The sequence below is a fragment of the Motacilla alba genome, chromosome 2, assembly GCF_015832195.1.
Source record: "Motacilla alba alba isolate MOTALB_02 chromosome 2, Motacilla_alba_V1.0_pri, whole genome shotgun sequence".
Lineage (NCBI taxonomy): Eukaryota > Metazoa > Chordata > Aves > Passeriformes > Motacillidae > Motacilla > Motacilla alba.
In genome coordinates, this window is record NC_052017.1 from 92,538,243 (window position 1) to 92,610,331 (window position 72,089).

Consider the following 72,089-nt stretch of genomic DNA (forward strand, 5'->3'; position numbering starts at 1 on the left):
GTTTTGTCTTAAATTTCAACAAGCAACTACTGCAGCGTTTAAGTGCCAGGTTTCTTTGCTTGCACACACTAATGATCAGGTCCATTTCAAGACACCTGGTTCTACTTTCTGCTGTGTGCTTTTGGCTGGGCAGGCACTGCATTTCTCATTATGACTCTCATCCAGCCAGGAAAGAAGTCTGTAACCAAGTCAAATCAAATGCAGGTTAATATGAGAGGGAGACAGCTGTCCTTGTGAGCTGCACTGAGAAGAATTTAGGCTGTGAAATCAGTACTGTGACTAACATAGAAATTTTGATCTAAAAGCAAGTTTTCTAATCTAACCTTAAATCTAACATATACTCTATTTCCTCCAAGAATGAGTTTCAGACAAGTGAGATTAAAGAAGATCTTCAGAGTACTGGTCTTAGGAACAAAAAACAAAAGAAAATAAAAGGAAATCAAAACCACAAAAGGAGACAACACAGTTGAAATATTTTTGATAATTCTAAACACCAAGGAAAAACAGCCTCAAGCAAGAGAAAATAAGCCTCAGTTTTATCTCATTTTGGAAAGAGTGAGGTTGCACAGTTCAAGGCTTACAGACACCAGACTGGGCACAAGAAATTCTGACAGGTCTCCATGGTCTGGAGTTGCCTTGCATTCTCCTCTGGAAGTCATAGGGTGTCCTGGAAAGTCTGAAGCAGGATTCATATCAGGCTCTGATTCTGGGCACAGCTTCACTTAGTCAAGGCTGATTTCTTTCTATTTTCTTAGATTGACAATGTAAATGAGGCAGAGCACTTGTCTTGGCAGCGTATCATTAACCTTGAATGCTTTTATTGTCTCACAGTCTTCTTGGTGCCTTCTACCACAGTTATATATTAGTAAACCATTCATTGTTTTCTTCTTGACAAGCTCATCAGATACATCTTCTCTGCTAGATTTGTAATTTTAGATTTGCAATCTTTCATGCTTAACTTAATTATTCACAACAAAGTAACCATTATGAGTTTAGACTCTCAACTTAATGTAAATTCAGTACCTTAGCATTACACCTAGTAAATATAAATTTATTTCTGAGTATGTTTTGCAAAAGAAATTAGAGGAGTTTCTCTTCCTCTCAGATGCATTACTCTCAGTGTTCTCTGATAAGGTTTCAACAAGAGCAAGAACACAGTCTTACTGACATAAAATGAAAAACATTTTCTCTGGTGTTACCATCATTTTTAGCAATGAGGTGGCTTCCCAAAAGATTTTATCAGGGTTATAAACTACATGCCAATGGCACAGATGGTAGAAAAGGGTATGATCATCATAAGAAGCTCAAAGAATTGCTAAAGTTTACTTCCAATTTTTGCTTGTGTATAAGTATCTAGTAATTTGTCCCTTTTGAGTAGCACAATGTTTTCTTTAGTGCAAAGCCATTTTAGCTTCTTCCCTTAAAGGAACTGAAATCTTTCATCTTTTACCTGTCAAAAGACAAAATGAGTTGTCCATTAGTTCCATAAGTTACTTGAAGACAGCAAACCCAGCCTAGCTTTAACATCTAAGACATTTTACATGCACTGACAACAATATGTGTGCCTGACCATATGCTAAGAAATGTCCAAGGACCAAAGAATGGCCATCCCTCTGTCAGGAAATGACTGTCTTCAAACACCAGTGGGATAGGAGGTGTGTAGTGTTAATGACTTGGTAAAATGTTGCATCAAAACCACATCCACATCTGTCTTCTTCCTTTTGTGAGGCTCTTAAAACCACGTTGCACACATTATTTTTCAGCATTGTGTGAAAACTCCAACAGAAGAATGTATGTAACTATCAGCATCTGTCAGAGAAATTTGCTCATTTTTGTTTGTCCAGAATTAATTTCGTCTGGGAAAGTTTGCTGGAAGTAGAGACAAAGAAGTTGTGACAAGTTCTTTGTGGAAATAAAAACTTGGTTTTTTTGAACACATCTTTCTTTGGGGAGCTGGCAGGCTTCTGGCAAAGCTTAGTAACGTCAATCCACCAACAATAGGGCATTATTCAGCCAGAAGCTCTGGGTTCTCTGGATGAAATTAATCTTAGGAAATCCCAAGCCTATCTGACTTTGCTACTGCAAATGCTTTGGGGTACAATCCTTCCTTTTGTAATATGTTCAGGCTTTAAAAAGTGCTAGGAAAAAAATATGCAGTGCAATAGCCAGAAATGAAGCTGGTGTGACAAGCATTTTCATCATGTTTCTAATTTGAAAGCCTATTGTTCCTTCCTGTTGAGGTCCACTGGCATTTTCATTGATTTTTGTTTGCCCCCCAATCCTCATCCCTTAGAAAGCAGTGTGTCTTCTCTGCATCACACAAAACAGCAGCAGAAAAGCTTTTGCCTTTCATTATCCTTTAGCAGTATTTCTGTCTGTCAGGTTCCTAAATGTAATGACCAAATTTTTGGGAAAGAAGACACAAAATAAATTTCCTGTTATCTTTATCTGTCTAATGCAGGGCTTATTCCTAAAAGTAGTGTTTTTGAAGTGCAGGAACTTGATGCGTATGCTAATTTTCATACCCTTTTATCTTCTGAATTTTAAGAGAAATTCACACAATTTAACTCTGAAAATCTAGACTGCTTTTTGCTGTGTGTCATAAAAGATATCTATTATAAAAGCTTGATTTTTTGGCATGCTTACAAGATTTTAAAAGATACAACACCATAAAATGGAGACATTATGAAAATCTGTATTATAAAATCTGCCAAGATCATAATTAATAGAAGTTTTATTGTTGAATCTGTTAAGGAATGTAGTTCTGAAAATTTCATTCACATAACATGTTTAAAAAAAGGTAGTTATATAGTTTACTTTCCATTAAAAAAAAAAAAAAAAGAAAAAGAGAGAGAGAGATGTGAAGAGAGTCTCCTTTGCATTCTTAGGCCAGATCTGAAACACTTGCAATGTAAAGCTTTGGACTGGATGACAGAAATCTTACTGCAGTGACTGTGTAAAAATTTGGTCTTTTTCATGTGGGTTGATTGTCTGTGTAGTCACACACTGCTGACTGTAATAAAGGAGCAAAATTCCTTATTTTTCTTTCAGGCTGAGTGATCCTGCACATGTATGAGCATATTCATATTTAACTGAGAGAGTAATGGAGTTTCCAAAGCTCTAAAATTGATAAATCAAAATAGGACAGTTTAGAATTTATTGATGTAAAACATAGATACAGAATTTCAGTGAATTCAGATGTCATGGAATTAATGGAAAATGACAGAGAGACAGATCTAATGTCTTTCCCTCATATTAAATCTAAGAAATGAACTTCATATAAAACTGTACTTCACTTTAATGAAAAGTGGCTATGCTTTTTAGCATTTCATTTTCTAAGCCAGAGAATTAGTGGAAAATTTATAGTGTACCACTAGAAAAATAAAGTCTAGTATTATGCAAATAGATACTTCTAATCCTCCACTGTCTGAAAACCCTACAGAAGAATAAAGGTGAGGAGGCCCCTGTGTTAAATATGCTCTTGCAAAGCTAAGTGACACTAAAGATTCTGCTACTTTATAGCAAAGAAAAGGAAGTTTGGATATGTCAGAGATTTAAAGAGACTCTTTTATTGCAAGTGTAGTGCTTATCTGAGACACTCTGGTATCCAGCCTCTAAAGGAAATGAGATTTAGTAGGGTTTGTGTATCTACAGATGAACGTAGGTCCAGCCTGAGCTACCCAAGTCCACATTTCACTATGCTCTTCAAACAAGTTATTTGTTTTCCTGAATAAAATAACAGATCTTAATAAAAACAAACAAACAAAAAACAATCAAACAAAAAAACAAAACCCCCAAACCACACAAACAAACAAAACTAAAACAACAACAACGAAAAGCCCAAAAGCATTTAAAGGTTGGGTGTTGGTTTTGGGTTTTTTTTCTTTCTCAATTTTACTACATTCTTTTTTCTTTAGTAGTTTCTCTGGCACAACTGGATGATAACAGACCTGTTATAAAGCTACAGATGTCACAAAACAGTGACTGATTAGTATTTTTGAGGATACCATTATATTTGGAACCACTTGAATAGCATTTGAACACAACAGGAGCTGGCATGATTTCCTGAAATAAGAGAAATAACCAGCAGCACAGACATAAATTGGGGAATTATCAGGCAGACAGTATTTCTACAGAAATGAACCTGAAGGACATATTCACCACTGTCTGATGTAGAAAGCTTCAATGATAAAAAAGGATAAGGGCTGTACCTGCAGATTAGAATGCATTGAGAAATGATGGGAGTATTAGATGAGGTTGGGTAAAGTAGCTGATCTCTCAGACTTCCACTTCACTTTATCATTATGCTTTCTGCAGAAGAATGCACTGTCTAGGTAATTTATGAATTGTAATGCCCATTTTTGCAGAGACCTTTCCAGTGAGTTGTTTCTGCACTGTGCATCCTGGTACTCTGCAGCTGTGGCACCATGAGCTGGAAGAGCACCATCCTCCTGCTGCACTCCTCCAGAAAGGCAGAGCCCTGGAGTAACAGGAGATTCACTCAAACACTGAAATCGTTGTGGAGAACATCGAGGTTTATATTCTTGACCTATTTAAAATATTGGTTTTTAATAAAGGTGAGAAAACATTTGAAATATAAAATAAGACATTAAAAAAATGGAAGATCTTCTTGGCTCTAGGAAAACATTTTAAGAACTAAAAAATATCTGGGACATTTGCATGTCTGAACAACTTCTTTTAGCTAAGGAATGTATTTGCAAATGGAGTTTCATTTCCTCTCCACATATCTTGGATGTACTTTCAAGATTATTTTTAAATGTTTATTGTTTAGCTCTTGTCTTTGCTATCCCTACTCCTTTTCATGTAGTTCTGAGTTCTACCTCTTCTGTTTATATTTCTACAATTTCTCAGGTTGTTTGCAGCTTTGTATCATTGATTTTTCTGAATTTTTTCAACTTTAGGCCATTTTTCCTATACTCTTTAGTAATTTTTTTCTCAAATGAAAACTTTGATTAGATTTTAATAGTTCATAGGAAAAGTTATCTCAGGTAGAATACACATTTTTTTTCAAACAATCTGTGCCTGCATTAAAAAGGGGATGTTCATATTATGTAGCAGAAAAAGTAGGTACCCCTGGGATTAAAATAAGTAATTAAGATATAAAAAAGAGCTGGCAAAACCATTTTTAAAGAATGAAAACTATGCATTATATAAAAAAAAGTCATGAGGAGTGCTGCAATTTCAATTATTCCAGGGCATAATTTTCTCCCTCTCTCTTTGTTTTGTTTTTATTTGCCTTTATGATAAATATATCTCATGATGCAAACCAACTTTGCATAGGCACTATTACTTTGTAATAGGAAGTTTTGAATTTTATGATGCTGAGAAAGAGATTCCTAAAATCATGTAACTTGCTTCTACTCACATTTCAAAATTTATATCATGATTGCTTATGAAGGCAATAAATTACTCTAAGATACCCCACAGAGTGAATTAGTTTTTGAATTGGTGTGGAACATTTTGAAAGTCTCTATTAGGATGTGACCCACGATAGTCTCATGTAAAAAGACTGTACAGCATTAAAAAAGTTAATATATTCTTCCTTCATGGCTTCTGATGTATTTCTTCACAATGTGCAAGTTGTTGGAATTTTAGTAGAATTCCAACAAACCAGACTTAAAGGAGACTTGCATATGTTCACTAAGTAATCTGGATATGCATATGTTCACTGACAAACCATTTCAATTTTGTTATTTTATGTGAAAATTTATCCATCAGAAATCATAGAACCCAACATAAAGAATAGCTGTTATGAAAATAATATTTTTATTTTCAATTTCTCCTTGTGAAATGTTATTAATAATATTCTGATAGATCTGAGTTTTATAGCATATGGATTGTTCTGAAAAATGAAAAATTCAGAAAAGCATTCAGTTCTCGCTTCAGCTCTACTTATGGAATCAATCTTAGGATACACAAAAAATTTCTGAGTGGAAAATAAGGTTGAAGAAAGGAGATAAGATGAACAGTAATATCATCCAAAAAGCAGGAAAGATGAGAACTGGAGGAAGTAGATTATGGTTTATGAATTTATGATGGGTCTGGGTAGTGAAGCATTATGTCATATCTCTTTGAAGGGATATTTTTGTTTCATCCTTCATAGGCCTAATAAGAACAACAAAACCATGCAGAAGTTCCAAGAAAAAAAAAAAAAGCTTATCTTTGAGGCAATAATTTTGTCAGAAAAGAAATTTGCCTTTGTCAGAGAGAAGTTTGCCTTCCAGAAAACAGCTGAGTAAACAAGAGGAAGGGAAGCATTAGAAGTACTTTGCTCCTACATACTCTTACATCATCTAAAAAGCTGCCATTTTCTCACTCTGTGCCATTTTGTGGCCATTGCCATGCAAATGTGTTTCCCCCAACAATAACTCATTGGTTCTCATGGCTTAGAGGTCAGTGAATGTTCACTTGTCTGTGGAGCAAGAGGCTTCTTGCCACCTGTGCTCCATCCTGCTGCTTTCACATTCTATGCCATATTTTTGTAATTCAGGGTGGTTTTGCTGCGTAAGTTTCAGTGTGAATTTCATTCATACTCTACTGCAGTGGTCTGGGTTTGGATGTTTTTTGCTTAGTAATATGTTGAGTTTCTTTTCTTAAATATGTGCTATTGGTTAGAACAATTAGCCATCTGTTTTTCTTTCACTCTTTTACATGGTTTTGTCAGTTCCACCATTTAGAAGAGCAATTAATCACTTTAGTAGTGATTGTAGTCTTTCTCATTTTGAGAAGATCTTTTTTTCAGCTTCCACATGATGGAATTTCAAAAATGCCTAATATCAAAAAAGGAAAGTTTATTTCTTTGCAACACTGTTGGTTAGCATTGTTAGGTAGCAATGTTTCTTGATGAGACAGCAATAAAATGTCTATAATGTAGATAATAAAATTTTTATCATGGGAAGTTTGCCAATTGTCCAGCTACTGCTGATTCATGGCCTGTTTTTCTCAACAAACTTGAGGAGGGACAATTTTCTCTCTTTGCTTATTAGGATAGGGAAAATACCAAGGAAGGTCTTACTCTGATGATTTTGCAAGAAGAAAATCTGCTAGCAATGGCCTGAGAAGTGATGGGTCATGAGGAATGACTGCGAAAATGTCAGCACTTCTTCTATCTTGTTCTTCAATAAAAGTAATAAACAGAGAGCTAGCAGAATTAAAACCACTGAGATTTGTTAAAGAAAGGGAAAAAGTGGTGAGAAATAAAACAATAAAGTAGATAAAACTAATGCTAGCAAGCTTAAAGAACTGAATAAAGTGATATCAGAGAACTGAGAAGCATAACGTTGCAGGGGATAAATAACGGCTGTTTAAAAAAGGGAATAAAGAAGAACTAGAAGATGATATATATTGTACTACACTGTCTGCAAAAATAATCCAGTGAACTATTTGTAAAGATATGGAAGGAAAAAATGAAGCATACTATCAAAGTGTATGCACTTAACAGAACTCTCCTGATTACATCGAATCAATGAAATCCCCTCCTGTGACAGGAGAGCAAAAGGCCTGAGTAAGCTGAAGATATGCATATCCAGACTCTGAATCCAGCCTTTAAAACACAATCAGATCAGATCTTCTCTGACAGTGTCTTATAAGCAAGTTTTCAGATATCAAAAAGGTAGAAATACAGGTGAGTGCAAAACTCAGAACTGGGAAGTGCTGCAGTCTCACTGATGGGCAGGGTCAGGTGGGTACCTAGGAACCAAAGGAATTCTTATCTACAGGCTTCTGCCTTCAAGCAGGAGCAGTCAACTGCACTAAGACAAAGCTGGTGAACAATTGTTTTGTGAAAGAGGAGTGGGACATGCTAGAATCTTGCAAGCTGAAGATGCATCATCCTCTCCTTCCATCTCCTCTCTTCCTTCAGGAAGAAGAAGACTTCTCCTCCAAAGCAAGTTACACCAAGAGGATGATCTGTTATATACAGCTGTGAGTGTCACGCTGCACGTAACAGGTAGCAAAGAGATTTCAAAGTGCCAGCAAAAAGAATAATTACAACTCTGTAAGAGGGTTCCTCAAAAGAAGGCTTAAAGACAACTGAGATTCTAGTTCAGAGCTGTAAAACTGGACAATGCATGTATGTTAAAAAGTCTCCCCATGTCCAAATGGAAAAGGGAAGATGCAAAGGACTAAAATTTAGAGAAGGGATATGTAGCTTAGATACTGAGAAAAGGTTCATAACTTAAAATGTCCTACTTTCCCATATGTATGTATGTATATATATATATATATATATATATATATGAGGTGGACATATTTAATAGTTTAGGGAAAAAGTAGTTCAACACTACAGATTATTTTCATAATCCTGTTTTCCTTTTCCAATGCAAAACCAATTTGGGCTATACAGCCTACACTTGCAGATAATATGAGTACAATGAGTTAAGCACTTGTGAGGTGACTTTGAAACAAAAGACAAAGCCCTCTTTCCTTCCACTGGCTATAAAGAGTTTTGGAGCAGCGGGCACAAGGCTCAGCTGCTTGACAGTGCAGACTGCTCAGGCTAACGAGTTTAAGTTAAGACATTTTTCAGTCTGATTGCCTCCTTTGGAGAATTTGTACAGAAGGACCTCATTAATTCCAGTTTGTTTGAACCAAGCTCTTTATAACTTTCTAGAAGCATTACCTCAGTCTGGCAATCTCTGGGAACATTCTGACCAGCTTTTGGTCTAATGAGCAATCCTGAAAATCATTATCTGAGCAAGAGTGGGGAGAAGAGGTGTGCTGTGCAGAGCATCAGGTACAGATATGAGAAAACGCACAGTTGAAGGAAACCTCTGCACGGAGCTGTTGATGCAGGTGCACTCCTAGAGCTGACTGTTCCCAGAGGATATCCACCTCCTCCCACACCCATGTGTCATCTAATCAGTGCTGGCTAATTGGAGCCTCTCCATAATCTCCTGAGCACTTTTTGCTGCCTGGTGGCAAACTTCTTAACCAGCTTTTGAGCCTCGCTGTTAGGACTTAAAGTGTCTTATATTTAACTGAATTCTATACTAAAATAGAAATGCTTGGATTTGCTAGGCTAGTAAATAAAAAGCACAAACTTTATTTCCTGCTTCCAAACCTGCACAATGCTGATGTCAGGTACAGCACAGTATTTGGTCAGAAGTGCTCTGCCTACAACTCAATAGGTTTACAGCAACCGAGAAGCTTATTCCTAAGGAAGATTAACCAGATACAGAAAATCCCTATCCCAGCAAAATGAGATATTAAAGTGTCTTAGTGCTCAGTCACTTCAATATTCATTTCCTTTTAGAACTGCATTTTCATAATGGGGATTTTAGGAGGTTTCTCCCCTCTCAAGTTAGAGGTCAACGATGTTGATTTTCATTATGTCCTCCCAAAACCAGGGGAAAGTTTTGCTTTTTTATCTTGCTGGAGATTTTGATCATTACATTTTCCAAAAAGGTAGAAAAGGGATGTTTAAATTAAAAGGTGATGCCAGCAGCAGAACAATGGGCAGAAACTGGCTGTGACTGAATTTAGGCTCGAGATTGGAAAGTACTTTCCAATCACCACACAGTGAGATCCTGAAACACTTTCCCAGTAGGAGGAAACACATTTCTCCTTATTCTTAAAAAAGTGTCAATAAGTTGGTGAATCTTATTATACAACAAAATTACACTGTCAGTAGGATTTTTTTGTATTTTTTTTTCTTATTCTGATTTTTCCAAAATGTGTACTCAGGAGGGATCAGAAACAGGGTTAAGCAAGGTGTGAGATACACAGGAGTCTGCAAATAAAAATGTCACTATACACTCTCTGTCATCATTTTCACTCCAAGTCCTGTGGCTCAGTGATTTTTAGGATAACACTCACAGACAAATCTTTTTCAAAGAATTTCTGTGTGTTCCCCAGAGGAAGTGATGGTCTCTGCTCCATAAGGAGTATGTAACTTTCAGGTTTTTAAAATATATTTATTTCAACATCCTACATGGCCTTCACTCTTAGTTTATTAACTATATCATATCATATCATTCTAAGCCATGAACATGAATTTTATAATTATTGGTCTGAACTAGCTGGGTTCCAGATTGTTTTTAAACTATATTTATACTTCATGATGAAGTGAACACAGATATACTAAACCTGAATCAGCAGATAAGTATGAGTAAGCTCCAACAAGCCAATGGCTCTCCTCCAGATGTATTTAGAAATGCATTCTCTCGAGCTCAATTATGAGCTTATCATAATGAGCTTATCAATTATGCTCTCAAATCAATTATGTGATTTAAGAGTAATAATGAGACAGAGGAAAATGATCATTATTTAAATTTTTTCACCAGCTTAATGCATTTTCATACTTTCAAACTATATGAATGCTTATTTTTACAGCAAAAACCTCAGGCAATTCTTAGATTATTTTTAAGAGCAATGACATTGTACATATGAGTACTTTAAATCGGCCATTTACTTAATTTGTACTGTAGTTTCAATTTATTTTATGCCTTACTGTGTTGTATTGCTAAGTTGTAAGTTAGCATGCTGAGCAAAATTTATGCATTTGAAGAAAAATACCTATCTTAGGAAAAGAGAAACAAACTCTGGTTTTGATCCTTAGGGTCCTTCAAATAGTGAATGCTAGGCAGAGCTGGGTAATGTTACAGAGATACTTAAAAACATTTCATTTTCGGAACCAAAATGAAGAATTTCAGCGGACTGTCAAAATTTTCCTTTAAATGAAAAAGCAAGAAAGATGGCCTTGGTAGAATAAGATAAATAAAGATCATATACTTCTAACTTCAAAAAAAATCACTAAATACAGAGCTTTATATGAAATATCACAAAGCAAACCATGATGTTAATTGTGAAGCAAACTAAGTCAGTAAACTACAAGTCTGCTGTAGTTCTGACCCTTTAAATCTCGGGGTTATTTTATGCTGGCATAGCATGGTGATGAGAAAGAGGAAAGAAATTGCAACTTATTTTAATTCAGAGCAAGTGATCCAGAGAGGGACTGTGTACTGATTGTACAGGTTGTTTAATTTGAAACTCTTATTTTCTTGGTGAAGAGGCAAGACATATGGACACTGCTTGAAATTTATGTTACTGAATAAATACATCTTCAGAATAAAAACCTGGTTTTCTACGAACCTGTTATTATGCTCAGGTGGTTGGATGAGTTGACAAGAGAATTACAGGTTGTTCAGCCATCTGATCAAGAGAGAACAGAAGAAATGAAATTAAGCACATTGCCTTAAACACTCTGAAATTTTGATAGAGTTGGATAATGGAATGAACAAAAATTTCCACTTCTCAGAAGCATCAGAGGTACCCTAACACAACAAGGTTTTAAGTTCCAGATTTGTCTTCAAAAAATAAAAACAAGAATATAACTTACCAGCATCTCTGTCCTGTAACTGTGAACATAGCTTAGGTCACAATGACATAGGAATATTTACATATCCATCTAGAACATATTTTTGACTGGTTTTCTCACAATAAATACTAGCAAGATCTTCCAAAGATAAATCAGGTGGGAACTGTGCCAACAGAACACATTGCAGATATGTTTTATAAAATTTATTCTGTCCATTTTATATTCAGACTGGTTTTATCTATTTCCAATCAGAGCATGAATCCCCTGAGAGAGAGTATAAATGGTGTAAAACATAAGTCAATGATATATTAAAAAGCAATAAAATAGGCTGGGCCAAAATTTGAAAAGCTACCAAAGGACCAGGCAGCTAGAGGGGAAGTCACACTCTGCAATACAAAAGAAGCAAATATCAAAATGTCAGTAATTTACAACCTAAACATATTTTGTTGCAGGCAGTTTTATCTGCCTGTTTAATGTTTTGAGGCTTTGAGGAAGTAGGACATGTTGAAGTGCTTTCTAGAAGTTTTGCAGAGTTGGTTTATTTGAGGGATTTAGGCTTTTTTTTTCCTTAAGGAAAATCAAAAGCCAGTGGCTTTCAGATATTGTTACCTCATGCATCCATCTTGCTTCACACTCTGATGTTGCCTCTAGCATTTCCTTTCACCGACTGCAAGGCCATTTTTCTCTTGGAGCTGAATTGTCACCTCATTTTTTCAAGTCAGCATTAGCTCATTGAAACTATCTGTAGTCTTGTTTCTTTTCAAAAATAAAGAGTTCTTCAGTTCTTTCTAATTTTATGGCAGGAAAAAAGTGCACTTTGAGAAGAAATTAATATTTGTACATTTGTAGAAGGCATCAGTTGCTATTATTCACAATTTCAAAATCTCAAGATCTTTGCTCAAGAGTCATTCCCTGAAAATCCTTTTTGTTATTTAACATTTTTGAAATAATGTTATAGTATTTACCAGAAATTATATTCATCAGATATTTCAGAACACTGAGGACATGAAATCACCAGATGGATTCATAAGCAGTTCTACATCACCACAATGGTATTTAGAGGACACTAATTTGTTATAAACCACCCTATGGCAGTATTTGCAAATAAAACCCAAAAGAGCTGAATGAATCCAGCTTTTAAAAATTTTTTTGAGTCTCCTTTGCTTCCCAAATGTTATAATAAGTATGTATCAATTCCCCAAGCTGTATGTTCCTACTCTTTGCATAACATACAAGAGGTAAAGAAGGGCTTCAAGAAGTAATTAAACTCTCCCCTGGTAATCTTGCTGGATTCTTATCTGGTGATCTTCATCTGGGAAAAATTCTGATTTTAGATGGTCCTGTTTGGTTTTACAGAATTGAGCCAAAGCAAGAATGTTTCTTTTCAGTAATTTAAAATTAGGAATGGAGCATTTAAATTGGTTTTGAATGAAAAGATATCAAACAAATCATGTTTCCCTATTAGTGATTTTAGAACTAATGTTGCTTGAAATAGTTTTTTGGCAGCTACAGTGCTGAGAAACAAGGTATTGCAGATCACCACTGATACTGATCGTTCTTAGGAATTAGTTATCTTGTTTTCTAATAGATCTTTTGCCATGCAAATACGGAATAAAAAAAAAAAAGCTATGGATATAGTGGCACTTTCCATAAAAAAATTAATATAGTATTTATGACTTGCTTCTGATTACTTTTAATTCTTTTAGATCTTTTAATTTTAATGCTAAAGTAAACACAGAAATAGATTTTAAATGTGAGGAATTTAAAACATTGCTTTTGGAAAGGATCAAAATAGAGGTGAAAGAATCTGTATAAATCAGAGACAAATTTTCATTTTTTATTAAAGATAGATAGATAGCTAGATAGCTAGATATCTCTGAAAGAGGAGTACTGTCTTCTCAGTTCAGTTTTTTTTTTTTTTAAGAGCATATTGGACTTTAAAAAGTTATTGAGAGACATGTGTCTTTCCTAGTCCTGATGAAATGAACATTGAAATCTACTTTTATGGTATTTTTATTTCCAATCAATGTGACAGGATCACTAATCCTTGTCAAGCACTGCCATTTCTGCATATAATCTTGAAAGATCTGCCTGGATATGACAGCAGCACAAATCTAAACTACACCATTTGTTCAGATTTGAACCAGTTCAGACTTGAAGAGAAATACCATATTGCAGCAAAACCTAAACCAAAACGGCACTTCTTTTTATTTGTTTGCCATCTGCACTTCTCCAAAATAAATTTTTTTTTCCTCCCAGGAGCAATCAAGCTGAGATGTGTGTCACAGGTGCATAGATATCACACTGCCATCTTATCCACCCTGCTGGATTGTCTTTCCCCCCATGCATCTCTAACCAACATACCTGCACGTTGGGACAATTGGATAATAAGCTCCAAGTTGGTGATTGTAGAAGTGTTTTATAGATGTTCTTTAAATTTTAACCTGACCTCTGTTGCTGCCAAGCAAAGCCTAAAAAAGAGTTGAAATAAAACTCAGTACTTTAGCGTTATTTTTAATTGCCTTTTCCCCCTCTTTATGCATTTTCTCTTTTCTGGTTGAATTCAATATCTTTCCCCACTGAAATTAGCGATAAAATTAAATTGATTTAATCTGTGCCAGCTTAAACTCACAGTGAACGTAAATAAAATTTGGATTTCACATCTTCTCATCACACTTTTCAAACACATTGTCCAGAGATGTTGTGCAGTCTCCCTCACTGGAGATACTCAAGAACCATCTGGACACAATCCTGTGCCCTGTACTGTAGAATGACTCTCTTGGAGCAGGGAGGTTGGACCAGATGACCCCACTGTGGTCCCTTCAAGACTACCCAGTCCGTGATTTTGTGTTTCTGTGAAATGTACAGAGCACTCCCCTTAGAAATCAAACATACAAACATCAGATCAAAGAGGTGCAAATCTCACGTGCATTAAAGCATCAGTGTGTACTTTTCTGTGGAAGTAGAATGGCCATATTTCAGTAAAGAGAAGGCACAAGGTTTTGTTTCTGTGGCCCTGTTCCACGACAATCCAACATTTACACTGTGCATACAACACACAGTTCATCAGGCCTCTTGCAAGGAAGAATTCTGATTTAATAACTCAACTAGTCAAAATCTGTGAAATAAAAAGGTTTTAAATGGACAGAAACTTTACTATTAGTCCTAAAATATATAAAGAACACTGAACATACAAAACACAGACTAACTCTATAAAATTCTAATGTATAGACATAAAGTTACTGCATACTCCACCTAAGTCTCTTCATCAATGACATTTACAGATAATTAATAATGGCAGATTAAAGTATTGCAAGGCTCTAAAAAAATGCATAAAGTAAGAAAAAAAGGAAGAAGGAAAAAAAGCATGGTAGCTTAAATGGAAAGAGCCAAATGATCTTATCAAATCCCCCTAACTACTGACACAAGCTGTTAAACATCAAGCTACCTGCTTCTCATTGTGATGTTTGATGACTCCATTAAATTCCAGCTCCCTGCTGTTGGAAAACAGCAATCCAGACAACAAATCAGTCAAGTCTTGAAAGCCAAGATATGAGCCTTGGAGAAGACTAAGCACGTACCAATGAACAGAACAGAGAAACTGCCAGAACGAAGTTGCTATGCCCTCCTGTAAAGAAACTAATGTCTACTTTCCAGCATGATGTGAAAATACATTTTGGGCACCAATGTTTTTAGCTTAGAATAATATCTGCTGTCATTCCTTCTCTGATCCTTTGGACACCCTAAGTGTATTAACCAATAGGACACCCAGAATTTCCATTAAAATATAAGAGGTACATAACTTCGTTTTTTTCAACCTTTATTTAATTAGTTCTGTTCTGTATAGATTTTAAATTTGTGTGTAATTAACTTGCTGTTTAACCATTACAAACTCTGTAGTTTTGAACAGTTTCTTCTCCTAGGCTTCCCTTGCAGACACTTTCCAAGCAGTTTTCTTATATGTTACCACAATGCCAGATTACAAAATTGGATTCCTTTTCTGAGAATGTATTTCTGCCATTTTAGTTTCTCCTGCCTTTGGCTGCCCTGTGTTCTGATTTTACTATTTTACTGACATAGATATTATTTTAGTCCCTACTGCAGCTCGGAAAGGATGTGGCATAACCACTCTACTGTTACACAAGTCAAGAGAATTTCTTAACTGAATAGATTCTATGTTGGTAATTTTTTTTTTCCAGTGGAAATGTTTACTATATATTGAGAAGGGAAAATGTAATATCAAGATACAAAATTAAGGGATTTAACCCTAGTAAGAGAAACAAGAAGCTTTTTTCTTGCCCTAAAATGAAAATATTCATTCCAGCAACAATAAAATAATTTTTATTTAAGCTACACTGTTTTCCTATGAGTCATCAAGAAAGTGGAAATCTTTTCTTCTGAATTTTCTGAGTAAGTCCTTCTCCTTATCTAAGGAATATTTTCCATTATGAAAATACCAAAATGTTGGCAAGTGTTGCAAACTGTTGCACAGCCATGGCTATTAATCAGCAAGTACCTCCTTTGACAGCTTAATACCTTAAATTTTTAATTACCACAGAAATTGCTTGTCAAATTGCTGTCTCGTGGTTAAAAAGACTTTGTGACTGCTCAGTAGTCTCATTTATCATAGGTGGACTTTGTAAACTTGGCAAATTTCAAGTAATTTAAGTTGCTATCACTTGCATTTAAGTTGTCAGTGGGTGCTGTTACTGCACATTATTTCTGCTTAGGGCGAACTATATTCTGTTACAGCCCTTTATTTCCAGTCAATTTTAATGAATATTAAAAAAGCATTATAATATAAATATAAAGCATGATCAAAAATCAATCTTGCAAATGATGACTTATGTGGCTTCGGTCCGCCAGAGCAATAGCTTTGTACAGAGATCAGCTTCTGTGAGTCTAAGTTTTAGGGAAAACTAAGGGAAAATTAATGAGTCTTCTTGTAGGAAATGGGCACACCATTTATCCTAACAGTGCTGACACAGGTATCTATGGCCTTTGATCACTGAGTGCCAAGGAAGATGATAGGATACTTTAACTAGGGAGAGTATACTCTAACTATGATGAGAAGCTGATGAAGGGAAAAAATTTTGGAAGCAGTTCTCATGTTAATGTTAAAGTAAATATTTCTAATATTTTGTTTGTATCTGAGGAATACACACATAGTCTATTGCTGATTCTGAAAGTTTTCCTCATGGCAATACAAGTGCCATACATACATACAGCTGGGGATGCATCAGGTCAGCTTTGTGATTCATTGAAAAGCTATCTATTTCACTTTGCAGACACAAAATTACATTTAATTGTTGAAAAATAGTTTAAATGAACATTAAAAAGCAAGTGAACATGAATATGCAAAAAGTTTCAGAACATGAAGTCTGTTGGTAAGCAAAGCCTCTGCCATCCAAAAGATGCATTGTCTACTGTTGAGCAGTGTAACCAAACCACACAGGGCGTTACAGCCAGTATTTCCTGTTTGCTTTCAATGCCATCTCAGAGAAGAAAAGGCAAAAGGTTGTTTTGTGATAACCATGAAGAAATCTTCACTTTAAATTGCTATTTTCTTATGAGTTATATTCAAGAAACATAGAGTGATATACGTCTAAAGACATAATTTGCTCTTGCAGCAAATACAAACAGTATAAAGGGATCTTTTGCTATTACTATTACTTTTTAATTTCACTTCAGTGAGTAAATGCTATGGCATAAAAATTAATCTTTTTTTTTTTTTTGTGAATCACAATCCAGAAAAGCAATAAGCTCCTGAAACAATATACTTCTTGAACAAAAGAAAAAAAAAATCAATGCCATTATTTAAGTAGCTGTTCTAAGTCAATGATAGAAAATTTGCTCAATAGAAAATAAGTCAAAGATAGAAAATAATTCTAAATGTTACTGTTCTCATGTCTCCTAAGTGCTACAAACTATACATGGAGAAGAGTTGTTGTACACACATACATTGTGATGTCACACTTTCTTTATTGACTTCTGACTTTAGTTGTGAAACAAAATTTCAGCACCTTCAGAATGAAGGATTACTGCGTCATCCGAGTCTGACACATAAAACTATTATTACATTTCATGTTAAACTTCAAGTTACTTAGAGCTTTTCTCTAGGAAATAGAAAAGGATAAACGCTCAGTTCACTATGATATAGATACTCCTGTATTATCCATCCCTAACTTTCTAGGGTTACCTTTCTCTGTGTTAAAAGCATTGCTATTTCTTTAATAACACAAACTTTATAGTCTCTCTTTCATATACACTGAGCTACAATTTTAGAAAAGCAAAGAGTACTGGACTAGGGTGGTTGCCCAGTGTTTTGTCGAGGGAAGCCACATTAGACCACATTCTCTAGGAAGGATTCAAGGTCAAGCTACTGAAAGTTAAAATGGCTGTATAAAAATAATATAACTTTGGTTTTTTTTTTTTTTTTTTTTGGTACAGGATGAATTCTTATAAGGAAAATAAATATTGCCTATAAGAAAAATATTACCAAGGTGTTTGTACACTAAATGCAAGACAAATTTGTTTGGGATGTTCAGATACACAGAGATTCATAGAAATAGCCTGAAGAAAGTATGGGGAAAATTCAAATCCTTGATAACAATCACTACTGAAAGGAAAAATTTATTGCTTCTGCTGTAAAAAATATTAAAATTCCAAATAATAATTGCCATGGTGCCTAAAAAAATCCTTGCCCACAAGTTTGAAGCACTCCTTTGGATGTGATTTTCTAGGTAAGTTTTGTAATTAATAAGAAAGTAAATCCAGCATATCTAATCTAAAGAAACAAAATCAATATTCCCTTCATAAATAATATGAAAGCTTATTATGTTTTAGACCTCATAAAAGCATTTTAAAACTTCTAAAATGATTGGTCAGGGTGGCTTGGAAGATGCACAACAGGTAAAATTTGCATACTGCTACATGTCATCTACTGTTCCAACATCTTTAAAATTTATGCTAATTAATTTTTTTTCATAATTAAAGCCAAAGTAATCAAATGTAATTTTGTGAAAAGAAAGATAGATCAAAACCAAACCAGTGCTGAGGGCCTTGAAAAGACACAACTACTTTGAAACCAGAAGCAACTTCCTTGAAAAATGACATCCACTGAAAGGAGCAGAAGAGAGATGCCTTTCATTTGAAAGCATTATGAAAGTTCTGACATTAGCCATATGGTCTCATCCATAGAAGTGAGGATCCTATTAGTCTGGGATAAGAAGGACTGAATAGTCATATGTGCAAATGATTTACTGGCATACTTACAAACCCAGAAGCTTCAATGGCCTCCTTGATGAAAGTCACCGAGAGATTCAGCAGAGTATCTTCATAGTGGATTCACTTGAATAAATTAGAGATAATACATTGTGGGTTTGTAATATCTCTGGAGTGTCTTTATGTTACATTATTAAGTTAATTTCAAAATGAGTAATAGAATAATGATATGAAATCTCCTGGGGCACTGGGGAAGATCATGGGATACACCTGGATTCAATCTAGACTCTTCTCAAAAAAGTCTAAGTCAACTTTTCTCCATAACCAGCTGCCTGATTTTTTATAAAATGTCCCTCAAAAAAAGGTTATAAAAAAAGTCTTAAAATTGATACACAGTGGTAATTCCAAAGGAAGACAAATGTCAGAATAAAATACCTTAATTTGCTTCTGGGAAGATTAATTCAGATTATTAGACAATGTTAAAATAGTATTCTTTCTAAGTTAAGTTATTTTTAAAAGGGAGTGCTTTGATTGAAAATATTATATGTTGTTTTGATAACTATCAAAATTATTCTGTCCTTATATTAAGTATATTAAGTAGGTTTTTTTCTACCTTCTCTGTCTTCAGTTACATATTTTAGTAAACAGGTTTGGAGGGCATTAAGATTTCTCTTCAAGATCTTGTTTAGAAGTCCTGCTTTCCTTGCCGTCATGGTTTAAGCCCAGATGGCAACTCAGCTCCATGCAGCTTCACACTCACTACCCTCCTGCTGGGGTGGGGGAGAGGACTGGAAGACTGAAAATGTGAAAACTCATGCAGAGCAAAACAAGGAATTTATTCATCAGTTCCCATGTCCAGGTAGGTGTTCAGCCATGCCCAGGAAATCAGGGCTCTGTCATGTGTCAGAGTGACTTGGGAAGTTAAATGCCACCACTCCAAATGTCCCCCTCTTCCTTCTGTTTTCCCCAGCTCTATCTGCTGAGCATGGCACCATATGGTATGGAATGTCCCTAGGGTCAGTTGTCCCAGCTGTGTCCCCTCCCAACTCCTTGTGTACCCCCAGTTTCCTCAGTTGGGTGGGATGAGGAGCAGGAGACGCCTCGACTTTCTCCTAGCACTGCTGAGCAGTAACGAAAACATCCCTGTCTTACCAACACTGCACCCAGCACAAATCCAAAACACAGCCCCATACAAGCTGCTGCGAATAAAATTAACTCCATCCTGGCCAAAAGCAGCACAGTGGCTCACAGAGCATGCAACCCAAAATCTGCCTGCATGTTTGGGACCTTAATGAGGCTGTTGCTCCATGCTGAGCTCAGCCAGTACCAAGGTCTGCTGAGACTCCTTTTCTTTCTCAGTTGTCCTGTGAAGTCTTTTAGTAGTAGTAGTAGTGGTAGTAGTAGTAGTAGTAGTAGTAGTAGTAGTTGTTCAGGATATTTCTGTTTTGGGTGGGGTGTGCAGACAGTCTGCTCTGTTGGTTTTCAGCAACAACCTTCTCAAGGACTGGAAGAAATGGAAAGAAAAGGTTAGGGTTTTGTGACATAAGGATGGGTTTTGACCATTTTGGTAACAGCTCATCTTAAACTACACCCTCTTTCATGTGAATTTACTTATTTCCACACAGACTTTATAGCAAGTTGAAGGAGAAACAAAATAGGGCAAACTTCACTAGCAAATTAAAGCAGAAACCAAATAGAGCGAAAGTACTTATGAAGTGGAAGTAAGAGTGATGTTAGAAAGCAGAAGGGGAAAAGAACGTAAGTGACAAAACCCCCCTCACCTACATGAAACATACAACACAATAAAAAGGTTATTTATAAATATATAACTTGAAATAATTTTACTTAGGGAATGTAAAACATTTCCTATGTAACACAGTGAATGGATATCAGGGTAATGAGTTGCTTTTGCACACCCACACATCATTTACTTTCAAATAATTGCAAAAAATTTAATTTCCTTCCACTTATAGTATATGGCATAATTTCTTCAGTGTTGTAGCATGCTTAGAGTTCATGAGTCACACAGACTAAAACATGATAAGAAGCGGGTCTAAAAGATTAAATTTGAGTAATTAAATTATTGCTGTGTAATTACAACTCTGACCTTTAAAGTCTAGCAAATTGTTCTTACTCTTCAACTTTTATGTTAAGACAGCATACTTGGATCAAATCTTACAAGTTTTAAATAGATTATTTTATATATACCTATAAACCCATATGTTAACTTGAATTTTAAGCATAGTGAATTGCAACCATGCTGCTAAAGATTAAGCTGACAGGAAAATGATACAAAATTGCCTGCATCGACTGAGCAACAATTGCCTCTGAAGATATTGTTGAGAGATATTAGTGCTTTACTCTAATAAGAAATCTTTAAAGAAGAAAAAGTCATTTGCAGTTATAACATTGTGTGCTTTAGTACCCTGTTTGCTTAGCTGTGCTTAGCATGGGTAGCCAGGTTTGCTGAAGCCTTAGGCTGCAAGTTGTGAACTTTCACCTAGATATGATTTTCTCTGGAATGGAGTTCATTTTCTTAGTAGTTTTCCTACTAGCTGGTGTAGTGCTGTGTTTCGAATTTAGTACAAGAATAATGTTGACAACACACTGATGTTTTAGTTGTTGCTATGTAGTCCTTACTCTAAATCAAGGAATTCTTAGTTTCCCATGCTCTGCTGACTGAGCTAGTGCACAGGAAGCACAGACCAGAAGTCAAGGAGGCTACAGCCATCAGAATTGGCAACTTGGCAAGGTAAGAACAGTAAACTCACCTGAGTCAATTCCTGGAGAAAGAATCCAATAAAGATTTATAATACACCAGACCAGAAATCATCATTGGACCAAAAAGTGAACATAAGGCACATGAGGAGCACATGAACAACGGGTGCATAGACTGCGAGGGTACAAAAATCTGGGGAATTCTTTGTTCTGGGTCCCTCTCCAGAGGCATCCAGCTCAAGCTGCCCTGCAGCTGGACCTCTCTACTAAATTATTTCCTTACTTATTTTTATATATCCACTGCCTAAGACTACTGTGGGAAACCTAATATTCCGGGGCACCTCTGTAGTTATACCCCCAGTGTATGGAGACATTCTCTGGGTGCCCCAGCCAGACTCACACCCCTGTCTCCAGGCAGCAGCACCTAGTGCCTGGGATGGTTTGGGTTGACCACCACCCAAACTGTCCCGCACATCCAGCCTGGGATCCTTGCTCCACGACCTCCTAGTGTACTCTTTTGGCTACAGTCTTCTCTAAGCAGCCAGGCTGCTCAACACCTGTTTGTCGCAGTTTCTCAGCTTTAGCTGTGAACCACATTCAGAGGTGGTGACTGCAAAAACTGAGATGCCAAAGCTCTAGATACTTCTTCCATGAGGTGCTTAGGCCAACTAGACCATGCATTTCCTTGATCCCTGCTGGAGCCCTGTAACACTGAAAAAAAAAAAAAAAAAAAAAGAAAGAAAGAAAGAAAGAAAGAAAAATCTTATTCCTAGTCATACTTTAGCAGCCAGATTCTGATATCAGACCTAAGTCAGTCCCTATTCCATTTGTTCTCAAATTAAGCTCTTATTTTGTCACAGCCCCCCAAGAGCTGATCTTCATGACTCTGGCTGGAAAAGGTGTCTTGTGTCAGATAATGTGCCAAGTGTAATCTCAAGAGGCAGGGAGGCTGCACAGAGAGCAGCTCCCATGTGCTGTGCTTGGGCTGCATCCCAGTCCAGACTGGGATGTGCTTTGCTGTCCTGCTGAGTTTCTAGCTTGACATACCTGGCTGTTGCTGTGCCTGCAGAGCATATCTGACCACGTTTGTGACAGGATGAGGTTCCCACATCTCTCTGAGAGAGGGACAGAGCAGATGGAGGGAAATAGGGTGCACCTAGGACTTACCATACACCTCTACCCTTCCCCACGTGCCTCTTAAGCAGAGCTTGTGTGGTTCTGACCATTAAACCAGGACTCCCAGGTCCCCAGTAGACTTCTGTTCCTGCAATTGCTGTTTGTTGAAGAGGTACAGAAAGTCCCTCGGGTGAATTCTGATATGCTGCCAGCTGTGCAACAGCATTGGGTGGGTCTTTCACTGCACCAGTAGGTGGTGTGACCCGAGAAAAATCCTTGCCTTATTTCCCCAGCTTCCTCTGACTAAGGCTGTGGATGATGAGGCTTGACAGAACAATATCAAAGATTGAAGACACACTGCTAATTCTGACAAGAAACTATAATGGATCACCAGAAAATATCACTGTAATCTTCACATTACAATCTTCGCAAACTTCGCGTTAGCCAGGCATTTAACAATTCTAGTGAGCCTCCATTAAATTTTTCACTATAAGTTGGAGATTTTTTCCAGTGAAACCAGCCATCCAGCCATTCCTGGTGAGAAAACCACACCTTACCACAAAATTACCCCATAACTATCCTTTAAATACCCTTTAAGACTTCCTTTGCAAAGGCCCTCCTGGACCACTGGCATACAGAGCTGCAGAGTATTTATACAAATAATGGGAGGAATGTCTTGTAGATGGCAAAGCAGGGTTTGCTTGATTTTGATTTCAAAGGAACCTGCAAAATGATTAGTTTGATGGGATACTTTAAGGGGACTGTGAGAGTGGCTGGTGTAGATAAGCAGCTGTCAAACAGCAGAATACAGCTTAGCAGCCATTCCTCTGCGTTTGAGGTTTCTTCACAAAGAGAGGCAGAGCACACCTCTGAGCTGCCACTGAGCAGCTGGGGAAGTGCACAGGATTAGCTGCAGACACAGTTTTAAAGTGGCTTTCATACAGCTTTCATTTGTGTAGGCACAAGTTGTAGAATATAATTATCGTTGTAGTTTTATCACAGTATAGAAGTGAGGTCCATGTAACCATTATTTGTGCATAACCATTATTTGTGCTAATTACTGACCTTATTTTTAGAGATACATTCTCAGTTTGAATCTAATAAGTCATAAGTTGCACTTAGTGAAGAGTTTTCTGCAGCAGAGTTGCTGTACCCTTTGTTCATATTTCACTTCTCTAAATGCATGATATACATGCTGTTGAGTTTCCCTTGCAGTAGAATTGTTTGATTTCTACTGATAAGATGAACTGAATTACTTTTCGCTTTTACCTAAGGTTGCCTAATAATTTCTCTGACAATAATAATTACCATGTTATTAATTGCTATTTGCTGGTATATACAACATAATTATGCCATTATTATCTAATTACGCTATTATTAACTATGACTTCGTGTGAAACCATTTTGTTTGAACAGAAGGAATAATAGACCACAGAACAATTTTCATTTGTTAAGGAGTTAAGTACATCTCAATCATAAAGTATATTTTTAAAATTTCTTAAAATTTAAAAATATTTTTTAATTTAGTGGCATAGAGTTCTGAAAGAAGATTAGAAAAAGTGACACTACTCTAATCTTCTTTTCTGAGAAGATTAGAGTATTGTCAGAGAAGTTTGTGAGAATTTGTGAATCTCCTTTCTGAGTGATATCTTATCATTTCAACCCCACTCTTTAACACTGTGCATTTAATAGAAAACACTCCAGGGAAAAATGGATACAGAAGAAAATCTCTTTAATCCTGAAAATAAGCCTATTTAAATATAATTCTTGCATTTAGTGTCACTTGTTCAATAAATATCTGAGGTGTTTATAATCTAATATGAATTTAAACTTTTAAAAAATTGGGAGTTTCAAAGTATTCTAATGAGACAATAATAATTCCTCAGCTTTCCACTTCATGTATTAGCATATCTTAAGATTTATCAGACCTACATATTCCTCAGGAAAGATCAAAGAAAAGGATCTCAGCTTTGTCGTATAAGAAAGATCTTTTGGCCAAGTTTCAAACTCCACTTTACTTACATTTCTGTTTAAATTTTAAAATCACTGTCATAGATGAAAGCATTAATAAATATAATATTTGAGATGACAAAATATCCATCTGTCTATCCAGTTTAAAATTTTTAATTTTTTTAGAAGGAATGTGAATTCATAGATAGGAGCAGAATTTTTTTAGTCACAGCCACTGACATACTCATTCCTCTGACTAGTTTGAGCACAGCACCTATTTCAGCATTCCTTATGTGTTTCTCATGTTAAAGAAATATTTTTCTTTTCAGACTTTGAGGATCAAAATGCTTATGAAACACGTCATATAAGTGTTTGATATTGGAAGACATCCACCTGATTCTGAATACCAGGGTGGTCATTAGCCACTCCTTATGAGGGATGACTACTACTAGAAGTGAATTCCGGTTCTCAGCTTGACTCCAGCTCATGCTTATGTCTTTATTTAACACAATGCTTTTATTTATATGCACACCTTATTTATATATAAGTGTATATATATATATATATATATATATGTAAATACATGTTTAAAGTATTTGCACATACATATATGTATATATATGCACATACATACATTTTACAAAGAAATTGAATGCAAGATTTTCAAGAAAAATATGTGTCAGAATTATTTAGTCAGCCTACAGGATATATGAAATCACTTGTAGCCATCACAGTGATCACTGATCAAACACACAAAGACTAAATGATGTGTATATTTCTGGATTTGTAAATTCTTCTCAGGAGCCTAAATCCCACTGAGGAAAAATTGTGCTGCCTAAATCCTACAGAATGAAACATATTTAGTGACTTTAAGACACAGCTGTTGTGTCTTAAATATCAGGGACACTTATGGAAATGTGAACCTCAGAACATTGCAGGAGTTAATGTGTGTGCATGGCTGACAAGAGCAGGAAAGACAAGTTTGACATGATGAAGGTTACAAAAGCAAATTAGCACACTGTAAGGAGTCACTATTCCAACATCTTTTAGCACCTGAAGGAATACATTCAGGAGTGAGGCAGTAGGACTACTCTTCATTGCAGCTGATGATTTTCATCAAACAATCCAGCTTGTTCCCACTGCCTAAGAAATAAAAACAGCCTGTGTAGCATCAAAAGGGAAATTGAGGATTTTTTAAAAGGCAGGAAAATCTGATAGTCAAGATGTTATTGAAAATCTGTCAGCAGTAAAAAGATAATCTCATGTGAGAGGTACTGAACTTCATTAATCTCTGTCATAACTTCATTTCAATCATTAAATTACCCTTGGATGAGTTTAGGCTGCCTGTAAAGAAAGATACAAACCACCAGAGTCAGGCTTAATCGAGTTAATCTTACTTAAAACTAAAAAAAACCAAGTAATAATGACAAATATAGACTGTTTCCATTAATGAGCTGAAATTTCGTAATAGTTCTATTTCCAGTTAGATTAAAAAGTAAAATCTGAACAGGAATTCAGGGTTTTTTTTTTTTTGTTTTGAAAAATTAAAATTTCTTAGCATGAGTACTCATCTCACAGCAACAAGTGAAAATAAGGAAATCCTGAAAACCAGAATTAATTATTGAATTGCTTACTTGCCATTTATATTAATTAGAAGAGAACACTTTAAAGGAATTATACTTCAGCCAATAAAATAGTTCAAATTGCAATTTGAAACAGGACAAATGAATTCAGAGAAATCTGAACTGCTTGCAGCCACCCAAAAGTTAGTGCTGTGACAGCAGGAGAACGGGAGTTTGGGTGCAACAAAAACAGAGAGTATGACTGCCCTTAAATTAAGAATAATTAAACAGTGAAAAACACATGGTAGTAAATACTCCATTGTTGAAAATGTTTAAAATTTTGAAGCCATTCAAGGAATGAGATATTTTTAAGTTGTAGCCTGGAAGCTTCCTGAAAGAGTAAGACAAGAGAATCAAGGATTTTTGGTGTGTGTATATATAATCACATCCAAAGGCTTATTTGGCAGACAAAGCCAAATGCCCTTCAATGTTTGGATGGATGGCCAAGAGTAAACACATCTGGAGACAGGGTCACGAAGACCTGATGTGGAGTTCTCACTCAAAAAAGGCAGAACAAATATGGGTCATACATTTCACTGCTGGGCTTAAGGTGGAGAGGCAGGAGGATGAAGTAGTGAAGAATTGCTTTCTTAAGCCAGAGTCTGAAAGCTGTTACTGCTTCCCTCTGCACCATCAGTGCTACTTGAGTAGATCCTGCCTTAGAAACCAAAACCAGGTCCTAGGAAAGGCCAGGGACACAAAAGACATTCATTCCTGGGAATTTATGACTCTTTTTTATCCCTTTCAGCTCTGACAGCAGTTACCATATAATTTTCTTTTTTTCTGCTTCATAACTTTACTCCTACAGTGCAAATGGGAAAAGATTATTTTCCTCAGTTGAAAGTAGCAGAAGCCCTTTCCTATTACTCTGGGGGGAGGGGGGGGTTTAGTGGCTGTTCATATAATGCCACATTATTGAGATAATTTTAAGAGTCCTGGGAGTTACCAGATCTAGTTTCCTAAAGAATAAAGCAAATTTTTAATTTTTCCAAAGAAAATGGAAGTAGAACCAGCTGGCTAATTCATCAGGATGACTCAGTGCAGAGAGCAGCCTGTATACTCCCTTAATTCCATCATTCCAGGAATCCATTACACCTGACTGTGCAGAGGTGGGAGCTTGTCCCTGAAAAATGTTCCTTGCCACGGTGTATACTTGTTATTACCAGCAGCACGGATGCCTTCTGTAAAGTACTTGATATCCCTCTGCAGGAAAATAATTACAGGATTTTATTTGCACTGAATCTGGTCCTCAAGAGAGACTGATGGCTTTGCATGTGCACTTCTAGGCAGAGTTTCCTTGCTCTGTTCTCCTGCTCTAGTAGTTTAGGGAGTACTGTATTGAAAGTCACTTTCCAGTTTTATTGTTCTCATTTGTATATCCACAATGCATTTAATAAGGACATGGGAAAATATTGATGTGCGTATTATTGTTTTTTTCTAATCTGCACATTTTTAACTACAGAAAATAATGCAAAATGAAGATAGAATTTATAAATTTTAAGGGGTTTGCTTGCAACTGTTATAACTCAAGGCATGCATTTATTATTCAAGAGAAATAAAAATTTGACATCTTGGGATCTGAACATAATCACAAAATAGACTCAAAATAGAACATAATCACAAAATAGAAAGAGTCTGGATACATACACACTTTTTTGTGTGTAGATATTGTAGATATTTACACTTTTTGTGACACGAAGCTTAAATCCTTGGGGGGTATGAATTGTCACTCCTCATTAATTTAAGGATTTTTTTTTACTTTGCCAGAAAGTCTGTTATTGTTCCACAGAGATATAGAGTGGTATTTAGTAAATAAGAATATACCATCAAAAAGGTGGTTACTGTTCACCTAGCAGCATGAAGGAAATAAGTTCTTCATTTCTCTCTGAATAATCAGTTGAATGTTTAATAGAATACATGTATCCCATTACATGTGTCTCTTTTCCAATCAAATGTCCTTTACAATGAAAGCATCATGGCCAGTGTTTAGCAAAAAGGTTCTGGTTAATTGACTGTGCTCATACAATTCTTTGAAAAACCTATTTTTAAAGAATACATGTAAAAGAAGTTACTGATCATGCATTTTATGTTTAGTATTATTTTTTACTTTCAAGACATAAAACCTGTTTTACAGTGTACAGAATACATTTGACACTTACAGGTTATAACTCTTGGCTTGGCAGAAAAAAAAAGGTTTATTTGCAAAATGAAATAACAGCCTTGGAGTAAAAATGAGTAAAAATTTTAAGCAGAAATTTACAGAATTTACTGTGCCTTGTCATCATACTTTCAATTTATCACAGATCATAAGATGGACATAATAACTTCAGAATGACACAATTTCATGCCATGACACTGCACATGTTTTGCTTTTGACTATATGAAATGGCCTAATACAATCAATTTGATAAATATTGTCACAGAGAGAGTAAAAAGCAGCAACGTTCTGAGAATATTTTGTTATCTGATGAAAGTCTTCCCGTTATAGCAGGCTATTATGAAGTTAGGCTAAATTTAGGGAACGACAGTACCTCACTGTCATGGTTTGGCGCTGGCCCAATGCCAGTGCCCCCATGAAAACATATTTTCCCTGGTATCAGCTGTGAGATGCGATCAGAAACAGAGCAAAGCAGGCCTCTACTTGTGAACAAAGAAAGGAAAAAAAAAAGCTTTATTATCATATAACTACAATAAAATGAACACACAGGGCAAAATGGAAACCTTTCAAACATTTCTCCTCCCCCCACTCAATTTCCCACATCATAAAACAAAACTTTAGATTTTTACCAGTCCATCACCCTTCAAATAATCAATTCAGTCCATCTCCACTCTTCCGACAATCACCTCTCATTTCATCAAGGAGAGAACTTTGATTATGCAAAGTGCTGCCCTATTAATCTCAGGCAGGTTGTCTCTTGCCACAACACATGATCTGAATCACAGTGCTTCCATGTTTCCCACCTGTAGGTCATTGTGTCCAAGTGATTGGAGCACCAAGACTTTCAGATGCATGGGTACAGAACTCTACTATACATCATCTTATAAAAGGAAATAATTCATTTTTTTAGCAGGAGTAACCACCAAATGAGTAAGCAATGAACATAAGAAGGACAAGTAAGTAAAGTTAGTAAAACTAACTTTAAAGACATTGGTTTACGTAATATTCCAGAAGATAAGGGGCTAAAATGTGTGTCTCAAGCACTGATAGCTCTGGAGACAACCAAGACTTATTTTCCAGAACAAGCTGTGGAAAAGAACTAGATGTGGCTGGAGAAGGGGGCCTTACAGAGGTGGGGCAGCGCTGTCCTGGGACAAAGGTCTTTGTTCTGGCTCATGGAGATAACCACAACACACTGCAGCACAAGCACAAGGATACAGCTTAGAGAAGCAGGCATGGACTGACAGCTAAAGACCACCAAAGTAGGGACATGGGGGAGGAAATCAAGGCCACCAAAGACCCTTGAAGACCTCTGACCCATTTCCAGTAAGGTTTAGAAGAATAAACTGCCCATGATAATTATTTATATAGAAAGTGAGAAATTCAGCTCCAGGGTGGAGAAAACAAATCTACAAAAAAGTAACTCCGCACAGAGCCTGGCTAGTGCACGCAGGACGCAGGACTCTGGACACCTCTTCAGCTGGATAAATAGTGGAGCCAGGACTGGTGAACTGGCGATCCTTCCTTCCTTCCTTCCTTCCTTCCTTCCTTCCTTCCTTCCTTCCTTCCTTCCTTCCGCCACTTCTGCCACTTCCGCCACTTCCGCCACTTCCGCCACTTCCTTCTGCCACTTCCTTCCGCAACTTCCTTCCGCCACTTCCTTCCTTCCTTCCTTCCGCCACTTCCTTCCTTCCGCCACTTCCTTCCGCCACTTCCTTCCTTCCGCCACTTCCTTCCTTCCGCCACTGCCTTCCTTCCGCCACTTCCTTCCGCCACTTCCTTCCGCCACTTTCTTCCTTCCTTCCACCACTGCCTTCCTTCCTTCCTTCCTTCCTTCCGCCACTTCCTTCCACCACTTCCTTCCTTACGCCACTTTCTTCCTTCCTTCCGCCACTTCCTTCTGCCACTTCCTTCTGCCACTTCCTTACGCCACTTCCTTCCGCCACTTCCTTCCTTCCTTCTCCTCTTTATTCTCACTCTCCTCTTTTAGCCTACTCCTTACTCAAAATCCCCCACTGTGTGTTTATTCTATAAGCGTATGCTGCATTGCTATCTAAATACCAATTTCCATGTGTGCAATCTACTAACAAAAATTGCTAAGTTTTTGTGAGCCCTCTGACTTTTGTCATTCCATTTCAATCTCAAGAATCAGGTTTATTCTCACAGGAGAGAAACTCCAATATATGAGAATTTCACCAGGAAAAACAATTTCAAATTACCATGGAGTGATACAGACTTTCTCTGATTAAATTGTCTCTCTCTTTCTTTTTTATTTTGCTAATGAGTAGCAAGGGAATGCATGCCCATATATTTTGACAATTTTTTTCCCCTTAGGGTAAATAGTGATCTCTATTCATTTAGATTCAACAAGTGGCATCCAACAAAATATTTTCTGAATGTTCCATCTGGCCCTAAGGTATTTTCAATGCAGCTTATGAGTGTAGCAGTACATAGATAATACAGACCCTGAAATTCTGAGAATTATATCATTAGTTTTCACAGATCAGGTGCAATACCTGCATATACACCATTGAAGCTGCTGCTATCCTTTCCTCTTATGCATCATTCAGAGTTTGTCGTTTTCTTTCACTTCCCACATTTTGTCTCTTGTGAGCTAACCTGTCAGTCTCCATGTTATCATGTCTGTCACTGTCTAGATTTTATTGTGACCAAATCTTTTTCCACATCCACACCTCAGACTTTTTCATTCCTACAAATCCCTGTACTGGACTTTTAAAACCTCCAGATCTCTAGACTCTGGTACATGCTGAAAAGTGCAGTCCTTCCTTCCATTTCTCCACTGCCAGAAATCAATACATAAGCACTGTCCTACCCGGTTGTAATGTCTGCTAGCTATTATAATTAGATTGGTTTTGTGATGAAAATCCTCAGAATTCTAGGGATTTGTGTGCGAGGCATAAACCTGTAAAATGAGTTATCTTATTTTCCTACAAGTCCCGCAGATCACAGTGAACAATTCAAATGCTGCTGTGTGCTTTAAAAGGCAGGCAGGCAGACTGCTTAAACTTGGAAATTCTTAAGTCTTCATTGTGGGAAGGTTACCAGCAAATTGGCATTAGAGAAAATAATTTCTGACCCATTATTTAACTATTAAGGTGTTCAGAGGCCAACAAATGTCAAAGCTAAAATAACCCAGTGAGAGATATTGAGACTGAGTAGACATCAGTCCCACAGCTAGGTACAGTGCACACCAAATATATGTGCTTTGTATGTAGTTTATATACTCTTGCAAAGGACTATTAGAATCTGCAGAAATGATTTTGTGAAAAGAAAATTTGAAGGCAGAGAGAAATCTGGCCAAGCATCAAACAGATACAGAGAGAGACAAGTGACAGCTTTCACAGCGGGTACAAGTAGGGCAATCTGGCAAGACTGGATATGGATCCCCAGAAAAAAAGTACTGTTTTTTTGGTTTTAATTGCTTGGGAATTGTTTTTCCCCCCAGAGAAAAGCCTCTCAGAGACTCTTAAATCAACCAAGAGGAACAGTGGGATTGCCACAGCTGCACATAGAAGCAGACAGCTGAACACTGAGCCTCACTCCACTCCTGCCTCTGTCAACTGCCTGATCTCACACAGCAATGCCAGAACCTGTCCTTCATCATCCTTTCTTTTTTTCCAAGTTAATTTAAAGATTTTTCCTCAGACTTACCAATTGCTTACTGATTTCTCCATCATGCTGCATATACTGCATGTACTTCCTTTACCTTTGAAACAGCTCTTGGACTTTGTGAGAAAACATGTTGCAGTCCTGAACACCCTGCCTATCTGGATAAATCTGTTGATTGGCATGTAGTCAATTTAGATTTCGCCAAAAATTCATCTGTGTGAATTCCATGTGTTGCTTATAGATCGTAAGAGAAAGAGCATGTGACACAAAAGTACATGACACCATGGTTAGGGTACCTTTGTCATGGTCTCTGTTTTTTGTGGAAGCCTTCATGCTGAGTGGTGTCTGGTATCCCTCCAAATTCACAAGGTCAGTCAGCAGAAGTCCATTGGCCAGGCTTTTTATTTCTATGCAACTTTGTTGAAGAAGTCATTGTAATTTTTTCAGGCATTTTTTTGTATAAGTAGTATGAAAGCTGCCAAATTTATTAATAGAAAAGTTTTGCTGAAAGCTGATTTACCAGGATCTCTATTTAACTGCGATATCTTACTACATGTAGATGGCACCATCCTTTCTCCAGAGAGAAAGTTATAAGGGTAACTCTGGAAAAATGGCCATGCTTAGTGAGCCTGGGCTTTTTGTTTTGCTCTGAATGATTTCTCCATTAAATAAATCAAGAGCATGAATATGTCTTTCTCCTTTAAGAGCAGAAGAAATAGGTTATGAATGGCTTAGCTTACTTGTTTCTTCGCTCTCGACTCAACAAGAGTTCAAACTCTTGAAACTTTATGATATCTATGAGATATCCTAAATATCTCACAGATATTTATGGGAGAAAGAGAAACCTTTAGATGGGCTACAATACTGAAAAGGAGCAGATGATTTAGTAGAAGGAGAATTAGTTGGCTTAAGAAGTTTCAGGAGCATTCTGACAAATACCCTGATTTAGCCTATAGTATTTCCTAAAGACTAAAATTTGCAGTTTCAAAAAAAGGCTTTTAATTCAAGCTAGTGTTGATCACATGGAGCAGTAGATGTGTGAGGGAGATGATGTGACAATTGCATTGTCACATGTGCAAGTAGGCACCTGAGCAGTTATGTCTGATGTTTATTTAGAACTTAGCTATAGTGTCCTTACCTCCAAGATGTGTTCATCATCAGACACAGGAGGGACCAAAGCCCATGTTTGTCTAGCTCTATGCTTCCTACATCACAGATCTGGCCCTGACTCTTATCAGAGGAGTCAGGGGAACTTTAATCCTTTCTAATTTATGTTCCTTTGCAACATAGCCCTTGTTAACCTTTCCCTAATAGGAAATAACTGGAAAACAGCAGGACTGGGCTGTACTCCAGACTTTTCCCAGCATTTGCCCCAACTTGAGACCGTGTTTTGAGGCATGTTTAAAATTCTGGAATGGCTGGTTCTTATCAGCATGAGCTTCAAATTAAACTATTGTCTCCTCCATATACTCCAATCACGCAGCACAATACCCAGGAGAAAAAGAATGTTTTGCAATTGACGTAGCAAAAGAAATTCAGTTGGCACTAAGTGGTGTTCTGCAAGCCTTGTTTCATCCCAGAGCAAATTTGAATGGTTAATTTTATGTCACAACAACAACAACCCCTTAAACTGATGCAATAAAACTACAAGAATGGGAACTGTACTCACAGTAATAGTATTACAAATTACATCCTCAATTAGCTAATCTTACTTTGCTGCCAGTTTGGTTTAATTGTATTTTTCTTGGCTTTTCAGATAAAATTTATTTACGTGTTTGAACAGAAACTCTTTATATTCTCAGTGTTTGGTGCTGCTTCTGTTCTCAGAGCAGGTTGGAATGGGACAGGCTGCAAGAGAACTCCATTACTGTGTGCCTTTTGAATATATAAATATTTTTAAACTACTAAAAATACAGAAAATCAGGACAAATAAAGATGTTTCCTTTAGAGATAACAACCTGACTCTACATCATGAACAGATTGTGTCATCATAAGCAAAAAAGTGTGGATTGAACAGTGCTAGCTTTATCAGCTATGTCAACACAGCCAAAAGCCTTGCTGAGAAGGAAATTGTCAAATCTGGGAGTGTTCCACATAAGATTTCTCTACCCCCTCCCCATAATAAAAGCCCAATCAAAATGCCTGAAAAATTTTATCTGGCATGCAAAGAAATTTTCTTGAGGGTACAAAAGCTGCCTACTTTTCATAGTGTTACTAGAGCCCTGTGTGTGCTGAGGTGTGATGGAACTGGTCATTTACAATGACGCTGCTGGTCAGTTCCCACAAAGCTGAGATTTCTGCTTGAAGTGAGCCCTTTCTGAGCACAATTTGTCTGAATAAAGTGAGCCCTTTCTGACTGATAAATATTTTATTAAGTTCTCCTTTGTTGAAGTCTCCCCCACAGGTTGTGTTGACAGATACAAGTTGCTATCTGGTTATGCACCTTGCTGTAAAGGACCATGACTGGTATTTGATACATAGGTTTGTTTTTTTTTTATTTTCCAACAAAAACAAATCTCCAGACAACCCTTTGAAGCCTTTCTGAAGTTATTAGACCTAAAAACAGTTGGGTGATGCTGTAAGGGCTTATCAGATGTGCCTCACTGTGTTCCCATAGCAACCTTTTAGAGGCTAAAGCAAAGGCTATCGGGGGAAAACTCTCCATGGGTCCAGATGCTGCAATATGTTGCTGAATGTACCCAGAGGGCTTAGAGAGACTGAGCAGGGCAAGGTACATTCTCAGCATATCCTGGATTGAAGAGCTCCAGGAAAAATGTGATAAACTTCCCAGGAAAGCTTTCACAAAAAATATCAAAAATATTAGAAAAATGTCAGTGCTGCTGGGCAAATAGCAGGAATTTGGACAAAGAAACTAAGATATATGTATCTCAACGTATGTATCACTCATTATACTGTCTATAATTAATGCATTTTCAGTGTTGCCAAACTAGAGTGCACTTTGCATTCCCTCCACATGTATGAGAGAAATTACATCAGATAAAACCAAAAAAAGACATTTTATGTGGTGAACCTGAAGGGAAGGGGCACAAAAGCACCTTCTTTCGGAAAATAAGTTCTGTTTCTCTGGTTCAATTATTGCTGATTCAGCTGGTAGCACTTAAGTGAAAGATACTGAGCTTTGGTTTCAGCATTCAAAGTAGCCACAGAATCAGCAACCCTCCATCTCCTTCCCAAAATAAAAAAAAAAACCCCACAAACAAAAACCAAAAATAAATCCAAAAAAAACCAAAAAAAAAACCCATCAAAAAAAAAAAAAAAAAACAGAACAGAAATGACCTTCCAATTTCACTTATAAGAAAGGGAACTTGGAATGAAAAGTCAGAAAGAAGTAATTTTGTAAAATATGTTACATCCCTGGGTATGTCTCTGGGTGACACTGTTTGGATGATGAGGGCTTCTCAACATTTTCAGCATGGAGTCAAACTGCCATCTTCACATCACAGCTTGGACTTGAGGAGAAGGAAAACTCAACATGAGCTCTTTTAGATTTTTTTAAATGGTACTATCCTGGTAAGGGGGAAAGCTCTATGACTATTTTTTAATAAATATCTTAACAGATAAAATACATCAATTCACATGGGCCAACACTCTTGGAGGAACGTGCAAGGTGACACTCAAGCCACATCCACGGGTGCTGGTGTCCCATCAGCTGCATTCTTTGTGAAGAGGTACAAGGGCACTTCTGCTATTCATTACCGATGGAGAGGCTGCTGCCTTTCTGCTGTTAGGAACTGCCTTTCATACAAAATATGGTTCCGTTTACAATATATTTCTTGTCTTGTGTCTGAGACTTTCTCACATGTCAAGTATAGGTGTGAATTTGGCCTCAGGGAAGAGTGTACAGATTCCTAAGACGAAAAAACGAGACCACTTCTGGGCAAATACCTCCCCCTCAATCCCCATCCCATTTGTAATCCTGATCTGCACTGCCACTGCTTGTGCTCCTCATTGCCTCATCACAGCTTTGCTTTCACAGATTGGTGCACTGCTCATCATACTGCCCCATTCTTCTCCATTTAGACACAGCTGCCAGTACATTTAGGTCTTTCCTTCTTTCTGTAAGACAAACAATCCCCTCTCCATTTTCTTCTCTTCTTAGATTTCTCTTCTGAATAAGTTTCAACTGTCCACCTGTTACAATTTCCTCCTCCTCATTTCCTGTCTCATCATGACCCACTGTGATAAAAGCAAAATAAAGTCAGGCTGATAAGATACATTAAAAACTGAAAAGCCACACTCACGGTTGCTGTGTGCTGCATTACGTTAATTTAACTGGAGAGGTTTGGTTTTAAAGGTACATAGGTGATATCAGGCCAGTCCTCCATCACCTTCTTTCCTAGGGGGATGTTTTTGAAAACTGTCATCAAGTTATTGCTATGGCAATGAATATTCCTCCTTCAAAATTGGCACATTACTAATAGGAGATAATGATATGTACAAGAAGCTGCTTTGCTGCCTGCTTGAAGTGCTCTGTAAAACATCATTCATGACTTGCTTAAAATGTCACTGTTATTTCAGTACTTAATGGCATTGTGATATTTTCTTGGCACCAGAATAACAAGACTCAAATGGAAATGTTCACAAGTCATTTGAACAAGTCATAGACCTTTCTTTTATGTTTTTATTTAATTTTGCCATCCGTATCTGTTGCATTAAAATTCAATATTAAACATTACAAAATGGTAACTGTGCAAAAGTTTTTGCAGACGTATTGCATCTGTGTATATATTTCCCAGTAAATACAAGCTCGTTGCTACACAAAGGTTGGTTTATGTTGGTTGGTTTTATGTTGGTCACGGCCTGGTGGTGAGTGTGCTCCCTCTCTGTCCTTTGTGGATCAGAGATTTCTGCATCACACACACAAACTCTCCTCCTCCCCTTCAGCTGGGGTGTGCAACCCTGGCCTCAGCCGGGCACTGCTGCTTTTGTAAATGGCTGATTTTTTGAGTCATTAACATTTAACATTTCGGTCTCTCACACCTAATTGGAAGAATGTAGGGGGATCATCCTCAATTTCTTCTAATAATTACTGCTATCATTTCAAGATGACTGGAAGGAGTTACCTCAATGGCTCAGTATCCTTTTACCTTCATTTTTTCCCCCCTGATGCAGCAGGGACCTGTCCCCAAAATTGTAGCCTAGTGCTATTTTAAATACATAACAAAGAAAATGAAAATGTTACAATGAAAAAGTTACAATGAAACCTCTACATTTGCTGAAATATTTAGCTTTTGGAGATTGCAAGGCTTGCACTTCAGGATTGTGATTACAGTCAGTAGTGAGCCTCCATGATATTTTATTCTATTTTGTTGATTTCAGTCTACAAAGTATCCACCCAGACCTAGGAAAGAGTTGTGTCAGTTTTAGTAGTCTTGCCATGAAACTGTTTTATTGGAAACAGTTAAATTGTACAGCGTTCATGAATGTACCCAGAGGTACATTATTATGTACCGTATTAATGTAAAAACTATGATGTTATTAATGCTCTTAACTCTGTTTTGGCACAAAGATGATCCAGTAATAAAAAGTATTGTATTGTAAATGGTGCAATGTTCTTTCTCGTGTGCATCATCAATCTCTTGGAAATAATTACAGTTCTGAAAATAATAGGGTAGTGTTTGTTCTAGGCCCTTCTCTTTATCAGTTCTGTAGTTGATTTCCTGTATTTTTCCTTCACATTCAAGCTCAGTTTAGATGCAAAGCAACCCTTTTAATTTGCATAGGGGTAACATTACAAAGTTTTGAACAGGATCTTGATTTTTTTTTTTCTGCTGCTGCTGCTGCACATAAATGCTATTGGAATTTGTGGCTTTAGGGTTTTAACATAGTTTGGTAGATGCTGTCATATGAAAAAGAGTTTCAGATAACAAGACTATTACTAGCATCGGTTTGGTTGTTTATTCGATTTATCTTTCAAGCAGCACATGTCAAATAAGTTTTGCTTCAACCAATTTATGTCTACTGCTGAACTGAGAAATAAGTTTTGAAAGATATTATGAAGCCAAATTGGAAGATGGCCAGATGTTAATGATATATTCTTATCTTACACTGAAGTGCTTAGAGAGTTTCAGTAAAAAAGAGAACTTCATTTTCCCCCAGTAACTGGTGTATGAAGATCTGCAACTAGTGACTGATGAAAAAATAGAAGACAAACTAAAGAAATGCTAACCCAAAATAACACATAATAAGCACTATTAATCAATAAGCTAATTTGAATCATTGCAGTAGAGCTGAGCTACTGAAAGCCTTGGGAAAAAAATCAGTAACCTGTTTTCACCACCATTTTGATGGAGATAGAAAATAATGCTCTAGCACTGCTTAAGAGCAACTATTTAGGCCTACCATGCAGACCTGTCCTTTGTAATCTAGATGAAGGAGCAAGAAATCTAACAAAATAAAATAAAAATCAACAGATATTTTATTTTCAGTTCAGGGAATATAAGATAACCTTATTCTAAAAGCACCATAAATAAGAGAACTCTGCTTATGTTGGTTATATCTGAAGTTATCCAGCTTTCTTTGACTGTAGAAAGCCTTGCCAACTACACTTTGTAACAGCTTATAATGAACTCCTAGACAATATTAAACTTTTGTGTCCAAATCACATCAAAATTCAGTGCCTGCAGGCAGCTCTGAGTGGATTCTGGCATAGCAACTCAGCCTGCAAGAGGGCTGAGTCAGAGAGAAGAGGGCCCTGGTGACACATCCAACAAGACAGAAGTTCACTGATGGCTGGAACATCAGCCATGCAGGAACATCCTGTCCAGACACCTTCTGATCTTTCAGGTTTTTAGAATTAAGTCATGTGAAGCTTTCTACTATTTTCAGATCTTCATGCCTAAAATTCCTCTGTCATGATGCTTCGAATTGCAGCACATAATTATTTTGTCTAAATAGCCCCTTGTTAAGTAAAGTTGTGAGATGTGAGTGCTTTTAGCAATCAGGTTTTATGTTAAATTACTCTTACATGAACTGTTTAATGTTTGTCTGTACATTAACTCTCGTAGTGAATGGCCTGAAGCCACCAACAAGAAAGGGCGTGTCTGTACCATCAGAGACAGTGCATGAACGGGCTGCTGTTGGATGAGTGGTTCAGAAGTCATTAACAGAGCACTGTTCAGAGCTGCAGACTGCCCTTAGTTAAGAACATCCCTAAAAACAGGGCATTATTTAGGTTTCTGAGAAAATAGAATCTCCTAAAGGGATTCTTTTATAAAGGCAATCCAGATCCCAATGGTAAAGTCACTGTTGCACTAATTAAAAAAAAAAAAAAGGCAAAAACCCAAACAACTACCATTGATACAAATCTTTGTATAAATAAATAATCACAAACTGAACTTCTGGTAGCTTTGTCCTGCACATTTCCCAGAAGACTCCTCAGGTATTAGCAGATCTTCAGCTGGGATGGATTATCTTGGAGGCATGTATTTTTGGGTCAGGATTTTCTTTGGTTTCTGGGAAATGGAAAGAGACTGTTACACTTTTGTAGATAAACAGTGCCGAAACAGTGATAATTCTTGCCACCTGCAAGGGAAGGAGTTGCAGAGGTGAAGCTTGAACAAAGAGGCTCTGTTTCTTTGCAGCAAACTTAGATGAGAATGGAAAACCTTGCTGGTTTTTTCGAAGAGGGTGATTTAAATATGCTGATTTAAATATGGCTGGGCTTTGGAAAGCTTTGGTCTGAATATTTGCTCATAGCATCTCCCTCATAACCATCTTCCTAATTTCTTCCTCACTATATTTTGTTTTAACAAATAATAAAACTTGCAAGAAAGATCTGCTCTGGAATCTCTGAAATCCCTGATGAAAATCCCATGTGCCAACAAGCATATGAAATCCACGAGGCAATTGCTAAGCCTAGTGACATTTTGCCTGATTGGCTGATCCCTGCATAAACCCATGCAAATGCAACATCACAGCTGGCCCAAATCCTTCTGACAAAACTATGAAAGGATCAATTAAATGAAAATCACAAGCTGTTTCCTATCCAGAATGAACAACTCGAAGCCAACCACTCTCAACATTCACTCTTTGACAAGTAATGAACACTGCCTGTATGTAAAAATGAGATTGAACAAAGTGACACATTTTATTTTTTATAGCTGTGAATTACCTAACATAATCCTGCAAGTCAAAAAATCTTACAGAAATAGGAATAGTTACAGCAAAATCAGTTCAGATAAGAAATTACTATCCCAAATTTAAGTCCCTTCTGTTCATTTCCCACAAGACTGTTTGCAGTTTATAGGTTTGGTTTTTGGTTTTTTTCAGAGGCATCCCTCTCCTCTTGATTTTTGACGTGGACAGAAGCTTCAAAATATGCTTCTGGGTGCAATCCCTCAGAGTCTTCCCACTCTACACAGGTTTTATATAGAATGGCAATGGGAAGAATCAAACTTGTAGACAAAAATAGAATTGTAGAATCACAGAGTGGTTTGGGCTGAAAAAGGACATTTAAAGGTCAATCAGTCCAACCCCCCACAATGGCAGAAATATCTTCAACTAGATCAGGTTGCTCAGAGCCACACAACACATGACCTTGAATGTTTCCAGTGAAATACACACAAGGAAAGGGATTTTTACCTTTTCTTCACAGACCTTCTATCAAAGTGTGTCAGAATGATTTCCTCCTGTCCAGTCTTTGGGAAAATTAATAGTAAGGAGAATGATAAATGCTGTAAGAAATGTTATTGTCAAAATTCCCCACTAAGGAATTGTGTAATGCATTTATACAAATATTCTGAGGACAGGTTGTCAGCAAACCTACCCCATTCATCAGAACACACAGAATATTGGGGGTGTTTCTACACATATATGTACACATACAGGGTGTGTCTGTTCAGTTTAGAGCGTCACATTAAGCTACATTAAGAGCATGTGCATCTCTCCTGTTCTCTTCGCCTTATCTTTATGGTTTAGATGTTTCACAGCTTTCTGTTTTTACTTGGCTCCAAATCATCAAACCGTTCAGTGCTCCTGAATCTTAAATTTATATTTCACACCTTCCTTTCTGGCTTGGCAGGACCAATGGAGTCTGTAAATCAGAATCTGTATTGGAGACTGATTACAGCTGAAGTTATTAAATCAAGATCATGACTTTATGACACCACTAATGGTTTATAGCTGATTTATAGTTCATTATTACTGTTTCTGTTAGTAAAACACTGTGAAGAAAAGAAGCATTAGATCAATGTGTATTTGCCTGAATATTGAGAAAATAAAAACTAATTAAAAAAAAATAATATGTAACCATATATAAAAGTATATTGAATAAATCCACATACTGTCAAGTCATCTGTTGTTTTGTGATTTCTTTGGCAGGGTTTGACTGGTTATCCCTTTTTATTTTAATTATTGCCACTTTGAATAATAACATACTTCAAACATAATCACCTTTTTCTGCATTTCCAATTAGATAAATAAAGTCAGTGATGAAATGTTTCTCTGAAAAGCATAAAATCTATCTTGTAGGTGGTGCTTGGTAACACCAAAGTAGTGTAATTTATGTTGCATGTTAAATTGCATGAAAGAACATCATATTGCATGTTGTAAGGCTAAATTGGAGTTGATTGGTTTCTGTTTCATGATTCCATTTGATTGGAGTAGATAATTGTTTAACACTACAAGCATTAAAAATTATTGATCTATTTTATTCTAATAAGGTATGACCAAGTACACAGTTTTTGAAGTCCAAATTTGCCTGCCTGATTTGTCTTTACATTTCTAAAGATGCAGGATTGATGAGGGATAAATACAGCTCATCTGACCAGAAATCCTAATTAGAAATCCCAGCTCTGCATGTCTCTCTATTTCCTAATTCCCCAAATGATTCTCAAGTGCATTCCGACTTTCAGTCTTTATCTTCAATATCTTCACAGAATTTTCCCACATTTATTCTATGAACTGTTTTCTCACCTCACAATAAGTTCATGCCACTGGAAAAGTCATTGCCCTCAAGGGCAAATCTTGGATCAAAGATATTTTTTTTTTGTAAATGAATGAATGTAGAAATTCTCATCCTATCTCCAGGTGATGCCCCATTCTTTTCAACTAGAGTGACTCCAATACTATGTGAAGACATAGCTAGACCTTGACTTCTTTTGAAAGTCCAGCAGAATCACTCAAGTGATAAAGACCTGTTATTTAAGGCCCCCAAAAAAAGATAAATACATCCTAAAATGACCTAAAATGAGGCTTCTTATTTTTCAGAGAGTCTTCTTAATGGAGAAAAATATATAAGAATTGATAAAATTAAGTGGTATCACTTTGATTGCCACATCTTCTAGGCTATTGTGTTTCCTATGAAAAGCAATGTTCATTTTGCAGCATCTGGTGTATTACTTTTGGAAAAAATATTTATGTAATAACAATATTTTAAATATTATATAGGACATGCCATTGTAAAAATCAATATTTAACTTCAGAAAAGATTACCTCAGTTTAGCATAAATGATTACATTTCAAAAAAATCAATAAGACTCAATTAGTTATTAGATTTAAAGATGCACACAGCTATGATGCTGGATTGAAATATAATGGTGTTACAGTATTCATTTCACCTCTTTGTGAAAATAAAAAGCATCATAAATCAAATGCCATGTCTCAGTGAATTCGTTCTTAGTGATGTCAGAATGGGAAAAAATGGAAGCACTAAAGTGTAATAGATTGACTTACAGAAGGCTGATATGGATTAATTTTACCACTGCTTCCTTTAGTTCCTGCCTTTATGTGTTCCTTAGCCTGTGAAGCTGTGCTTCATAGCAAGCCTCATCTGCTCAGGTTAACAGAAATCAAGAGAATACAGTCACCTCTTCTTTATTTTTCTGCTGGCACTTTGGTTTCAGACGCAGCATAAAGAGAAATTTGAATGTCTTCCAGTCGTGATCTTCTGGGAGAAATGAATGTCTAGGGAAATTTAAATTCCATTCTTGTAATCAGTGTTGGGGTTTTGCTTTTCTCTTTTCTGTTGCCAGACTGTGGCTGATGATGCAGCAGACCTCACCACCTTTATTGAGCAGGATTAAAGCCAGGCAGAGCATTCATCTGCACTGCTGCCACCCTGGTCCCATCCCTGATCCCTTGTGGGAGCAGATTAAAAAGCATGGCTCTTTCCAGGGACCTTGTGGGAGTCTGACGCAAAAGCCCACGCCTGGGGAGGGGACTCTGAGTCATGATGGTCACAGGGCAATACTGAGGGGTCATTGGCTCCATGGCTGAGTCCTCTCCCATGCCTTGAGAGGGTCTCTGACAAGTCCTGACCCACCGCAGATCCCCGTTGAGGTCAGCTGTGACAATGTACCTGCCACCACACTCAGCTCACCACCTTCATGGAGAACAGCCCACAGGCTGAGATCTCAGGTGTCCCTCTTGCCCTGTGAATGACGCAGGAATAGGTGGGAGGCAGTATTGTAGAAAAGAACAAAAGAAGGCTTTATTCAAGAGAACTATGCAGTTTTTATAGAGTGATGTGATAGACTCTATTTGATCGCCTAGTTAACAAAAACATCTTCCTCATACATCGTCCTTGAGAAGAACAGAAAGATGAAGTAGAAAAACACCACCTGCAGATTGTTTATACTTAACAAGTTATCACATCTTTACAACTCCCTAAAAAGTCTCACAAGCTGCTGTGAGAAACACCTGCTGTTTCTCTCTCTCTGTCCCATGGCATCCACACACAGGCTACTTTAGATAGGAGACAGCTCTCTGTTAAAAGGCAAAACATTGGGAAATGTTTCTACACCTCATGTGGTTTAGACAATACTTTATTATATAACAAAAGAGCTTAAAGGGACAGACATTATTAACTTTAATGCTTGAAGGTGCAGGTGGATTTATACAAAGTTTTCTCAACTGCTCTAATAGATTGTACTGCTTCTACAAAATGGAAAATCTATTTGAGCACTTGGGAAATACCAGTAAGGGTTTGCCTGCTTTTAAGTACGTAAACCAGTCTAGGCACAAGGGATGTTGTGGGGAAATAGAAAATGCTTATAAAAGCATGACAGATACACAAATAAATTTTTGAGTGGATAAAAGAGAGTGATGAAAGAAGAACACTCAATTATTTCACACCAATTCATAGTCCATCAGTGTCAGATTGGATTTTCTCTTGATGATATCCCTCATAAATTTTTTTCTTCTATATTTTGAACAGCAATATATTTGAATAGCAATAGCAGATTGGTGTTAACGTGAACTTAATTTTCTACTAAGTTACTACTTTATCTTTTTGTTGTTACTGTTGTTAAGTGCCCACAAATTTCTGCAGGGATTCATGGTCTACAATATACATACCATAGTTCTCATTAACATAGCGGCTTGTTTGTATTTTTGTACACCTAAAAATGAATGCACAAGAAGAGAAATCTGATGGTGGATGCATAACAGCAGAAAGCAGGAAATAGAATGATTTCTTTTTGACAATTTCCCTCTTACAAATTTTAGTAAGGAAATTAATTTTTATCTTGTGTTCACCACGACATTTTCCCAGTACAACTTATGAGTTGGTAGGGAGCATTACTTCTGTGCATAATCAATATCTTTGCCTTACAAGAAGTCAATATATTATTTATTTACTGTGACATAGAGAGAAGTAAGAGACATGTCAGTTTTAAAACATTACAGAAAAAACTCAGTGGAGAGCAAACATTCACTGGTTCCAAAGGCAAGGGCTGTCATAGAAATAAATTTTCTTCTTCCCAGTTTTCTTTTTCAGCTACAAGGAAAAAAAGTAATTATGTTGACATTTTTATTGCTTTTCTTAAAAAAAAATCAAGAAATATAAACAATCAGCTAAAAAATCCTTCAGCTTGTTTTCTCTTATACATAACACCACTAGCTATGTAAATCATTAGAGTGCTGTTGTGGCACTTATGTCCCAAGGTGTATATATATGCTAAATACTTCTCAAATTTTCTTTGAGATGAATGGGAGAGGGAGAGATAAAAAGTTATCTAATTTTCTATGGCAGGACATAAATTTGCATCAAATTCATTTTGTGAGCTGGAATTTCATCATTCCGTTTTACTACTTAAGGCCAATGAAAAGAATTAAGTTGCATACACGGATTTAATTAGGTTGGTTTCACTCTGCTTAAAAATTCAGAACTAAAAGTTCTAAAACTTTCCATTTATGGTTTGTAAAATTTCTCCACTCTATGCATCTAGAGAAAAAATAAAAGCAATGTGTTTAACGCTAAGATTGAATTTTGTGATGTGGTAAGAGCAAAGAAATGGTTAAAGACTTAAAAAACCTGGGGGGTACAGAAGGAAAAAAATACACTTCTGAATACAGAATTCCTTTTATCTAGATTAATATACCTTAATTTAGAATACCCTTTACAGAGTAAAGAAAAGTATTTCAGATGCTGAATATCTATGGGATAAGGCTGGTATGCATTGAGAGAAGAGCCAAATTCTGATGGAACTCTGAGCAACTGCCTTTCCATGGATATCACATTGTTACCAACACCAGACCATTTCAAAGGGAAAGAAAAAACTAATTATCTTTTCTGTCACTACGCAAGCTCCTAGTGACTTGACAAGTTAAAAGTAAAACATAATCTATTTCTATTGAATCCCTATTTGTGAATTTAAATTATCATAGTTTTGCTGTTAAACTGATTAAAAATTGTCATGTTCTACTGAATTGGATGTAGAGGATTGTTGCTTAGGTAGTTCTGCACTAAATTATTTTTATTGTACTTCACTGAAAGAGTTCTCTTGCCAAATGATCATTACTCATGATTCCAGACCAAAAAGCATTTCCAGACTACATGAGCTCAATCACGTTGTTAGGAGGTAAACAACTTAGGCACCAGATAAGCCTGTGCACAAAGTTTGTCTCAGAACCTGCTATAACATAATCCTTTATGACTGGCGTTAATAAATTAATTCTATAGCAAAGAGCTTGGCTCTTTATGCCAACATATTTGCCATATTTATTTATGCCAGCAAGGCATAAAGAACAATATAATGCCAGCTAAACATGAATACACATCCTTTGAAAAGAACCACCCTGCTCTAACACTCTCATGTAAGTTTCAAAAAGGTTGAATTTGAAGAAAAATCTTCATACTAAACTCTTGGCTTTTAACCAAGGATTTTTGAAACAAAACATAGGAATCTCTACAACTGGACACAAAGGGACTGACTGTGTCGAAAGAAATGTCTGGAACTGGATGTCAAGTGGGTTGTGCATACATATCCACACAAATCTAAGTATGACTGATGATATTTAAAAACTCAAAAAAGATAGCTTTTAAAGATTTTGTACACAGTTTATAGCCAGATGTTGTCATGGTTTAACCCCTGCCTGCAACTACAGACCACTCAGCTCACTCCTCCACCAGCAGGATCAGGGAGAGAATCAGAGGGTAAAAGCTGGAAAAATACTCAAGGACTGAGACAATGACAATTTAATAGGAAAAGCAAAAACCACACATGCAAAACGAAACAAGGATTTAATTTGCTGCTGCCAGTAGGCTGGCAGGTATTCAGACACCTGCAGGAGAAGAAAACTAATTCTTCTCCAGCCAAAACCAGAACTGATTCTTGGCTTTGTCAACAGTATTTATTGTTGCTTGACTTTTTCCCTTATCAAGTTTATAATTTCCTTGTCCTTCACCTCCTGGCATTTGAAGACAGCTATGGGACACCAGCTTTGGTATCTGCACTCAGAAAAGGTCTCTGACAAACCTTAACATCATCATTATTTACACATTTTAGTGAGAGGGGACCTAGCAACAAAATATTACTGTCATTATAAGAAATGATAGTAATTACTGAAGTGCTTAAATATCTTGAAGAAGAGTGTCAGAAAATTTACATCTCAGAGAGAAATAGCTCTCTTTTGGGGAAAATGTCATTCAGTGTTCCATAAAGCAATATGTAGTAAGAGGCCCTTGAAAATCCTCCTTTCTACCTGCAACACCAATGATATGATTGCCAAATTTTAAAACATTGATTGAAAGGTGCAGGAGAAAAACATCCATGCTGGAACACTGTACCACAAAAGGAAGGACAGAAATTAAGTGCAGTGCTGCTGGAACAAACCTGTGTTCTGTGTAAGCCATTAGGATCTGCTTTTGGTATGGTATCTGTCTGTACTAGAGCTTTGACACAAGATTCTGGAGAATCAAACACTTCTGGACATTGTCGGGTGGACAAGGAACAACAAGGAAGAAGAGCAATGTTCCAACAAATGAAATCATATACAAAGCAAGTCTTTTAAGAGAATGTGAGAAACATAAACTGAAGCATTTTCTTTTCCGTCAATGGGATAGGGCAAGGACAAAATTTGACAGACTTTTTTTTTTTTTTTTTTTTTTCACTGATTCTTATTTTAGTCCATACTTTCAAACATTTCAGTTATAAATTAGGTACTGGATGTTACTGTGAGGGTAGGTGTCTCCCTCAAAAGATCTCCACTCTGGTTTAATCCAAGATAATTTATTTACTGTGGAAGAGAGAAGTTTATTTAAATGTTACCATTTGGGGTTTCTGGAACCCCAAATTTTTGAATTCACTTCCAGATTTCATCTTTGGACAAGAAAAGTCGAACTTTTAGAATAACATTTATTCTGTAAGACAGAAAAAAAAAAAAAAAAAAAAAAAAAAAAAAAAAAAAAAAAGAGATGTGATCTTCCATATTTACATATGAAATTAGGAAAATAATGAGTTAGGAAAAAGATGGTACTTAGATGCCTCTTCAGATACTGCCATTGGTTTGGTTTAAAAGAAAGATATCCATCAGCTGAAGCTTACTTTTACACTCCCTTTAAAGTAGGATTTCCTTTGCACAGATTTTGGTTGCTCTTGTTTAAAAGAAATTATGTCATATTTTCAAATGTTCATATTAGATATAATGTTTGAAAATTGCATATTTCAGTAAGGTACTCACATAATTACAATGTGCAATCCCGCAGCACCATTTGTCCTGCAAAATTATTGACAAATAACATTTGCCACATCTAAATGTGTTTAACCCAAATACCAAGCTGATTATTTACCCTGATTGCTGTCTGGGAAACATCAGGTTGCTTCTTCCATCCTGTACCTGACTGCAAGCTCAGGATTTATTTTTGATCCTGGGCTGCATCTACAGGGACATTGCTAGCAGAGAGGTAGAAATCTGATTATCCAGTTCTACATAGTGCTCGGCAGGCATCATCTGTAGTACTGCGTCCAGCTCAGGTCCCAAAATTCAAAAAGAAATGGACTGACGGGAGGGGATCCAAAGGAGGGCCATGGAGACAAGACAAAATGCTGTAGAACCTGCTCTGTGAGGAAAGATGGGAGGAGGTAAATCTTTCAATCTGAGAAAAGATGGCTCAGAGGGGATCTCATCACAGTATTCCAGTATTTAATATGTGACTACAGAGAGGATGGAACCTCTCTCCTCATGAAGATCCACATGGAAAAGTCAAGGAGCAACATGCAAGGTTGTACCAGGAGTGGTTTCACCTTGACATAAGAAATAATTTTTTTATGGTGAGTAAAACCATTCACTGGAACAACCTCCCCAGAGATGTGGTATAATCTTCATTGCTGGGGGTTTTCCAGGTGCAATGGGACAGGGTGCTAGATGATCTTCCATAGGCTCCCATTCCTGTGCAAATTTGCACCAGATCTCTTTCAGTCTGCGCTGTTCTGTGATTGTATAACCATAACTTACACAGGTTCACCTGCTGTGACTAGTACAGGCTATGCTAGGAGACTTCCCCACATAGTAAATCAAAAGTCACTGTTGACAAGTTTCAGATCTTTTATAGATAACAGAAAACAGAAAATGGGGAAAATTCCTGGATTTACACCTGAGCTGAAGAATTGCAAAAACACCAGAGAGCAAAAACAGGGTAAAATCCTTTAATCTTGCAAACAAAGAGCTTGAGGACTTAATCTCACTCATTAGCAAAACACCCTTGCTCATTTTGTTTTAGGTAAAAGTTTCATCCCACAAAATGAAGTCTGTTTTGACACAATATGAGTGCTTCAGGGGAGAAGAGCAGAGGTTGTTAGTTAAGCTGGGAAATCACAGATTCTCAGAAAAAAAAAAAAAATTGTGTTGGTCTATATATACAATACAAAAATGAACTCTGAATGTGAAAACCAGGAAAATAGACCAAAGAAATGTACTGGATGCAGGTGTTGAAGAGCTCATTCCAGCTGGCTCCAAGTAACCCAGTGCAGGAGCTGAGGGGAGCTGGTGCTGTCTCTGCGGATTATCTTCTCAAGTACTTCAATATTTGTCATCTTTCTTTCTCAATACCCAAATCAGAAATTAAATTTATAAGCAAGGAATTAAGTTAAATTTCCCAAGTTCAGTCTGTTTTGACCCCAACAGTAGATAAGGCATAATTTGTTTAAAGGTCAGTTATTTGAATTATGTTGGCATGAAAAATAGAGTAGATTTGAAACTCATTTTTGCCTTCAATGGGAATTTGTCCTTAAATATGAGCAGTCTAGGACTGTCAAGTTCATTATTAATATCTTGCATTTTTGTAGAGCTTTTCATACTGAAATATCCCAAAATATTTTATAAATTACAGCCTACTGGTCATCCAGCTTTCTGCCATTTACAGCATCTGCGGCAAAAAAGGATAATGAATAACTTTGGCTATGGAAATGACCACCATATTTCATTTAATATAATTTTTTTCAACTTGTTTTGGAATCAAAAGCCCCGCACTGTCTGCCTTCCAGGACTAAGAATTTATCACTGGAAAATTACCCTTAATATATTGCAAAAAAGAACATTTTGTGGGGTCCATCTAGAGCTAGTAGCTGTAGCTATTTAGCCTGTGCTTCATGAGTTTCTGCCGTGAGGAAGGAGCTTGTGTAGCAGCTCAGTCTTTCACACTGGGTGAAGAAAATCTCTGCCAGTTGCTGCGATGCTGAGAAAGGACCAAGGAGTCTGAGGAGTTCAAATAAACTCCCCACCAGTGAGAAGCCACCTCAGATGATCCAGGTTTGCTGTGAGCATTGGCCAGGGAAGAACAGATTTCCATGGGAACAGCTGGGATAATTTCCCCTGTAAACAAGGCATCAAATTCATTTTTGCCCTGCGATAGATTAACACATCGATTTCAAATAGCTTTCTGAACAAACAGTTATGTGAACACACAGCTTTTCTAACCTTTGACAGAATGCTTTCTTCATCCTCAAAGCAGCAGCAAGCCTTTTTCCCCCTTTTTTAACTTCAGGCCAACAGAAGAAAAAGAACAAAATTTGCAACTTCTGGGAGAAACATAGTTCAGGCTAACATATTTAGGATTAGATCTACCTTTCTGAGGAAGTATCAGTATTTGCATTTTTGATCTCCATTCAAAAGTGTATGACACAGTTTCTAGTCACACCCTGTCATGCAAGGCATAGCTTTCCATGGTAACTGGTTAATATAAATAAATACATAAAATTTATTTTCTTGCATTGAAACCACATATGGAAGAAAATGTTTCAAACTTTGCACTGTTTCCTTCAGCATTTTGGGAATGCTTATGACTGTTATATAATTACCTGCAGAGAAAAATCATATTTAACAAATTTCTGGTATGGCAGAATGAAGGTTAAAGAGTTGACTCTAAACTAGGGAGTAAAAACATTACAGTACACAAATTTCTTTTTCAGGTTGGTGTTAAAAAGATCTGGTTTTCTATATGTTTAGCCTGTGTCAAACAAAACAATATATTCTGTTTCTTCTTCACATTCTTGACAAGTAAAGACCTAAGAGTAAAACTTTTAGGCAATAGCACATGCAAATTTCAACCTTTGCCTATAGAAAATTAAATAAAAGAGAGGATTTTAGACAGAACATATTTTTTCTTTTGGCACTCCCTGTCTATTTAAAAGCAGCAAAAAATGCAAAACCATTGCATGAATAATTCATATCAAAGCAGATTTTTTGTTCTCTTCCTGCTCTGAATTCAAGCAAAAATGCCCTTATGTGTCTGTGTACACCAGTTAAACATCTACTTGCTTCCAGAATCTTCCCTGTCTACTTAAAATTTCAGAATCTAATGGTTAGAAGCAGAGTGATGTACAGTTCTAAGCTAAAAGGTAATAACCATGTGAATAATAGAGAAGATATTTGGGAGAATAAAGGAAAAAACTTGTTCCCATTCTCTGCTTTGAACATGTAAGTGCAGTGAGATCTCCTAGTCATAACCACATGTAATTATTATCTCTTTCTCCTCTGCAGAAGTTCATCCCCAGTTTTCAGGATATTTCTAAAAAAGTTATTTCAGAAAGCTTAGTATCATAAGCCGGGAAGTTGCAGGAAAGGAATTATTCCCACCCCTATTTGATTTCTGTGGAGCATTTGCAACAGATGGCTGATAGAGTTTACTGATTTAGGCTACAATATTTTTTCTCATATCTGCTGCTGATTTATCCTGATATTGGAATAAATTATTACCTTGTACATGGTACTCTAAATGCATTTCAAGCACATAGTGCATTCCATCTACTGTTTTCAAATTATTTGTTTCCATTATCTGTTGATACACAATTGTAGGAGGTGGGGAAGTTCTTTGTCAAATACAACACTCAATATTTTCTTCTTTGATGATGTAACAGAGTGGGGGAATAATGACTTTTGCTGAAAGAATAGTGAGTAACATTCTTTCAGCCCTGTTGACATCCATATGAACCCCTTTATTTTTTTAGCAATGCAGGTATTTTTACTACTCCTTCAGAGTATTTTGCTTGAGTGATTGTAATTTTCACCACAAAACCACAGCAGACCACAGCTACCATACTCCTATACACCTTTCTAACCCTTTGGCTGGCTTTCCCTGCTCATTCTGCCAAAACGTCCTCACTCCACAGCAGCTGATGCTAATTCCACTGCTGTTAATTTTTAGTGGTTACACAGTGCCAGATTTTAAAATCTCACTGCAAACACAAATGGATTCAGAAGCTCTTTACACTGGTAGCACACAGGTACAACAATGGCCAGTGGTTATGCCCGGTATTTATTTATGCCAAGTTTCCTAGTCTTTTTCCAAGTCTCTCTTTTCTCTCTCCTGAGCTGTTCAGTGCTCTCCACCAGAATGAGAGCAGAGGACACAAATGACTCGCTCAACATGAGACAGCAGTGTTCACTCACAGCCCAGAAAAACACCTCTATCCTGGGCTGCATGGGAAGAAATGTGACGAGAAGGTCGGGGGAGGTGATTCTGCTCCTCTGCTCTGCTCCTGTCAGACCCCACCTGGAACACTGGGTACAGTTGCTGGTGCTTCCAGCAAAAGAAGGACATGGAACTGTTGGAGCAAGTCCAGAGGAGGGCCACAAAGTTGATAGGACAATAAAGTCCCTCCTCATGAAGACAGGCTGAGAAAATTGGGGCTGTTCAGCCCAGAGAAGAGAAAGTTGCCTGAATACCTCACAGAGACCTTACAGTACCTGAAGGGGACCCACAGGGAAGCTGGAGAGGGACTCTCCATCAGCAGCTGTAGTGGTAGGGCAAGGAGTAATGGGTTCAAACTGAAAGAGGGGAAATTCAGATATATGAAACAAATTCTTTAGTGTGATGGTGGTGAGACACTGCAACAGGTTGCCCAGAGAAGTTGTGAATATCCCATCCCTGGCAGTGTTCAAGGCCAGGTTAGATGGGGCATTGAAAGGCCTGGTCTGGTGGAAGGTGTCCCTGTCCATTGTAGGGATTTGGACATAAAAGATTTTAAGGTTTCTTCCAACCCAAACCCTTCTATGATTCTAATTAAAGCAAAATTATTCTCAAAAAAAGTATTTCATGTATAACAGCCTGCATCATTCAAAGGATGCCACTGAGAAGACAGTGGAAAAGTCCATGTAAGTACACAGATCTATCTCACCAGAGAAGATGAGGCAATAAGCCATTAAAGTTTTTTCAAAGGTTTACAGCTAGCAGTATGTGAGAGGGGTAATTGCAGCAGCTAAAGTTAGTTTAGTTACATTTATCTTCCAAATTCCATTAAATTAAATGAAAAGAAGTTAAGACCAGAGGGTCTTAGCAACAATTGACCCATCTTAAAATTTGTTTTACAAAGTAATTTAGCTTGGAAAGACTTCAGAAAAAAAAAACCAATAAAAACGACTCAAATGTTCAAAGTCTGCCAAAATCACAAATCTCTTACAGGGGAGAGTGATTGCCGGCCTTAAAAACAACTGTTTCCATTCGCCAGTAATGATACAAAAGCCACAGAAGGGAAAACAGTCCACATAAAATCCATAGCTAATTTTGCAATGCTTTTAAAAATGTTTTTAGGTTCTTTGACACTAAAAGTGAAATCTGGCAGTTGTTTTAGATTTTTACTTTTCACTCTTTCTGAAAGACAATATTTAGCATTCTAGGGTTTTTTTATGTACTTCAAGGTCTCTTTATTCACCTGAAGTCTTATATTAGAAAATCTCTCATATCATCACTAGTGAAATAGCAGTTGAATATTTCACAAAGTAACTTTTGGTGCAATTTATGATACAACTAAATTAAAGAAGGTTGCAAAAAAGGACAGGTGGTGTACCTTATGTTTTCCTCAAATTACAAGATTGTAGATAAACCCTTATGGTGCAGCAGCTGTTTACTGTCATGCTTTTCTATTAGTAATCAGTTTATGTACCACAGTTTTGCTCACATCAGCTTCAGATAATATCTTCTAAATAGCTCAGCAGGTCAGATTTCAATCTTCTGTGATGTGATAATTCCATTAGATCATCATCCTTGCATTATTTCCTCTGTTCATTTCGCTACTGACATATTTTGTTTATCCTACCAATCAATTCCTTTTTCAAGAGCCATCCTTCCACATGACTAAGCTTTTCCAGTTTTCAAATGTTTTCTCTGATGTATTCCTTAATGTTCCTACATTTATTTTCTGAAACATCTTATAAAACTCACCTTCATCCGAAGGCAATAATTAAATTGTTCTTTGTCTCCTGTGAATTATAACTCTGACAAATTATATTGTTCTCTTATCTTTCATTCTTCAGACATTTCTTTCAGCTTGATAATGATGTCTGTATTGGGTTTGCTTGGCAAGGTTTTGGTAGAGGGGAGGCTACTAGGGTGGCTTTTGTGAGAAGCTGCCAGAAGGTTCCCCATGTCCAACACAGCCAATGTCAGCTGGGTCCAAGCTGGACCCACTGCTGCCCAAGGCTGAGCCCATCAGTGACAGTAGTAGGGCCTGTGGGATAACATAGTTAAAAAGAAGGGAATCTACTGCACAACACAACTGCAGATGGAGAGAGGTGTGAGAATATGAGACAGAAATATCTCTGCAGACACCAATGTCAGTGGAGAAGGAGGGGCAGGAGGTGCTGCAGGTGCTGGAGCAGAGATTCCCCTGCAGCCCATGTGCAGAGCACGGAGAGTCAGCTGTGCCCTTGCAGCCCGTGGATGTCACAGTGGAGCAGAGATCCACCTGCAGCCCAGGGAGGAAACCCATGCCAGAGCAGGTGGATGCCCAGAGGGAAGAAGGCTGTGATCCCATGGGAAGCCAACATTGGAACAGACACCTGGCAGGACCTGTGGACCCATGGAGAGAGGAGCCCACGCTGGAACAGGATTGCTCACTGGACCTCTGGACCCATGGACGACCCTTGCTGGAGCAGCCTATTCCTGATGGACTGCACCCTGTGGGAGGGACCCACACTGGGGCAGTGCATGGAAGGAGGACTGCCTCCAACAGGGGGGACCCCACACTGTAGCAGGGGAAGAGTGTGAGTCCTCCTTCTGGGAAGGAAGGAGGACAGAGATAACATATGCTGAACTGGCCAACTCTGATTTCTTCTGCAAAAAATTAAACTAATTTCCCCAAATCCAGTCTGTTTTGTCGGTGACAGGAACTGGTGAGGGATCTCTCCCTGCTCTTATCTTTAACCAAGAGCCTTTCATTGTATTTTCCCTGTCCAGCTGAAGAAGGGAGTGATAGAACAGCTTTGGTGGTCACCTGACCCCCAGTGCACATCAACTCACTGGACATTTTCCCTTCTGCCTTCTGACATATCTTCCATGTCAACAAATATATTTTTTTGGAGTTAATTTGACTTCAGGTATTTGACTTTTTGCTGCAAAATCCCTGTCTGTAATTACCTTTCTATCCTTTGTCTTAAAGCAAATATGTTTGTACCCTGAATCTCTACTGGTGATTTTTCCTGCAGTAAGCTTGATGACATTACATATTGTTGACATTCATTCCAACACCTTCTCCATTCCTTGCAGCTGCATTCAAGCATCTCCTCAGTGAATATCTGCCATCAGTGATCTTTTCATTGCCCTGATTGAAGCCAAATATTTCATCAGATACCCTCTGTGGACTGCTTGATAACATCCCAGGCTCACACAAACGAGCAATGTGCTTCCTGTTTGCTCGCAGAAGCTCTGGCCACATAAAGCAAAAGCAGTTCTCTTTATAGAAATCTTCATTTGCAGGTTTAATTATCTCCCTGAGATAATGCTAGTCCCCTCTACTTTGCCTTTGACATGTTCTCTCACCAGGGTCAGCAGGAAGGATGTTAGATCCATACAAAGATGCAGCTTGAGGATGGCAGGTGAAGAAACAAAGGATCAGCCACCCACACAGTTTTTTATTTCCTCTCTTCCAAAACACATTTGTCCCTAAACAATGGGGTTTTGTTCCCATTTTACTTCATTTTTACAGGGTACTTTTATCTGGCCTGCCTTAATGAGACTTCACTCTTTTTTCCTGTAGCAGTTCCCACAGTGCAGTTGAAATTTTCTTTACATTTTATTATTTAATACTTTTATCGTAACCTTTGCACATGCTTTGCTTATATGATACAAATGTAACTTGAATTTAATAACTGTAAGTAAATTTTGTTTAATGTTTGACATTATTCTTTCAAGATCTATTAAAGCCTTTTCATATGACAGGAGACAAGGAAGGAGAGACTGTGATTTGCAGCCTCTCTTCTTTGAAGTTATTGACAGGTGTAACAGTAAAAAGTAAGTTAAAGCTGCAAAAAGAGAAAAATGCTGATGGTATGGACAAGAACTCTACTTGTTTCCGACTTTGCAGTTGATATTGAAACAGAAAAATGCCTCTGTTTTTCTAAAAGATTGCCTGTTTTCACAAATGATTTACCATTGCTACTGTATTAAATTACATCCCAAAATTGCCCTTCCCTGTCTGTGTACAGAACCTCCCCAGGCAGACAAGCAGCATGCCCAGACTCCAGAGGGAGGAAGATATGAGCACTGGGTGAGTAATGTAGGATTGAGGAGATGCACAGTGTCTCACTGCCCAACAAATGAAAGATATTTTCTGCAGAGTATACTGCAGGAAGATGTTAACAAAACCTAACATATTTAATGACTGCCTCAGCACCCTGAAGAAGGATTTATTAAGCCTGAGACAGTTCTCAGCTTTGTGATCTTTTGGGTCAGTGCTACAATGCACCACTGGAGAAGCTGCTTTCTCAACACCATAACTGATTTTGGAAGTACTTTATGTGATTAGATAACTCTTGCTCTTTCAGGAATGTTTTCCTTGGATGACATAGCATGGAACAGCTTGTTTCAAAGAGAAAAAATAGTCAATTACTAAGCCAGACAAATACCACATTGAAACTTAGTGTATCTCTCAAATGTTTAATAAGGAATTTTGCAGAAGCATTACATCAATTAGAATAAAAAGAAAGGAAGGTGGGGTTTTTTGGTTATTGAGTATGCAGCCACAATGGTCCAATATTAAATGCTGGAATTGTGAGGAGTTTCATTTACAACTGAGCACCCTACTTTCAGTTCCAGCTGCTCAATATTATGACCAAATATTGATATCATGAAATATGAAGAATTATTCAGTTCACCGTATTACTCAAATGAAGTATCTCTGGTTATCAATAATAAGTATAAAAATGCCCCCAAACTAATGCTAATAAACATCCCATTAAATTTGTTTATTATAGAGAAGAGAGATCTTGTCATTTGCTGTACTTCTATATAGCTTTTTGCTTCCTGCTTTAGAGATAAGACATCACGACAGTATTCACTATGAAGCATCTCTTCTGCCATGTAGGTCGTTCAGTTTACCCAATAACCCATAAACATTGTTTTGGTTTCCATGGTTACTCAGGTTTCTTCAACACTATTGGTTGCCAAGAATAAAACAAATCCTTAAAAAACACAGCAGTTACAAACCCAGATTGCAAGGGTGTAGTCCTGCATTCAGAAATTGCATGTAGTAAATCTCGTTTGATGCAGCATTTGAATCCAGAATCCAGAATGTATTCTCAGCAGCGTTCTTCTTTAGATTAATCAAGACACTAAGATTGAAATAAGTGAAAATTGTAGAATCATTTATTCATAGAATGGTTTGGGTTGGAAGGGACCTTAGAAATCATCCAGTTCCAACCTCTCTGCCATGGGCAGGGACACATTCCAGCTAGAGGCTGCTCAAAGCCCCATCCAGCCTACCCATGAACACTTGCAGGGATGGGGCATCCATTCTGTGGGCTACTTGTTCCAATGCCTGACCATCAACAACATAAAAAATTTCTCCCTAATATCTAATCTAAACCCATCCTCTTTCAGGTTAAAGCTATTCCCCCTCCTCCTATCATTGCATGCTCTTGTGAAAAGTCCCTCTCCAGATCTCTCAATGGCCTCCTCTAGATGTTGGAAGGCTGCTATAACTGGACTGTGCTCTGAAATAGAAACCCTTAAAGATCTGTATCAGATTATATGCAAAAAATATACACCAATTACTTCTGATTTTTCTCTTCAATGTATTAAAAAATAAAATCCTGTCTTTTCATTAGAACAAATGATGCCTAAAATCTAATCTTTAAACTAATTTAGAAGTGAAATAAGAGAATAGCTTTACTTTTTAGACACACGGAATGCAATACAACTTGCCAATCAAACAGCTTGCTGAAATAATTTCATATTATGTAAAGACTAAACAACTTCTGCAATGTGCTATAATACATAATACTGACCTAGTACCTATAGTATTTTTGTTTAAAAAGACAAAGGAAAATATGGTTATAGACTACACACTTAATGAGCAGGAACATAAATGCCATTGTTGTCCAAAACAACAGATCCCATTTCTCAGGCATAATAAAACTTAGGTTACCTCCCATGAAAGAAAATTTTCTTTTCTTTGTAATGAAATGTCACTCTTTTGCTTTCAGAAAGAGTTCTAGAAATGCTGAATATCAAGTATCTAATGTAAAATCCTGAGCTGTTTTTGTTCTGGCTGGAGATGTTTTTTTTGGACTGTGCTTGTCAGTGGATATCTCTTTATCGCCTTTATAAGATAGCTTATTCAAATCTCAGTTCTCATTTTCAGTTCATTAGTCAGATAAAATGCCAGTAGCCAGCTGATTAAAGAACTGCATGAAAAGATTTGCAAATTTCTAGTCACAATACTTCATCTAGGACTGAATTTATTTTCAGTTGAAATGTAGGCATTAGTAATATTCCATTAACTGTAGTTGGGGACTGGCTTCTTAAGCTACCAGTGCAGCCTTTGAGCCTAAGGCATTAAAACATCTGGAATTCATTAGACAATTGCAACATTTATGCAGGAGCTGGTCCCCAGCAGAGCATGAGCCAAGCAGAAAATGTTCTGGTAACCCTACAGTGTTAATATAGAGGATAGAGGTAAATCTTTGCTATCTCTAAGGCTACCCAGGACCTGAAAAACAAATCTGGATGTTTAACTATGTTAGGACTACACTAGGCTGCTTTCAAGACCAGGGTTTTGTTGAGCCATTATTGAAGAGCTGTCTGGAACCAGCTTTGTAGAGGAGTTTCTCTCCATTTCATGACACACGCTTTGATGCACAGAAAATAGCTGCATAAATAACACAGCAAATATCACATACTGCAAAAATTCAGCAACATGGTGGAAAATCATACAAAACAGGAAAATTCTCTACAGTTCATGGTGTGATATTTAAGAAATCTGGCTTTTTAAAGGCTTTTTCTGAGCTATTTTTCATGGTGTGATATTTAAGAGATTGGACTTTTCTTATGCCTTTTCTGAGCTATTTCTCTGAAACCTCACCCTCCCTGTGTTCTCTATCAGCGATCAGTTTGTGTGAGTTTGCTGCTATCAGGCTTTGTACCTTCTTGCCAATGGATGGTCTGGAAACAAAGAGCCAACACTGCTACAAATACACAGACACCAATCAGCTCACAAACCCTGGCCCAAACGTGGCCCAGAGCCAGGTGAGTACAAAGTCTATAACACATACATTTCCCTGGCCATCTGCTTTTGGCAACTATATGGGACAAGATACTGTATCAGCCAAACTTTTGTTTTGACTGCACTTACGTAAGAAATATTTGAAATTCTGTTTTAATAAGAAGCTCTCCAACAAAACAAAAGGGCAAGAATGAGTTTGACATGAAGATGAATTTGTACTGTGAGATACAAAAATACCTGAAACTCTGGTTTGTTTTTTGTTTGGTTGGTTTTTTGTTTGTTTGTTTTTTGTTTTTTTGTTTTTTTTTCCCCTGGGCCCTCCATCACTCCCTATAACTATAAACAGTATAAAATTTTGTCAGAGTGAAGCAACTCTTGCTCTTAGATTAGGCACCCTTCTTCCCTCCTGGCCTCACCAAGCAACTCGGCCATAAAGAAAAAAATATTTAAACACAGCTCTTCATTATTGCTGGCTGTTTGAAGGGCCAGCATGATATGACAGCATCTTAAAATATTGCCATAAAGGAACTATTCTCAGCATGCCCAGAAAGCTTCTCAGCAGTAACACTGGGCCTAGGAACATCAGCATGAACTCTCATGAAGGCTAAGCCAGAAGATTTACCACTTGATTTATTCAGTCACGTTCCCAAATAACTGAAAAAGGAAGCTCATAAAATCCTAAGATACATACTGCTTTTTATGGAAAACTATCAAACATACCAGCAGAAGGGAGGGTATTTGGGGCAGTTGTTGGTTTGGTTTTTTGTGGGGGGTTTTGGGGTTTTTTTGGGTTTGTTTGTTTGGTTTATTTTTTTAATTTTGAAGTGGTTTTATGCTTTCTTAGACTTATAAGGCAAATGCTGATGAAAAGAAAAAAAAGAAGTGGGCTTAACTTCTCTTGTAACTTCTCACTTTGCCATACTGTATCCATTTTTTTGGTTGTTTTTAAAATGTGCTGGCTTTTTACACAGTGGACCACACAGAGTATTAACAGGAAGAGTACTCACTTGACTGCATGTCTTTACAGGAAGAATCTGATGTTCAATTCAAATATTTCCCCTCAAACCCCTCCTTAAAGTGATTTGGAATATTTAAGTGTTAAGTCAATTGGACTGAACCCTGTGGAAAAAACCACTGTTTCCTTCTTTTAATTTCAGCATGTAACAAACACTAACTCCATAAAAAGCTTCTTAAAAATAAACTAGATATGCCAATAATGACCCAATTTTCCTCAGTTTAGGAGTGTTGACATTCAGAATTTCAATTTGTTGTAAGATTAAGTACCAATCTTCCTGAAGCTGGAAAATCACACTTGCATCAACAGACTTCAAGTGAAGGCGTAAGTTCACAACCTAGAGACAGTGTCCTTTCTCTATTTCTTCCCAAAGTGAAGAAATGTCCAAAATGAGAAGTTTTGCTTTAGTTTTATCTATTTAAAGTATCTATTGGCAGTGTGCAGACTCCAGATTCATTTAAAGTCATCGTAAGGGGTTGAGTTCTTATCTCCATCTAAACAAAGCGCAACAGATTTTTTTTAAAGGTTTCTCTTTGCCTCTTAATAAAACTATGCTGCAAGGTTCTGACTGTTTTCCATTATTATGATCTCAGTACATTTCCAATGATTAACTATTTAAGCAAATGTTTGTCATGTCTCGATCCAGTAATGTTTGCAAAGTGCTGCTGCTCCAATAGGTGGACAAACAATAATTTAATTGCAAAAATTACCACAATGACATGTCAAACATATATTTCATGGAAAGCAAACAATTAAAACATCAGCTTTAGTCATTAAAATCATGTTGTTTGTTTAGTCCACTAACATAATTTTATAATGAACAGCAGAATAAAAATGGATATCATTACAGCAGTAAAAAACACCAGGGTCTTGCCTACATTATAGAGCTGCCTTAGCCTTGGTCAGCAAACAAATGTGTCTGCACAGACAGTCCAAGGTGGGGGCACTGCCAGGACAACACAATTTTTGCTTCTAAAGCTGCCTGAGTACTTGTGCAGTACTTTTTTTTTTACTTGACAAAGGTAAAGATCCATATCCTACATGTCTGAAAGCTACAAGCTTTCAGGATAAGGGTACTTGATCCTTGGATTACCACTCCTGCGATGTTCCACAGCTTTTAAAATATTTAATACCAGTTTTGGCTTTTTCTTTCAATACATATTTATAACTGTGAAATAATTTAATGCTTATTTAAGGTCTTCTATCACCTTGAGCCTTGAGTTGTGATTATCTCAGGGAGACAGGATTTCCTGCAGCTGAAAAAAAAAAAAAAGCTGAAACCCTCCTACTTTTTTTTTTCTTTGGTTTCCCCAAATAGAGGAGTTTCATTTTTTTTGAAATGCATGAGCATTACATTAAGTAAAAACAGTATTTTTGCCTCTACACAAACTTGAAATTATTTTTCCATTGCTGTGGGATGCACTGTAAGTAGATTGAAACTTGGAATTACTGGGAGTATAGAGAAAAACAACAGATTTTATTAGATTTTGTTATCGACTGCTTATGTGTCACTTTCTCTGCCAGATATGCCCTAAACAATTCCAGCTATAAATAGATCATTTGAAATGTTATTTTGAAATTCTGTAGAGAATATTGTATTACTGCTTTGTTAAGCAAACCTGCATTGCTGGATACTTTATATACATTTTCCTGACATTTATAACAAGACAAGCTGTCCAAGAATATATTATTTCTTTGTATTATGTAGAGTTGAACATAAGAAATGGAGAACATATTTACTCATCAAAATACCTTTGCAATTTGCAGGTTAATTATTTGGAGTAGTAGTTTTTGTCATAGCCTACTTTGAAAGAAATCACTTGCTTCATAGATACTTTCTTGCTCTGCAAGTTTCTTAATTTTTTACTCCCAGAACAGTTTCAAGCCTGACTTTGCATAACACAGTAAAGCTACAAGAAAAAAAAAACCAGCCCATCCTCTTAGACTTTTATTATTGCCTATCAACCCTGCATATGTAAGTATGTGCACATGGTTAGAAAATACTCAACAATCCAAAGCATCTTAAAGAATTTATAGCTGTATTTTCCTTTCCTTTCCAATAAAAATTATCATAATAATACATAATACCAATGGCTGAGTCTGATACAGTGATTTCGTTTGTCAGTAATTTACCAGTGGCCACTAATGATTGAAAAGTGATAATTTTGCTGTCTCATATACTGGGAGAGACAAACGCTGATCCGTTTCAACATTCCATTAGTGGCTAGATTTTGTGGTTAAATGCAAAGAATTCCCCTTTGCCTGTGGCTGTGGCCATGGTCAGAAACACTATGGCAATTTTCTGGGCTCAAAACTGTTACATAACAAAAGTCTCTGTTACGGAACATAACTACCTGCTTGGGGACAAACTAAACTATGCCTTTCTCATCCTTAATTTCTCAATAAGTATGCAATTCATCTGTCTAAAAAGAAGCCCCAGCCTACCCTCCTTTAAGTGTCCACACTCATTTGAATGGGGTAAGACTGGATGGTGATCTTCAAAAATTTATTTCTGCTGATGGCAAATATAGTAAAGTAACCATAAATACTGTGTTTACTTACAAAAATGATTAATATTCTGCATGTTGTGAAGGACGTTTGCTGAATTCATTTCGGCAGTAAGCATTGATTGCCCTGTAGAAAAAGGCAAGAACTTTCCAGTGCCCATTAAGCTAACATTTGTAGTCTAATGCTATTAGGACAAATAAATGATATACAGTTGTCCAGGAAGGCAGAGGGAGGGAGTGCTGAATTTAATAAAGCCTTCCAATGCCTCACTACTGTGTGCTGTGTTGCATTTTTTTGCACGAATGCATCTGGTGTTAAAGAAATCTAGTACTGTAATACTATTTCAGAGACAGATCTCTTTATGCTCAAGGCTCTAATAATATTGAATACCTATTCAGTGGACAAAGAATTTTAGAATCAATGTGGAACCCTAGTTCTTCTCTTTATCTCCTATCTCCATTCACACATATTTTTATGAGCTGCCACACCATCAATATTACCTTTCTAAACACTAATATACTTCTGGTTAGGCACAGTATTTGTTTGTGACAGCAGCCAAGAAGCTTAGGTATTTACATGTATTCAAGAAACACATGAATAGAAAAAATTTCTCTACTTGAGTAGAGAAAATTTTACAGTATATAACTGGAAGGAGGACCATGGGTGATTCAAAAGTACATATTGCAACACATTTAGTCGTATTTTTTGGCTGAAGTTTAGTTGCCTCAAATCTTATCAAGTGCCTTTTAAACTGTAGTTGAAGCATATCTTGAATGTGAAAAACAAAATTCTGACACTTTATGGGGGCAGAATGGAAAGTGTGAAGCTAAATGTTTGCCTAGATTGGAAAAGACTATGGAAAGATTAACTGTACTGAACCCAACATGCAAGGAGATTGTTTCTAGATGAACAGTCAAAAATTTATGATTCAAGGTAATAACAAAACCAAAAGGTCTTTTGGAGGTCCTGCTTCTGCTGTTATCTATACCCAGTTCACACTGTAATTTAAAAAAAATCAATGTTTCTTCATCTGCCAGACCCAGACAACATTATTAGGATCATTATTGGTCATTTGCTGAATATGGAAAAGAAAAAAAAAAATTCATTAATCCACTTTTTTCTGAAGCACTGACCAAAGAGTTTCAATGTCAATAGATGGAAACATGCAACTTTTTAAGAGACCTTAACAGGGGAAAATCCATAATGAACTAATAAAGGAAGTAAGGCTAATAATTCAAAACATGTTTTCAGTAACTACAGGGGAAGTTTAGAATTTCCCCATATTTAACCCAGCAACAGAGAGAAAATGTTTCAGTAGAAAGACCTTTTCAAAATTAAATCAATAAGGACAAAATGTTTATTGTAGTCAGACTTCATTTTAAGTGAGGTTTATTTCCTTCTGTGGGTAATCACTTAAGAAATGTGGTGGCAAAACAGACATGAACAAAAATTTAGAAGGTAAGACAAAGTGAAGGACAGTTTCTGGTGAATTTATCATATGATGTCTAAACCTGCTTTAAAACACTGCTCCATTTGCCCCATTCTAGGTCAAATGCCAGATGTCCTGGTGGTGGTTAACCAGCCACCCATACCTCCTCTGGTAGGAGCCACTTAAAACTACATTAAATCTCACACTAAGTCTTGCTTCAACTTTCTGCATGATTTCTTCACTATCTGCATGATAACATCACCTTCTTTGTTTATCATATGTGTAGAACTTGTGTGACTTTGTCTTTCATGACATCTTGCTAGTGAATGGTAACCAGATTGTCAGTTAGCAACCTCATTCATTTTCACGTGGCTTGTGAAGAAAACCACCACCTTAAAAACAAAAGTATTATCTTGCATTCTAGGTATCTTAAAATTTTGAGGTGAATTTTAAAATAATAATTAATCTAATAAATCAAATGTATTCATTAGTTGGGTGAAGAGTCAGTTTCATAGCCTTACTCCCAGAAACAGAGAGAAAAGCAGGTTTCACTAGGCTGCTTTTATTTGCTCTCCCATAAAGAGTCCAGTTTACAAAATGTCTTCTGACACTTTGTAAATACCTGACAGAATTAGATGCAGTAGCACAAAGTACACAAAACAATGAGCAGACTTGCAGTGATGTGGAAGACAAACATGATTTGCAAAGTCAATTACTCAGGTGATCCTGAGGCTTCAACTTATCTCTGCTGCAGTCTTTGATATTTACAGAAATAAAATTAAACTTACCATTCCAAGAAGGTTTTAACAGCTATTTTCATAGTAATTTTGTAAAAATAATTCTATGTATCACATTGGCACTTTAATGCTCCTCAGATTAATTTTGCTGATGTAAAAGTACTGAAAACAGTTCCTTATATTAGCACAGAGGTGCAAAAATATTTCAGTGATGTGTCTTCAGGAAAGAGTTTGGGTGCAACACTTCATGGAAATATCTCAGCTTGAGCAAATAAAAATGGAGGCATCAAAATCATGTTAGTTTGACAAAAATTTAGACAATATTTAGGCCAATGTAGACAGAGTCATCAGGCTTTTACATGGATTTTATTCTGTTTCTAGTCAAGCAGGAATAACATTGAAGAGGAAAGATTTTACCTTTTGTATTCAAAAGAAAGTTCCCTTTGAAGCGAGTGAATTGAATGTCATTGATATAGCCTGTGGTCTTCAGGTCTGAAATTTTAATCTATCCATAAAATAATTCAGGAAAACTACCCTGCAGGGTATTTAAAACTGATTTTCAAAAAACTGTGATTGAATACAAGACTTCTTTTATTAAACAGTCAAACAAAGCATGAAAGATACATTAACAGTAGGATGCCAATATTATAAGCAAGTACAAGCAAGAATTTTTCCTCAGGTAAAAGTTTATCAGTCAATTTGTTGAAAGATAAAGTTTTTAAAATTCTTCAGAATTTTTCAGAGCAGTTTGTGCTGTAATGATGACATCTAAAATACATACATCCCTTACATTTTGCAAATATTTAAGTAGTTCCCACATGTTACTGCCAGATTATTAAATTCCTTCTATCTATTGAAATGAGTCATGGTGGACTAGGAAGGAAATAAAAAATCTCTCAGAAAACTGTGTGAGAATCTACCACTCTGTCATTCTAATTTATTGGGAAATTTATTGGGAAAACAATATTAATGGTAGTTTTGTAGCAATTACAGCAAAGAAAGTTGAATTGATTTGCACAGGACTGGTACTTGCCAGCACTTTAGGTTTCCAGGTAAATTAGGAGAAGGAAAATTTACACCACAGCTTAAACTGTTTTTAACAACAAAAGCTAAATGACTCTTTAGACTGAAGAAATTATTTTTAGTAAATACTTAACAGCATTGTCTAGAAAAGATAAAATCAAACTAAAAACAAAATTTAAATTAAAAAAAAGCAAAACAAACTGAAACAAATAATCTGTCCCTAATAGCCTGAAATTTTTGGAAGATGAACTAAACACATAAATCTGAATAACCTCTTTCTGAAATATGCCAATTATTCTGAAAAAATGCATTTTTTTAATGTTTGAAAATTTTAATCTCATTGATTCAATTACTATTTAACAATTATAACATCAGTGACATTAAAACTTTTCACTTCTATTGGATAAAAATAGATGTGTCCAGATTCTTCTCGTCCCCAGCTCGTAGTATTTTCCCCATGTCCAATGGAAGACAAAATATATTGGAAAAAAAATCTAAGTCCCAGTTGAATTCAATTTCCATAGATTACTTGAAATTTCACTATAGAATGAGATGCTATAGAAAGGATAGCAATTAAGAAACAGACTTTGTACTGTTGCTTTATCTGTCATATTGACACTGTCTTACAAATGAAGATACAGATAAGAAGAATTTGTCAATAGCTAAAACCCTTAAAATTGAAAAGGCTGTTTTTAAGGAAAACATACTCATGTTCGATTCCAAAGAATTCTGTCAGGGCCGGTTTCAGGACATTATAGATAAAACAATAAGGCAATTGTTCTGCCAAGTGCTAACCTATCAAAGTTTGGAATACACCAGAGGCAGAGTGGTGCAGTTCCTGTTCTGAGAAAGTCTTTGATGTGCTAGAAATTTGTCTTTACTATGTGTGAAAGATAATCATACCAAGTAATCATACCAAAATCACTGATGTGACTTTGCAGATAGCTTTCAGTAAATTGTTTTTTCTGATTATTTGAACATTCATATTGAAGGTAATGAAACAATTCAATAAATAATCTGCCTAAATCTTGAAATGATGAAAATTTAAATGAACTTAATATTCTTATGTACAAAGCGTTTTTAGAAATAATTCTATAAATACACTGTTCTGTAAGGTTTATAAAAAAATCCACAAATTGTTCAATGGAAAATTGAATAAAGTATTTCTTTTATGAAGGATTCCCTTCTGTAAAAATTTTTTACAGTTGCAGTAGTTACTTGTGGCCAGATTCTACTTCCAGTGTTATGAATGACTACTACAAATCTTAAGCGGGAAAAAAATTTGGCCTCATGAAGTGTGTTTCTTCTTTTACACAGAATGGAACCCACAGAAGAATATAATGTCTTAAAAAGAAGTAGATGTGAAAGGAAATTTCCTCTAAGGCCTTAAAAAGCAGATGGAATGAACAATCCTATCTCAGTAATTTGAAAGATTTTTGTTTTGTATTAAGCATATTGAACCAAAGTATGAAGTAAGGTGAAAAAGTGTATAGAAAACTGTAATTAATTAAATTTTAACAGAACCTGGAAAAGCAAACTAATGTGAAGACAAAAGACTGAAATAGAATAATAGAGAAAGTGGGACAGGATAATCAGGTAGTAGAATAAAATGCCTGAATGCATTTTCATATTGCAAATGTTACATTCAAATTAGTTTCCCAAAATACTTGATGAGGGAATATATATTCACGAACAAGTTATTCACATTGCAAACTGAACATAGTACATCTTATTAATAACTTAGACTTTTAATACTTTGAAATTTAAATTTTCATATGCTTTCATATATGTGACGCCAGAGCATAATCTATAGACACGAAAGCACCGTGCTTGCTGACAAGAATACCCTTTTTATCAGTACAGAGAACATCCTCCTACTAAGTTACTCCAATAATCCAGCTTTTAACATTCTTCATAAAAATCAGAACACAAATTAGTCTTAATTGTGCCAACAATTAAATTTTGTTAAGAACAAGATTAGCTAAGCAGTTAATTAAACAATGTTTTACAGATTTATAACGATATTAATACTGGGACTGCAGAGCCTATATACTTACAAAAATGGAATTTAAGGTAGCCACTAGTTCTTGAGGTATTGATTCTTGTGATAATGTTCACCTAGGCTAAGATGTAATTCAGTGTAGTCAGTGTTCAAAATCCATAACAGCACTTGCATTTGAAGGATGACCCAGGAAAAAAGGGTGTTAGCTCGGCTGTGAAGAAAAACAAAATGTTAGAAGCTCAGTTTTTCAGCTTGTGCAGGAAGTTTCATTAGAAACTCCATTTGTCTACCTACAGCAAACTCAAATAAATGCACAAGTCCAAACAGAAATGTTAAGAAAAACTAATAGAAAACCAAACTTTGAAATATAATCCCATAAAAAACCACCACTGGCTGGATAAACGGATATATTTGAAAGTAAATGTCATGTTTCCTGTGAGGTTTTTGTGTTCTTGTCATTCAAACAGTATTGCAAAGGTCAGTTTATTGAAATGTCATGCCTGAAAAATCTTCATGCATTCTTTCTCCCTACACTCTAGAGAAGCTTTTTTCATTGACCATCATCACATTGTCTTATGCAGTACAATGAATCAAACTAAGTGGAAGTATGTTTTATGCTATTGTAAAATACAATAAATATGAAATAAGTAGTTACAGCTGACACAAAATTCAAGCCCTTAGAGTGAATTTACCAAAAGAGATCAGTACTTATGGACAGAGTGCTCATATAAATACATTCTCCTTTTAAAGAGAAATGTATCAGTAAGTCCAAGACTACAAAGACAGTGCTTAAACCTTAATTCAGAACTTGAATTCCTATGTGGAGGGCATGATCTCAGTTCTGTTCCTCTTTCAAGATGAGGTTCAGCAATCTTGCTCCCTCTATGCCTACTTTAACTGTACAGTGGAAAAGAATAAGTAACAGGCATCCCAGACAGTAAAATGCTCTTAATGATAAAAATTCACTTTTAATCTCTTGTAGACATGTAGCTCAAATTAAAAAAAAAACCAAACAAAAAAACCCCAAAAAACCCAAAAAACAACTGAAAATCTTAATGATTATCCAGAAATCCTTCATTTGCTGAACAGTAACTTTAACCCTGAGAGAAAAAATTAATTAATTGCAGCAGCCACAACAAATAGAAGAGTGAATATTCACTGAGCATTGTCTTATTTGTGTGATGCTGTACCCTAGACACTGAACTGGAGAATGGGATGTTGAAATGTGGTACTTGCTGCAAGACGTTGATTTGTGCAGAGCAGGGCTTTCACAAGCCTCCTAACCTTGTGGCTCCTGACAGATGGCAGGCACCTCCCCTGGAGGAGCACCAAAGAATGGGTCACTGCCTGACAAACAGGCTCCCAAAGAGGCTGACTGAACAACTCTAATGGAAGCTGAATGCTTGCTGCCTGCAACAGCAGTGTTAAAGGAAAGGAGGAAATTACCTCAAATATTATAATACCTTGCCTTACTTAGGAGCAAAGGGGCCATTTTTATCCCTTCTGATGATAGATACCTGCCTTCTACAGGAGTCATTTGGACAGATTCTGGAGAGAGTCACAGTTATTCATCTTCAGCAATGCCATCTGTCCCAAGTCTGTATTTTTTTTCCTCAGTGAAACTACCTTTTGTGTAGAAGGAGGCAAGGGCAAATTTTTCAGTGTTATCATGCTTTTTAAAAAGGAGTGATGGACATAAGCTCTTCTTGTTGCTAAATAAACCATTAGTTTATTAGTCTTCTGAGGAAGCCCGAGTATATCTCAGTTCTCTGAAATGAGTTCAGCTTGCAAGTTAAATGTATGTATTCAGTCCTTGGCAGAGAAGGTCTCCTCTTCAGAGACTTTTATGCTTGTCACAAGATGGTTTCATTTTTTGGGATCATCTGGTGCTCCCACAGCAGAAGTTCAGTCTCTGCCAAAGCACAGTAGCATTCACTAGGGAAGGAGATTCTCTAAAAGCCAAGAAAGAGCAAACCATGTCTTTGAGTTCCAGATCTGAAGTTTCCCCTTTCTGTTTTGCAGTTATTCACTCCTACATCAGCAGTATTTTTTATCACGTTTCAAAATGTAGTTTCGTTCATTATCTCAAGCTCCACAAGCTTCCCAAGGATATCATTTTCAGCAGTCCTGGGCTGCAGTATACCCTGCCTGCCTTCACACTGGTTTGCACCATCTCCTGGTATGAGTAGAAGAACAGGGGCTGACATTCTTTCTGCATAGCTACATCTGCCTTTGATCCATGAGGCTCTTTTACATTACTGCTGGAGCAAGAGAGAACTTTTTAAAGCAAATGTTGAAATAGGTAGGAAAGGAAAGGATATCAATCACAAACTTGTAGATTCGTTGTTATCAGAAAGACTATTCCAACATTCAATCATATAGACATTACTGTATCAATATAAATCAAATATATAGAGAGATACAGATATTATATAGATGTAAAAATGCAAATTATGACATTTATAGGGAGGGTTAGGAAGGCCAGGGTTTAGTTGAGGTGTTAGGGCATGGGTGGGACTCGATGATCATTAAGGTCTCTCCCAACCTAGTCATTCTGTGAATTCTATGAATTCTGAAGAAAGTAGCTGAACAAAACTTAAAAAATATTCAGAGGTTTATGACTGAGAATGGTCTTTGGTCTCAATCAACTTAAAAAAAAAAAAAAAGATGTATCAGGTTCTAGAAAATCAGAAGTGTTAGGCAGATGGAATTTTTTATAAAACAGAGGTGGCTGGTAGAAGTGTTCCTGTAGTTTCTTGGTAGTGGAATTGCTTTTCTTGTGCCCTGCAGGGAATCATGCCTATGTTTACAGAGCAGGAAGGAATTGTTTAACACATACCGCACATTCTCCAGTGGTGTTGATGAGCACGCTGAGCTGGAAATGTAACAAATTCTTCCTTTTGGAACTAATTGTAGCAACTTCTTCAACTCCACCCTTATTCTTCTTCTGTCCCTTTCTTCCTTTAACACTTTCAGTTCATCTCTGTAAAAAGTAACTGAAAGAATCCATGACCAGCTATTTCAGAAGAAATTGTGGTACCATGCCAAAAAAATGACCTTTTTTATACCAACATATGGGAATAAGAAATTAATCGTCCCAATATAAGAAAATCCCAGCACTTCTGCTCTGGTCGAAATGGAATGTCTCAGGAGAAACATCAGGGAACAACACCTATAACTCATTGCCATGTGCTCTTCAATAGCAGCCTCACAGCTTCTCTCCACTCATCTGCTGCTGCTGTTGTTGTTTGGTTTTTGTATTACCATTATTATTTTATCATTGAGTACTGCCTGGTTCTATCCCAGTAGAAGAATATGTGTGCAGCTCTAAATGTTGAATAAGGCCAAAGCTCTAAACACTGAATTCAAATGCAAAAATGAATGGCAAAAGAGTATTCTACCTCTTGAAAAGGGGTAAGCTTTACTGTAATTTACACCTAGAGCTAGAAGGAATCAGATGTATCTGTTCATTATTAACCTGGACATTCATAGCCCCCTCAAATAATCACATAAGTTTGTACACAATGAAATCCATTCTTACAGACAGTGAGGGTTGATTTCCAAATTGAAAGCCAATGGAAAAAACTCTATAATCTGCCTTATACCTAGCCTGAGCAGAAAAAGAGTTTGAACTGCTTCATTCACTTAGTTTTCAATATATATCCGTGTTTTATTAAAACAAAATAAAAAAGGAAAGGGAAAGGGAAGACGAAGAGGGAAGAGGAAAGGGAGAAGGACCACAAGATCAGTTCTGAAATTAATTGAAGAGACTTTGAATATTCAGATTATCCTCAGGTTATGAAGATGCCAAACAGAAGTGTCTCAAAATTGTGACTATTTTTATTTTGTAACCTCCTATTAAATATCAATGACAACATACATACAGAATCAAACAAATGCTAATTAAGCAGTAACACCCTCTGTGAAGTAAAGCAGTACATTCTTTCTTTTCAGGCTTTATGTAACCACCCTAAAAAATAAAATGCAATGCCAGTATGAGCAGCAATATTGAAACTCTGATAAAATACCTTATTGTCTAATTTATAAGGAAATGTATTTCCAGCTGAGGAAATACATCCATAAATACCCAAGGTAATAGTATCCTTTGGTCATTTGCTGTGGCAAAGATCAGTTTCATAAAAGCAAGCATTCCATTGAATTAATAGCTGTGTTTTCCTTTTCAAAATCTGATTAAAAAAACAAGAAGAAAAAAATGTGGCTGTCCATCCTTTGAAATACTGCTTTTAAATACATCCTGAAAAATGCTTCTCTTTCTGGGTGAAAAACAAATGCTGAAAAATCTGACTTTCTCTACTTTCTCCACTGAAGTTTCCCAAAGAGACAGAGGCAGACAAATCACTGAGACAAGCAGAGAGACTATTCCCAAAGGCAGAAGATAAGAGATTGATGAACACCTGACAACCTGCAGCGTGGAGAGCA